The 72,089-nt window shown below is 37.6% G+C and overlaps 1 protein-coding gene across 2 annotated transcripts; it reads left to right on the top strand.

The window, feature by feature from the left end:
* The first annotated feature begins 1,026 nt into the window (after nucleotides 1-1,026).
* Nucleotides 1,027-36,799, top strand: LOC121732216 (poly(A)-specific ribonuclease PARN-like). 2 transcript variants are annotated; one of them, XM_042122027.1, is made up of 14 exons: nucleotides 1,027-1,143; nucleotides 1,219-1,569; nucleotides 1,860-1,992; nucleotides 2,524-2,679; nucleotides 3,121-3,253; nucleotides 3,512-3,633; nucleotides 3,828-3,946; nucleotides 4,327-4,545; nucleotides 5,207-5,293; nucleotides 6,009-6,154; nucleotides 6,662-6,711; nucleotides 35,740-35,780; nucleotides 36,109-36,218; nucleotides 36,519-36,799. In XM_042122027.1, the coding sequence occupies exons 1-14, from the start codon at nucleotides 1,125-1,127 to the stop codon at nucleotides 36,777-36,779; spliced, it is 1,947 nt and encodes a 648-aa protein (XP_041977961.1). In that variant the 5' UTR covers nucleotides 1,027-1,124; the 3' UTR covers nucleotides 36,780-36,799. The 2 variants fall into 2 exon arrangements, with proteins under 2 accessions (XP_041977961.1, XP_041977962.1); XM_042122028.1 differs by having other exon boundaries at nucleotides 36,112-36,218.
* The last annotated feature ends 35,290 nt before the right edge of the window (nucleotides 36,800-72,089 follow it).

Below are 72,089 nucleotides of genomic sequence, written 5' to 3' on the forward strand. Positions count from 1 at the left end.
TTTCCTCTGTTTCTTCGGTCCTATTAGTTTGCGTGATAAAATAGCCTATAGTCTTCTTTGATAAATGAGCTATCTAACACTAAAATATTTTTTTATGGGACCAATAGTTCCATGATTAACGTGTTCAATCAAACAAATAAATATTTTTTAAATCGCTTGACAAAATCGAATCTTGATCTAAATGACTATGAAAAGTACCAATGGGTCATAATAGGCTCATAATCATGGGATGCATATAACTTTATAAGGTAGATTATGGTAGTGTAACATTTGCTTTCTGTTCTTTAAGCAATGCAAAGGAGTTCTCTCAGCACCTTCCCAATCTAATCATGGTATACATTGGTGCAAAATCTTACTTATTGATTGCATATGCTTAGACTACTTCCCACGAAACCGAAGTCACCATATGTTTCCATATAAATTTTAAGGAGTTCGCTCATTTATCTAAGAAGGCTTATAGGCTATTTTATCACGCAAACTAATAGGACCGAAGAAATAGAGGAAATGTAGTTAAAACGGAAAATTATTAGCAAGGGTTTGTCTCACGAACTACTAAAGCAATTTTGTATGTTATTTGGCATAGATATAGAGTAGACTACGTGAAGAGAGATAAGCTATTTAGTTGCGAAAAAATGTACGTTTTCCGTAAAATTCCTAATAATTTACGCGAGCGAAGCCGCGCGGGACATCTAGTTTATAATATAAAGTAAGATAAATATGGCTCAAAAGCGCAAACTATAGTGCGTCAAGAAAGTGAAGAAATTAAAAAGTGGCAACATTGCGGACATGTCGCGAACTTTGCGAGTGTGGATCAGTAAATTTGGCAGTATGCGCGATCGGCGCCGTGGTTCGCGGCGCGCTGCCGCGCGCGAGTGTGGATCGGCAGTTAGACAATACCAGACAATACACATACTTGACAGTTTATGTCACTGTCAAATTGATTATGATTTGCTGTCAAATGTCAAATATAGATGAACATAGCGTGTTCTGTCATTGTGTGTTGATAAATTTTGCTATGGTTTGCTCGTTTTATTGAGTTTTGCATTTATAAATAAGTAAAAATAGAAAGTATAATTATTGTAATATAATTTTTATACGTCTTACTTCTTGCTTTATTTCATACCATGGAAATAACTCGAAAAAGTAAGTGGGATGCCATGCTGTCTACTTTCATATTGAGTTCAAATATTTTTTAGTTTACAATGGCTTTTATTTTAGATTTTAAGGAGTCCTTGCCCTTGGTAGAAGATTCTATAAACAAAGCTGACTTTCTAGTGATAGATACAGAGTTTACCGGCCTGTCGAAAGGCCGAGATGTGTCTATATTCGACACTCCTCAGGAGTATTACTTGACGCTTCTAAATGGATCGTCCGAGTTTCTGTTGATTCAGTTCGGCCTGTGCGCCTTCGTCTGGGACGAAGACAAGCAGCATTACATGAATGAAGCCTATAATTTCTACTTATTTCCTAGAGGACGACCGGGCCCAGAAAAAATATTTTTATGTCAAAGTTCCAGCTTAGACTTTTTGGCGGCTCAGGGATTTGACTTCAATAAATTAATAAGAGAAGGTAACTTGTACACAACATAAATAGAGTGAATATTTATTAAAGAGTTTACAGCTGTTTCATTCAAAAGTGTTAATTTGCTACAGCAGTTTTGTATGTAACAACAGTTTTTTAATATAGACTTATTTAGTATTAAAATTTTATTAAGTAGTAAAAGTAGCATATTATAATCATGAGAATAATATATTCATGAATATATGAGTTTATTCTGCAGAATGAATAAACTTATGACTGTATTTCAATAACTAAGAAATGACCAACAAAAATAAAAAATAAAACCTGTTGTTTTACAGGTATATCATATATGACTGAACCAATGGAAACAAAGCTAAGGGAAAACTTGACTGAGAGACAGAAATCATATTCAGTAGAAAAGGATGTAATCACTATTCCAGAAGAGAATAAAAGTCAAATAGATACTATTTGGTTAGTATAATAACAGATGACTAAACTGAACCAATGATATTTTCTCCTTTAATAATAACTATGTTTTCAAATTACATTTTTTGAAAGGATTAAACATTATTCTATCTCTTTTACAAATGCAAAGAATGATAGACATAATAATATGATATATTTTAAGTCAGGACTCAGGGTTAACATTGACCTAAGTCTGTGCAAGGGTGATTTGTAATTTATGAATAAGTAGCTGTCCCGGCAAACGTTTCTTTGCCATATAAAGTATTTCACCTTTCACCCATATTATGTTATTGAAATGACTAAATTGAAGTGACAACGTCCATCGCTATCCGTTGTCATCAATCTCAAGTTGTAATAATTTACTATTATTTATTCAACAACAACAACAAAAAGTACCCAGTAGCCGATCCTCAGACCCACTGAATATGGTTAAAATCAGTAAAGCCGTTTCGGAGGAGTATGGTGACTAACATTGTGACACAAGAATTTTATATATAAGATTATCTACTTGTATTCTCACTTATTTTTGTATTTTAGCCAAAACATACGAAAGTTTATAGACAAAAAGGAGGAAGATTCCATGGAAATTGATAGATGCAATGCTTTCATTCGTCGTTTAGTCTTCCAAGAAGTGCGCTTGAGATTTAAGGATGAAGTGTTTGTTGAAAGTATAGTGTTAGAAAATAAGAATAGGTAAATATGACGAGATCTCCTTAATAAAGAAGAAAATATTTTTTTTAACATTTCTTGTCAAGAATAAATAAAAGTGAGCAAGTTATTAATTAAACTAACACATTGTTGGTAATACACACATTTAACCTACACCTACATACAAGTTTATTACTTGTGTTATATGTGTATAAAAACTAAGGAATCGTAACTGCCATACTATTACTGTTTTAAATTTGGTTCCTTTTGATCTGTCATGTAACGTCAGCTTAGTACCGCTCAAGGTCACCTAAATATTGCAAATGTATTGAAATACCTAAGGTACACTTTTTTGACAAGTATTGTGGAGCATGTTTTTTTTGATGGAGTTACTTTTCCTTAGTTTTTATTATTCGTAGCTTGTGTTATAAATTTTTGTAATGGCTTTAAAGACAAAATATATTTTTTATTTCTTTTCTTTTACAGAGTGTTAAAAGTAAGCAGAATCACATCATCAGCAGATGTCAAAGATAAGGATAATCTAAAAAAAGAAAAAGAATGGGAAGAGTTTGAAGAGGCTGTTGGTTTCTCAAAAGTGGCAAGAATGATAAGTCAATCAGTAAGTAAACTATTTTAAGTTACATCTCACAAGATTTATAAAGGATAATAGAAAATTTGTAGGAACCATAACCACAACCTACAACAATCATAAGATAAAAAATATGTGCTTATTTGATTATTAATGTTTTTCTTATTTTATTAGAATAGCTAATAAATGTAACTATTGTGTTAGATGTGTAAAATGACTCCCATTTTAAATAATTTAGTATCAATATATCAATCTATAATGAATTCATAACGTTACATTTTTTTTCAGGAGAAATTGGTGATTGGCCACAACATGGTGTTGGATGTGCTTCACACTTTGAATCATTTTTTCCAACCTCTGCCATCAGACTATCCAACCTTTAAGGAGTTTGCTCACTGTATGTTCCCTAGGTAAGCATTTAAAAGTTTTTAAATTTTTTATACTCAAGCATCTGTTAAATTCATATACAGATAATATCAATATTTTTATGCTTGAGAGAAATATGATATGTCTCTATTTAATGTTTCTATGTGTAAATCGGACTGCAATAAAAACTAACTCTAGTTGTTTTTAAGTTTGTTAAGGGCTAAATTCCCTGTTCTAGGTTGTTAGACACAAAGTACATGTCCAGTCTGCCTCCGTTCAAGGACAAGGTGAACTCCAGTGTGCTGCCACACCTGCTGCTCACACTCTCCGAGCCACCCTTTTCGCTGCCTGTGGCTGGTAACACTCTCCATATTGTTCCGTCCAATAGTCTTTTGTATGCTGTCTGTTCTGCCTTTAGCTACGCATAAATAGTCTTAATTTAAAAAATAATATTTTTTGTTACTAAAATCATAAAGCACAACAACTGTATTAACACTGTAATTGAACTTTGATGGAAAACCCAATAAGAACAGTGTAAAATATTGAATTGCTCCTTTTATTTACTAAGGTTCACATAATATTATCTCTTGTTTTTCAAATTTGGAAGACAGAGAGGTGTAACTATTTAGATTAATAGCCGTAAAATAGAAGATAGAAATTTTTTGTCTGACAGCTGATATCGTGAAGTGAAACTCCCGTTGCCCTGCCCTACGATGACCTTGCCGGTTGTTTAACAGATTGTGTTGACGGGCGCGGCTACAAACAAAAAGACGAGAAGGCGCACGAGGCGGGCTACGACGCCTACATTACCGGGCTGTGCTTCCTCGCGATGCACGCGCACCTAGCACGAGGCTCGCGCGTGGCGGACGCCGCGGTGCGCCCCTACCTCAACAAGCTGTACCTCGCGCGGACGGCGCACCAGGACTCGCCCTACATCAACCTGGCCGGCCCTGACCGTGAGTTATTGATATAACGCTGGGGTTCCCAAACTTATTTTGTTTACTGCCCACTTTGAGAAAAAATTATGTTTTAGCGCCCCAAATTGTTTCAATATAAAATACATCCAGATGAAATAAAATTACAAATCACCCCCAAGCCTCTACACAACACCCCTTTTTTGGGGTTACAGCGCCTACAAAAGGGCGTTATCGCCCACTTAGGGAAAGGCTAACGCTATGCTTGAAATACACTTGGCACTGGAATGAAATGGCAAAATCGACCGGTTTCATAGGTTATGCACAGAATTGTGAATAACATTTGAAACTGCATTTTGTATGTATTTTTAACTTTCTACCAGCATACATTTTTTAAAACAAGCCTTTTCATTTGTTATGTCAACATGCTAAAGCAGCGGGTGCGGGTTCCATACAGAAATTCCCTTCGTCTTTATTAAAAAAAAATAGTTATAGATAAATAAATAATATTATATTTTTATAAGTTTACCTCAGCTTTGTCATGCAAATTAATACTACTACATACTTTTCTATTTAAACATAATATTACATAAGTAGTAAACCGGTTCCCGTAAGCACCATTTCTTTTTTAAACCATTTAATCTACTTTTAAAGTTATATATTTTATTCTGTCAGACTATTGATATTGTATTGTATATTCTAGCTTCCCCGTCCCGCGACCACGTGTTCCACCTGACCTTCCCCAAGGAGTGGCAGAGGAATGATCTCAACCAGCTGTTCAGCGCTTACGGTGAGTGCTCAATGATGGTGATCGTTAGACGCACCAATGAGCAATTCTGAGAATAAATATTGCTCAATGATAATAATAATCTTTAGATGCACCAATGAGCAATTTTGAAAATAATTATTATTTGAGTATCGTATGGAATAACTTGTAATGGACCATATCCATTATTTGACGTGGGAGAGCCATGCATCGGCACGAATGGGATGGCTCGATCGGAGAAATATCACGGGCTCACAGAAAACCGGCGTGAAACAGCGCTTGCGCTGTGTTTCGACGAGTGAGTGAGTTTACCGGAGGCCCAATCCCCTACCCTTTTCCTTTCTTCTTTACTTCCTCCCTACCCTCCCCTATTCCCTTCCCTACCCTCCCCTGTTACCCGTTTCCCTCTTAAAATGCCGGCAACGCACCTGCAGCTCTTCTGATGCTGCGGGTGTCCATGGGCGATGGAAGTTGCTTTCCATCAGGTGACCCGTTTGCTCGTTTGCCCCCTTATTTCATTAAAAAAATCATGCTTTCGTAACTGCTGTGTTGAGAGATATGAAGATTATTGGGTTCTAAAGGATAGGATGTTTTTAATTGCAATTTCATTCCTAAGGTTAACGGTCTTGGGGCATCAAAGTTCGCATGAAAAACCTAGTAAGTAAAGTAAGAAAGCCGGTGACTCTTACCCTTTCTTGTATTAATGTAAGAAAAGCCGGTAACACCTTTTCCCCTTCAGGTCAAATCACGGTGCAGTTCCTGGACGACACGTCGGCGCTGGTGGCGCTGTCGCGGCGCGACCTCGCCAAGTCTGTCGCCCGCGCCTTCGCCCACAACAAGCGCGTGCAGCTGCAGCCCTACTACATCTACAAGGGACACAACAAGGTGATTAACTGATTAACATCATCATAACTTGTTCATCATCTGTTGCTAGTGAGCAGCAGATGATGACTATTGTTCCAAACATTATTATGTTTGTCAAATGACATTTGATACTCTTTAATTAAACAGGAATCTTACTCCCGAAAACAAATTTGATTCAGCACTCGTCTCGTGTCTCTATCTCGTTTCAAATATACAAAAATATTCTCACTCTCAACGCTCCCTCTTCGCAACGCGGCTTAGCTCAGCACTTTATTATGTAACTTTGATGAACGTGAACTTAATTGCTCATGGTCACAATATTATTAACGTTTGCACTTCTTTAAAAGTCAATAAAAAAATATAAACGTCAAAATATTGACATTTCAAGTTTTTAAATTGTGACTTAAAAAGTTCAAACGTCAAAATTATGGCCATAGGCAATAAGGTTTATGTTCATCAAAGTTAAATAAGAATTTCATAATTAGCTGGTCAGGTGCAAACAAACCCTCATGTAGTATCTTGTTACAGATGGCGAGTCAGGAGCGGCGCGAGGACAGCTGGGTGGGCCGCGACAAACTGTGCGTACTATTCGTCATACTGTTGTCTGTACTGTGCCAGTGGCTGTTTGTACGCCACTTCTGATAGCGCTCTTTCTCTCACACACCATAGATATGACAAGGACAGCTTGTGAGAACTGTGCGTACTACTCGTCCTACTGTTGTCGGTCTTGTGTCTGTGGCTGTTCGTACGCCAATTCTGATAGCGCTCTCTCTCTCTCACACACTATAGATACGAAAAGGATAGATGGCCTTATCGTGTCTTTAGTTGTTGACTATTAATAAAACATATTATACGACAAGATTTTGGACGTTTTTAGAGTCATAAAGACTGGTGAAAAAGGTCATTTAGCCGAAACTTTTTCGTATTCGCTTCGTTATAGAATCGCCGATCAAAATGTATGGAATTGACATAAGACGAGTCGAACGTCAACGTCATAATATTAACGAACGCTTATGTCAGTTCCATACATTTTCACATTTTATAACGAAGCGAAACGAAAATATTTTAGCTCACCCCCATAAGCTAAAATACTTTTTAAAATGGCCCGGAATTAAAATCTTGATAAACAAAAATATTAAATTTTCCAATGACGGTTATTTTTATTTTGGTTAATATTTAGCCTATGTGGTAAATCTTACCTTCGCACATTCCTATGATTAATATTTTTGACGTTATGAACAAAGACTGGAATTTATTAATATCGGTTTCATAAATTACGAAAGCTTTTCTTTCCTTATTTCTGCTTTTTACGGTAGGCTTAAAAAGCGTGGCCGGTATTCCGATTTCAAACTTATGATCTCATTGATCCAAAACTTTTGTGATTTTTTAACAAATTTTCATTTGAATATTATTATTTTTTATTCTATTTTTCTACGTATAGTGCGTATAAAATAATATATTTTATTTACCATTAATTTTAATTTATCCATACAAAAAATATATAGCGAAAGTGTGTCTGTCTGTTTGTACTCGTATGTGTGATCTTTACGTTTAGATAACTGAACCGATTTCGATGACCCTTTCCCAGTACACAAAGTATTTAAACCAGATTTTATCACACAGGTACACTTTAAAGGGCAGACACATTTTCGCATTGGCTATGTCCACACTATGCACTTTCATCTTAAATTTTCGTCATCCTCTTTCATTCAACTTTCGTTTGGCGCTTTCAATAATTGAATGCGTCAACGAACGCAACGCCAACATAGTAATTCTTGTTCAGTTGCAGTATCTGTCAGGTTATTGTAACATGTGCGACGAGAACATTTTACTGGGTGGAATATTTGCGGCTTATCTGGTCATAAGAAATTCCAGTAAAAAAGGACATAGGGAAGTTTTGGATACGGTCAGAGCGCATGCGTCGCGGGCATACATCACGTGCGCTGTTGACTGCGCTATAACGCATGCCCTCGATGAACAATAAAAGGTACAGTGTGGACATAGCTAATAGTATGGATTGGTATTATCTTTTTGACGCTTTTTTATAGTTTTAGGATATGGGTGGGGTATCCTGAGCATGTGCATTTATTCTATTGCTTTACGAAAAGGAGAAGTGAGCTTCGAATTTTTTTAGTTCCTTGTATTTTTACTTAAAAAATGTACATTTTCTGTTCCTTATATTATTTATAAAAAACAACCAAGTAAGTAATTATAGGCCACACACAACTTTAAAATCTTGTGGAAACTGAAGGGAACGGTACTTAATATACACATGCGCCAATGTGTACAGTACCTATAACCTACCAATAGCGTGTTTCCGTCTGGTCGCTATCTACCAATAATGACGCGACTGATCACTAATCCACCAATGGCGTGTCTCACTCCTCGCTCCATCTAAGTTTTTAATGTTGTGGGAGACTTTACCAACTTATTGTGTTCATTGTGCGTTTGATATCGATCAAATTAATAATATTATATTTTATAGTTATTACAGTTTTGTAGGTCTCGAATACTATCCCACTTACTAATAAAAAGATCTGCAATATGTAACCCCTTTTTTAAGGAACTAATAAACTAGTACTCAAGATGCATCTCGGTCTCAAGACACGGTTTCGGCTCTGTGATTAGTTGGCTGTCAAAATTTGGACCACAGAGCCAAACCGCGTCTTGAGACTGGGTCTCATCTTAAGTTCTGACTATTTATACCGGCCTAATGGCGGCTCTCGACATAGGCGAACGCGTTGGCCAACGCGTCTGCAGACGCGTTGGCCCAATGTGTAGAACGGGCGTTCGCGCGTTGGCCGTAGGTATTTAGACGTTGGCCGACGCGTCTGCGAGCTTGCCGCGCGGGTCGGAAATGTCGGCAAAAGATCAAAGGACATTTGTCGCAAGCTTCGCGCTCCATCCACACATAGGCTGCGCGATCAGTTCGCCCGGAGCGGCGATGAAGACATCTAACTTGACGAAATGGCGAACAATATGAGTATCGAGAAAACATTTAAATTTATTGGGCCCTATGGGTCTATACAGACGGACCGCATTTCAACTGCAATCCAACCGCAAATTGCAGTTGAAGTGCAGTTTGAATGCAGTTGACACGACTGCAATAGAACTGCAAACCGAACGCGCAGTCGGATTGATATCAGAGTAAAAACTGCCTGTGGAACCAAAAATCATATCAAAAGTTGCAAAAAAAATAAGGTTATTGGACATTCTATTTTCCTCACGATGTTTTTAGAGTTCCGTAGCCAACGGGTAAAAACGGGACCCTATTACTAAGACTTCAACGTCTGTCTGCATTTCTGTCTGTCCGTCTGTCTGTCTGTCCATCTGTCTGTCCGTCTATCTGTCTCCAGGCTGTATCTCAAGAACCGCTATACTTAGCTAGATTTCTGAAATTTTCACAGATTATGTACCTATATCTGTTGTCGCTATAACAACAAAATATACTAAAAACAAAATAAATTAAATATTTAATAAATAATAAATATATATTATTTATTATTAATCATGATAATTATAATAAGTAATAAGTAATAATTTTTATATAAGTATAATAAATAATAAGTAATAAAAAAAATATTTTAATATTATAAAATATGTAAAAGTGAGTTTATTTCTTTGTTTCTTACGTTTTCTCGCCTTTTACTTATTTATTTCGAGAATACCCTTTAAAAACTTTTTCTTGTCCACATTTACAAAGTAATTATAAGCTGTGAATAAATATACAGCTGCAGCTGTTAGCGACTCAACATCCATTTTGAATCCGTCCGCACATTGGCGCGATCCAAAGCATACTGAACGACCTTCCTATGTGTGGATTACTCACAAACGCCGTTGCAAGTGCACTGCCAACGCGTCTGCCGACGCGTCGGCCAACGCGTTCGTCTATATGGGGAGGCGGCCTAAGACTTATAAGTACAAATAAAGTCTGTATACACAGTGCGGATCTTTTTATAAGTAAGAATGCTTTTTACGCATATTTTTTTTTTACTATTATTTACTATTAAAAACATTTTACCTACTTTTTTCATTTTTAAGATCTTGTTTTTATAAAAGTTTTCTTGACTGATTCTTTATTTTTTTACTTTTATAAAAACAAGGCTCAATGTGACTCTAAGGAGTTTTTAATTACTTAAGTTTAAAAAATATATTTTTGTATGTGGGCTTTGAATAAACATATTTTTTATAATAAGTTTGTTTTATTTAAAACCACCTTGGAGTCATGTTGGCCAGTCACTCTTCGCTTATATTCTGCTCGAATCTTAACAAAGTAATCTGTTTGCCGTTTAATTTGATCTGAACAGATTATAACTGGCATGGATGCATGACATAACCTAACCACCTGTTATGGCGGCTGTACACACTCATTGAGACACCCCGAGACAGGCCGAGCGCGAATATGTGGAGGGCACTCTCGTCTCGTCTTGCGCGCTCGTCCTCGTCTCGGTCGCTCTCGGTCGCTCTCGGTGGCTTGTCGTTGGCTCGTTCGATCGCTGACAGTATTTATGAACAGACGTATTTTACAATGTGGTCCGAGTCCGACATATTCTCCTTCTTCATACCTTACAATTTTTGAAGTGATACTTCTTTAGGCGCGTTGAGAGTAAAATTTTAAGGTCGCGTCATGGCGATACCGTCACGGAGTAAGGCGACGATCTTGACTAAGTTTGACTTCTGACACGTGTGCTCGGCACACACGCATTTTTAAATAGTAAATGCTTTAAAATGTAGTAGCTTACGGCACAAAGAGAAATAGCGGCAGCAAAGTCCATAGTCTCGTGAGTCTTCAGTTCAAATGTTAGAACGAGTGTGTACAGTCATGCTCTTGAGTCTCGACGAAAGCCGGCTCGGCCGAGGATCTCGGCGAGCGGCTCTCGTCGAGTGTGTACAGTCGTCATTAAAAATACATTCTAGTTAAGAGACTAGGCGTAACTACACAGCAGCAGTGCAATGCGACGCCACATAGAACTGACGGTTTGTGTCGCGTTGCTTCGGCTACCACTTAGTGCGGCCAAGCTCGCACACACGCACGCACACAGTTTATACAAAGAATAATTGGCTGTGCCGTGTCGCGTCGCTGCACTGTAGTTTTGCCTAGTACGTAACAGTAACTACATCGATTTAATTCGTTATAAGCCATTAGAAAGAATCGTATCTTACTCACAGGCTTATACGGAAAAGTTACCCTAAATTCTTACCCTTCATAAGGTTGTCGAAAAGTCACGGACTTATAAGGCTGATTAGTGATTTTTAGACATCGGATTATATGCACGATCAAAATGCCGAAATATGCATGCAAATATGCACGAAAAAATGGCCGAAATATGCACAAAACATGCACAATCAAAAGTCACTTATTATAAATGTATTCTTTTTGGAAGAGTTTTCCGGTGTTGCTCATAATGCACTAATTTTCATAATTCCATTAAATCCAGGTGATTTAGCCGAAACTTTTTCGTTTTCGCTTCGTTATAGAATCGCCGATCAAAATGTATGGAATTGACATTAGACGAGTCGAACGTCAACGTCATATTAACGAACGCTTATGTCAATTCCATACATTTTCATCGGCGATTCTATAACGAAGCGAAAACGAAAAGATTTTGGCTCACCCCCCTGGACTCTTTCTTCTTTCCTTACTTACAATTTTAGTGCCCATGGAAGTTAATTACCGACTTTATTCAATTTTTTTTCAAATGTGGCCAACTACAAAGAAACATTTTGTTTCTAGAAAGATATTGGACTTCGGGTGTTTTGCGGAAGTCTTTAAACAAGGGTGGGCTGCATATTTGAAGGATTTTGATCTATCATACCTCTGTTTCGTGGTCTCGATGTGTATTATGATAGCTAGTTTGGAGACAACGAGGGCATAATATGGCCGAAATATGCACTATCAACGAAAAAATGCCAAAATATACACTATCGCCTAAAAAGCCCCATTATATGCATTTGCATATGCAAGTATGCAAATGCATATAATCCGATGTCTAGTGATTTTGATTGACGCCGACTGCACGAGCGCCGTCAGTGGCTCAAGATGTATAAAATTCCAGAAAGCGTTTTTTCATAACGGCAATCAACGCAGGTCATTGATATTTTCGGGGTCGGCGCCGACGGTCAGCGAGCCAAATATCAGCTCATGAGCAGGACGGCGGCGGTGCAGAAGCGGCGCGTTCCAATGTATAGATTTATACGGAACTGGCCTCGAAGGTAGCGGCGCGGCTTCCCGCGTCGTCGCCAGCGCTCCCGCCCCACTGACCGCAAAATTCGAGGCGCAGGTCTAAGAGTTATGTCAAATTTATGGCCATGAGCCCATGAATTTGAGTTATGTTATGTTAGTAGTAATCATAAAAGTTATGTCGAATTCATGAGCTCATAAGATTGTCGAATTCACGAGCTCATAAGAGTAATGTCGGATTCACAGACTAATAAGGAGAGATAGTGTGTCGTGGGGCGCACGGCGCGCGCGGGACTAGCAATTAATGGGCGATAAACACGGAGTTATAGCGGCTTCGGGCTTTCTAGGTTTCGACTGCTATTGTCCGCTAACGGTGACCAAGGTGACCAGGATTACAATAACGCTGGACAGCCACCTTAACGTTATTTGCAAAATATATAATATAAGATAGTATGGTGCTCCCAAAGTGATAATGCGCATAGAAGTTTTGGAAAATTTTCGGCAACAGTCGTATTTCCAGAGCGACGGTAGACGATATTGCATTTTCTAATTGCATTGCGTTTAAGATACATGTATTAGTCAAAGTTCGTCGTGATATTCCTGTAGCTTTTGTAACACGGTCATTATTTACGGTCGTTCATGCGCATTGTGGCGGTACCCACAATTCGCCTAACATTCCTGCATCGCGCTATCGAAGTTTTCTGAGCGCGTCGGTATATATACGACAGCTGAGATGTATCACGTGGGCTCCGGCCTGACCGAGCATAACACGTCGCTCGGTCGAAAGATCTTCCTTTGGCCTCCACGCTCATATCCCACAGCATCATTAATTTTGGAGTACTGTATTTGGAATCGTATTTTCTTTTAACTAACGATGTAAGCTGAATGTTTTTTGTAGCTAGGGGTTACCTACCTATCAGCATCTCTCACATTTTAATGAACTTTATGCATAAACACAATTGTATATTTCCCTAAAAGAAGAACAAGCATACGGACATTTAAATCTTGTCCCAGGCACCACAGTATCTTGTTGCGGTAGGTTCTATCGTACCCGCAACTCTGCCTTAAGCGATGAGTGGAGCACCATGGGGTTTTAGTGGGTAGACAGGAGTCCCATATACCCCGGCCTATATCCCCAATTTGCCGGGGATGCGTAAAGCATTTCCCCATGTTAAAAAAAAGGCACTACAGTATCTTAGGAGTGGTTACTATTCGCTCTGAAAATACTGTATAAATCATCTACAACGGATGTAAAGGCCTAATTTTTTTAAAAGAAGAACCAGCCTCGCTACTGCAGTCTTCATTCGAGGTTGTATTCTGTTTTAAATATGTAGGTTGTAATAAGTATGTTTTCTTTAATATCATAACTGCACTAATCGAAGCACAGTCTTATAGGATCTCCGACAGAACTTCGTCCTCATCCGTTAATTGTAATACCGCGTCTTCTCGCTGTAAAAGGGCAGCGAATGTCCTTTACTATTTTACAGTTAGTCCTATAAATTCCAGTGCTCCTGGTCAGTTTACAGTAGCGGCGCGTGGCGCGACCCCGCGACCCGCACAGTGCCGGATTACCATGCGGCCCGCACTGCCCCGCTATTGTTGCGCCCTCGATTGTGTGCTAACGCCTTTATTGTTGGAATGTCGTATTGTTTAAGCATTTGGAGCACAGGTGTAGGCTCTTCCTTGAAGCTCAAAATCGGAGCAGACTCAGTTTGCATTTGATAGTTTCGTAAGTGAAGTTAGAAGTTGAAAATGTGTGGGCAGTGGGATTAGACCATATCTTATATCTTTTAAAGAGCAATTCTTGTATATAAATATATATTATATAATTGGAATCTCGGAATCGGCTCCAACGATTTTCATGAAATTTAGTATATAGGGGGTTTCGGGGGCGATGAATCGATCTAGCTAGGAATCACTTTTAGAAAATGTCATTTTATTCGTGTTTTATCGAATACCGAGCAAAGCTCGGTCAAATAGCTAGTGATTACATAATATTAAAGCATCGCAAGTACGATGTAGCTATGATGTTTGTTGAAACCCATATAATTTTTAGCTCATCTCTCGATGTGGTGGACTGACGGGACGTGATAAACCATATATACACGATGTTCTAGTCAGTCTTCAAACTTTCAGAAATTCACTCCTGAATAAAAGCAACTTTTACCATTCGGCACGATCTGCTCTATTATTCAGAAGTTCCTCATTAATATGCTCACATTCCGGCCTCCTAAGTTTAAGTTAGCCTGTTATAATTCAGCCTCACTCGTGCCGTTTTCTGACTAATAATATTGCACTAGTCGTAAGTTTATGTGATAATTCAGTGCCGTTAGTGCCAATTCCGCGCTAATAAAATTGCACTCGCTAAGGTCACGTCTCCGGCGCGAAAAACCGAACAATTGCCTCGCCGTTAGCCGGGGAAAGTTCCATTAAGGTAGTCGTGCTGAACCCCGGATTTATTGTCGGCCCGTCGGCGCGCCGGCCGGTCGGCCCGTCGGCCCGTCGGCCGCGTAAATAACGCGCAATCGGCACGCGCCGGCGCATCGTGCCGATGCTATCGCGCCTTTTGTTTATGGCTCAGAGTAGGTAAATGTAGAGAGTGTGATCTAAATTTCGGCATCAAAGACAAGTAGTTACATCATTCACACTTTTAAATTTTCAGACTCAGTTTACCAGATAAGCTTTGACAGCTGCTTCGTTTCAGACGTAGTATGAATCGGGGAGATATCTTGGCTTTTTGAAATGTACTATCAGAGAAGTTGATTCCTATGCAGATGGCAGACCTAAGTAATTTGGTCGCGTTATGGCATACCCAGCCGAACGATCACAACTTACATTGAAATGACATATTCCGGCCAAATGACGTAGGTCCGTCAACTGCATAGGAATCAATTTCCGCGATGGTACCTATCACAGGTCTCAGGAGACGGTATAGCTATAGTAGGATCTCCAGACATTTTGATATTGTAATAACATATTTGAGCTCTACTGCCCACGAAGTATATAATTTCATCCAAATCTGTTCAGCGGTTTAAGCGTGAAAAGGTGCAGATAAAAAGACAGAAAGTCACAGTTTCAATTTTGTATTATTTAGGCCTAGTAATTATAACCTGGCTATATATTTAAAACTTTCGTACGTATTACGTACGTAGTAGAAAACGTAATTATAAAAAACAAAAATGGCTATTTAGTCAAGCCTGCGTCAATTAATCAAAAAGATCGCATCAAATTTATTTACCGTTACTGAATATCAACTGTCTCTGTTTGTGGCTACTCTGTGCATTGTGCGCACGCGCCGCTATGTGGGTCGCGGTGTTCGCCGCAGGAGATAGCTCGCGGTAGTCTGACTTCGATCGTGATGCTGCATCTGGACATGTGAGCTAGGGTTATATGCAAGGCTTTTTTACATCTTCAGCGGAATGATCATTGATCGGGCCGTTTCTTACTCTAAAATACTTTCTTTCGAAAGTTCTGATCGACCGAAGTTTGTCACGTGAGTACGATAGGCGACAGATAGCCCGATGTAATTCGGAGGATGGTTATTTCGAAACTTCGGTTGGCTTTCGGTCTAATCTGAGGCCGGGGTATGTGGTAGTTGGAACTCTCTGGATAGGATCCACTAAAACCGCCATGGTGTTCCACTCCCCCTTCAGTTCAGGGTTATAGGGTTAAGTAAATAAAAAAAAATAAAAAATGTTTTATTTCTGAGTAAATTTGAAACAAATTTTTTCAGGTAGGCATCAGGTAGACATGATGCCTACCACCGGTTCGGGAATTAAGGCTAGGCTTAATCAGTCTATGTTCACCAAGTCCATGGAGGATCTAATTCCTCCATTTTCGAAGTCGGTTAAGTAACGACAGACAGTGCAAACAAAAAAGTAAGACAGACTGTAGAGTTATTATTATGTTAATAAATTGTAAAATTTTCGCCATTTGCATTTATGTAATTGCCGTCGCAAGCCACAAAGTATCTGCAGTTTTTTACATCAAAGTAACTTCCGCACTCAGTGATGGTAACTTATTAGAGGTTTTGGAATAAAGTCCATAACATTCCTGTCAAAGCCTTAAACAAGTATTAAACAGTCAACTAATCACGTACCCAAAATAATGTGTTAGTTTTAAATATGTAGTGGCTTATTAAGGTGGGATAGGTGATGTGTCTGAGGTTTATGGCTTCTTACAGAAGAACGGCATATTTTGTCGATGGCTGACTTCGACGCATGCCGTCGACAAGTGCCGTTCGTCCGTAACAAGCCTTAGTTTGGGTGAAGCGGCAGGTGGGGTCATGTGTTACGATGTGGTTACGATGTTTAAATGTATGTAAGCTAATATCAAGTCCGATAGGATGTTAGCATGTGTGAACGTAAGGTTGTGTCGCGTCGGATAGGATGTTAGCACGTCAGCAAGAAACAATACCCACCAAAAGTATGTTAGTTCGCTTCCGACGCTGTTAACACGCGACGAGGCGTGTGGGACAGGTGTGGACGCGTGGGCTAACTAGTGCTCACATGTGATCACGTGGGCTCGTGCCCACGCGTGGGCGTGGAATGTGATAGCTGATAGCGTACATTGTGTAGCGAACTTGAGCCCGCAATAAAGTTATTCCCCGTACAGCGTACTGTATGAGCTTTCGTTAAAATATATACCTTTATGGGTGTGATAAAACCAACAGGTATGTTACAGCCTACAGGTGGACTTTAATATTGTTCACATTAAATCTTTAGTTTCACAAACAACAAGTAGAACGAATTTTAATGTACACAGGATGCTGCTTTTCATGAGTCCAGCATTCGGTGGCCTCATCTCTAGCCAAAATTACGTTTATTCATTCATTCATATTACATTCATTGATTCGGGCGGTCTAGTAAGAAATCCCTAATGCAGACCATCATCCGCAAATAAATTATTTAGCCCGGATTAAGGCATATTGAACATTGATTTCTCCGTGCTAATGATTTAGGTCCCATTATCTAAAAATGTGTAAATCCCTGAACTACTGTGTATTCTACTGTACCTGTAGGCTGTAACTCCACATTCAGAGACGGCGTATGGCGTGGGCGGTGCTGGCGACCGCTCATGGCCTCGCGGTCTAAGGAGCCTCGCCCCTTGGACCACGAGGTTTTTTTTAAGGATTTACAAGTTATGATACTCAAATATTCATAAAAAAAGTTTTATAAATCGAAGTTTGAGTATCAAGAAATTCTTTTTCTCCAAAAATTCGTCTTCTTGCGTAATCCATCTTGCCCACATCAAATTTAGGTCTTGCCCCGCCATTGTCCATATAGTTGTTTCATCTAACACAGCTGCATCATCTAACTCGTCCGCAGCTCTAATATGTCTGTCCGACTGTATGTCCGACTTCGCCCACGCAGCCCCGGACACGTCCGCGATGAAACACGCCTCAGATCGGCCTAACGCGATCTGATTGTTGCGAAGTGCGAACCGACAAAAACTGCTCATACTGGTAACGATTACATCTACACAGATATTAGAAACATCCTGTATAGTCGTAGAAATAATTTCTCATGTTTTCTCGGATTTAATTCTTCAAGCCCCATAAGAGCACCGGTGATCGCGACAACAATAGAATACAAAAACATTTCCTGGAATCTGCGATTGAAGTATTAAAGTAGATAAGTAGCATTTTCAAACACACCCAAGTTCAGCGGTTTCAGTTCAGGTGTGTAATTTCCAGAGAGAGACAGCTCATAACATAATGACAACCATTTAGAGGTCTAAGTTAAATACGGATACGAACTCGGGTTCTGATTTCTCAACGAGAAAACGTATTTTTAATTCGCTCGCGAAACTGTCCGAACCAATGAGGCTGCGATGCGAAAAGCACATTTAGAAGTAACTGTCAAAACAGTTAAACACGTAGCACGCGTCCTACCGCGGAAGAGTAGACAGTAGTTATCTAGAACTCATACTTAATATTATTAAATCGCTGAAAAGCTCTATCTGTCTGCCTGTCTGTAGAGGTAGCACATCTAACGCTAAAGGCGCAGAATTAATTTTAGTGAATTTGGTGTGAAAATACTTTGTTTTCCCGGCAAGACTTAATAATATTATAGTTTTTATTCCAGAAATAATAAATTTTCCGCGCGACAGACGAATTTCGGCGAAACAGAGCTGCATCAACATTTAGTGTTAAATAATCCAAAGTCTAGAAATTTCTATGCCCGCGTGATCCTAGATCATATTTTAGATATGATATATTCGTTGCTATTCGCTATAGTTATTTGCATTGATTGAAATATGGCCCGTGTCCGGATAGTTTATAGGGACTATTTGCTAAGGTACGATCCCAATGTTATCTTTGCTTCTAAGCAAGAATGAAATTCTATAGAACAGGAACTTTTGTAATTATAATATTACATGTTTGAAAATAAAAAATTGTGTACATGTTTGTTGCCGTCATATGAAAACTACTGAACGGATTTTGATGAGATAGTATTATGCTGAGTTTAGGCTCTGGATCTAAAAAAAAACAGCCAGTCTTTTGTCCAGTGGCTTAGAGCTCAACATTCATCGGAGGTCGTGATTTTAAAAAGTCTTATAGGAAATTTCAGATACCAATTATTAATTCATAGAGGTTTCTTTTGACCCTTGACGTTATGAGGGGCTTATTTAATTCCTCTATGATTGCCAAAGTCGCCGTCGATTGTACATATACTTCACTATGAGCACAGAATACATAATATTATAGTCCGCGCAATCCACGAAGACGCGCCCCACTACTCCTAATCGTTTATAGTATACTAGCTGTTTCCCGCGACTTCGTCCGCGTGGACTTCAGTTTATAGCGCGCAGTGTCAACAAAATTGATGTCAAAAGCTTTTTTAAACCCTGGTACCCCTTAAATCAAAATACCCAAAACAACCGTGTAGTGTGCACATAATATGATTTTTTTTTTAATTAAACTTCTTTATACCAAATTTTAAAGCTTATTTACTATTTAGCGTTACACAACTTAGCTGCATAATGCATTACACAACTTTAGCTTTGCCCAATGCCCATAAACTATTTAAATTTTAATATTTATTATTGGTAGACTGTTGTTACTTGTTTCTGATATCTATGTTGGTAGGTGAGTTATTTCATAACATGTACAACAATCGAAAGAATCGAAAATATTAACTCAACATGGTACCACATCTTATAGAAATACATATGAGCAAGCGATAGCGCGATCTAGGCGACTCTTGGCGCCATCTGTTCCAGTTTTTGGAACTAACTTAATTTGAACAAATTTACGCATAAACATCCCCTTTCAACCCCTTTTTCCAGTAAGAAGTAGCCTATGTCCTTTCTCAGGCTTTAGACTATCTCTGTACAAAATTTCATTACAATCGGTTCAGTAGTTTAGGCGCTGTTGTTTTTGAATTTGATATCTAAGTTGGTAGGTGAGTTATTATTTAATAACGTGTATAACAATCAAAAAACTTAGCTCAACATGGTACCACCTCTTATAGAAATACGCATGAGCAAGCGATAGCGCGATCTAGGGGACTCTTGGCGCCATCTGTTTTGAGTTTTTGGAACTAACTTAATTTGACCAAATTTACGCATTTTCACCCCCTTACAACCCCTTTTTCCAGTTAAAAAGTAGCCTATGTCCTTTCTCAGGCTTTAGACTATCTGTGTACAAAATTTCATTACAATCGGTTCAGTAGTTTTGGCGTGAAAGCGAGACAGACAGACAGACAGACAGAGATACTTTCGCATTTATAATATTAGTATAGATATGTGTGCAAGCTTTTGCCAATGTTTGTGTGTTATCGGTACACACTAAATACTAATTATCTATGAGTAACACTACAATAAATAGACCAATTAAAAAAAGCGTCAAGGTCAAAGGGAAAAATGATCACCCAAAAAATGGAGGGGCGCGTCTTCGTGGATTGCACGGACTTACTCATTATGTATTCTGTGCTCGTAGTGAAGTATATGCACAATCGACGTCGACTTTGGCAGTCATAGAGGAATTAAATAAGCCCCTCATAACGTCAAGGGTTAAAAGAAAACTCTATGAATTAATAATTGGTATCCGAAATTTCCTATAAGTCTATAGTAGGAACCATGAGGTGGAAATCGTAGTCCAAGGGGGTCTTTATGCAGAAGAAAGATTGAGCGATTCATAAATCATAATGATCATGTTAGAACATAATGTTGGTAACTTAAAACCATTGTAGCGAACAAATAGAGACACAAACCATCGCGTGTCGGCCCACAGACCGCAATACAGATAACACGACAGTGTGACGTGGTACTAATGACGCCGCCGACGATGCGCGGTCCCGCAGACCCCAGATAACCTCCTGCGTCTTTGTTAGTGTTTTGTTCCCTAATTGAATGCACCGTGAAGGGTGTAGTTTGTGCTGTGGCATGTGGTGTCAATTTGACCTTTACGTGACGTGCGTCGTCTTGATAAGTAGGGTTGCAGTCTTGTACGCTAGTCGTAATTGTCAAAGCACTAAGGAAGAATCATGCAGTACATAATTGTCTCTGCTGCTTAGTAGGAAAGATGTATAACTCAGTCGATAGTTTATACTTTAAACCACTAGGCGACTGGCGAGTGGCGACTCATAAAAATTCAATTAAATACTAAATTTTGTTACTAAACTAGGTATGTAACATTATGTCTTACCTTAGGTAAAAACCACAGGTACCTTTTTCTTAAAGGGCCTATTTTACGTAACTCAAAAGTTTTCTTATCTTAGTGGCATTATCATGTTTGGCTGTTGAAGTTATTTATTGCCGTGTGCGAACTCTAAAGATGTCTAGGATCCACCAGTATTATTGAAATATACAAACGTGATATTCGTCTTATATTTGAGTAAATAGTTTTGTGTCAGTAATTTAAAGAAGTCTATATTTTAATAAAAATGCCCTAATTGGATAAAAAACCATTCGAAACTTGTTGATTTTAGTCACTCTTCTTTAAAACCAAGGAAAAGGGCATAATTTGCGTGAACTCGGTGACCCTGGTGCTAATTGGTTCTGGATTAGACGTGTCCGACTCTAGAAGCCTAGTCTACTACGCGACGGTTTGCACGTAGCAGTCTCTTAAATTTCAAATGCATAAACGCCAGCTAAGCAACATTAAACCGTATATCAAGGCGGTAGGGTATAAATTAGATTACTGCGGGTATGTCGCACCAAATCGCACTATGCTGGAAGTATACACCGTTTGACTTGGAACTTTACCACAAGGCGGTAGGGTATAAAATCGTGTGATGTGTCCACCAAAACACTTTGCCCCGGACACGTCAGTCAGTGTAATTGGCTTTGGCTAATGATCGCGATCGGGTCGGATAGTGCGCCGACGTGTGGACGCTCCTGTCGGGTCCGATATCGGTACGGTCGCGCTAATGGGTTCGACTGATGGCGCGATAAAACCTTCTTGATGCTTGTCTTGATGGAATGAGGTGCACTTTGATGTTCCTACAGCCGGGCTGTTTTGCTTCTGACAGGATCCCGCCGATGATATAAGAATCAGGAAACTCCGACGTAAAATATCAAATAACTCTAACTGTACTGTTTGCTCCCTGTAGTATCAGTGCAATAGCCAATAACGCGGGTTTTATACGGACGTGTCATTGGTGAATTTAGACATTCAGCGGAAATACTTATATTACTATTTCAACGAAAATACTTAGGTTGTTAATTGTAGACTTTACGCCTGACTCCTGAGCTCTAGGAGGAGAAATGGGGGATGTTTTACAATAGTAACAATTTTCGTCAGCTTCTCATCCTACTATTCCATCAAAAAATGAATGCGAGGAGTATTAATTTCCATTACTAGCAATTTTTGATTATATTCTATGGGCTTGACATGGATACATTAGAAGTGCAAGAATAGAAACACCCTTTCTATGGTGGCCATGCTAAGCCTAGCTTGGATGGAAGCTTCCAAATGACGATGATGATGAAATCCAAGTTCACTTCCCGTTTTGTGTGAAATCAAAGCTAAGCGTCTGAACGTTGATTGAACAGTATCTGTGTTCAGATTGAACTGATATCGGCTTGTTAGAGCTCGCGCGTAAATTATCTTAGACTCTTTAGAGTTCCTTCAGTTGCCATGAGGAACTTCTACTACTCGACAGCGTCAGCTAAATTTTAGGCTTGTCGCATTTAAGCTGGTGCGATACGTTGATTGTTTGCTTTAGTCTAGAAATTATTATTTTTAGGGTTTTGTACCCCGTGAAAACGGGACCCTATTCATGATGTTTGTCTCCAGGCTGTATCTCAAGAACCGCTAGAGCTAGAGTTCTGAAATTTTCACAGATTGTGTAGGTATATCTGTTGCCGCTATAACAACAAATACTAAAAACAAAATAAAATTAATATTTAAAGGGGGCACCCATACAACAAACGTGATTTTTTTGGCCTTTTTTGTTCGATATCACAAAGGCCTTAATTATATTATTATATTAGTCTACTTCAATCTATATATATAAAAGAAAGTCGTGTTTGTTACAACACTTATAACTCGAGAACAGCTGGACCGATTGCCATGGTTTTTGTTTTGTTGGATTTGTTTCCGTCCCGAATAGCAGAATACATCTTAAAAACAATGAAAACTCGATATGTGTAATGAATACTTAATCATTTCAATACATGCTGATTTGTTTATTACATGTCAAACATTTGTTGTCCAATCCTGTCAAATACTATTTATTTTTTTGGAGCTCATGGCCTGGTTGCTGAGACATTTAAGCCACAACTTTATTTTTTTCTGAAGACATCATGTGCGCGTTCAGAAATTTATTTTTTGTAAAATGTCTACAAAGTTCAGGTACTGTTATATGTATATAAATATATTATTTTGTATCATTGTTTTACGTTCATCAAAGCCTAAATTAGTTCAGCTAAAAAGTAACACGACATTCAATTGACTGTTAGGCGGTACGAAGTTCGCCGGGTCAGCTAGTATTAAAATAAAATAAAAAATTAAGGGGGGCTCCCATACAAAAACACAATTTTTGGTCTATGTTTGCTCTTGCATGCGCGAGTCCGACTCGCACTTGGCCGATTTTTTTTATACTTGATGTAGCGGTTTGATAGAAAAAAAATGTTTTCCCTGCAAAACACATGGTACATGATAGTACAGTTTACTAGTAACTTTGTTTGTATATTTATATTCATTGAAAAGAGCTTGATGTTATTTTCGTCATTATTATAATAAACAATCATTACTTTCCGAAATAAATTTCTTCTGTACTTTTTTAAACATACGGAACTCCGTACGTCTCGCTCTTGTCTATGTTTTTGTGTACGTGTTGGAGCAGGACAGCCCTTCCATCTCGATGTAAACTGGTCATCCCATAAATTACGGGTAATTGATACGACAGAGATGTCAGCGGCAAAAACCTGCCGTTTTCGTGTCTAATAAGGTGACAGATAAGGGAAAATCATTAAGGCTGCCCTATGGAGATTTGTGTAAAAACACCGTGTGTGCGGCGCGCGCCTAATGAAGATGTTTCGTTTTGTTGCTCAATTTTGTATTATGTAGCCATTTAATTCTGACTTTCAAGAAAGAAGGTTCTAGGTATGTTCGACTGTTTATACTTTTAAATGAATTACTAGATGACCTTTTGGATGAACCTTTCCTGGACTTCTACGAAGTACGAATATTTCAAGACTAAAATTAGCCAAATCGGTTTAACCGTTTTCGAGTTTTAGCGACACTAACACAATCTTCAATTCATTATATATAGCATATTATACAGTGTGGATAGCCATGATTACCACGCTGTCAACTACCATGTACTATCGGAGAAGTTGATTCCTAGGCAAGATGGCGGACCTAAGTAATTTGGTCGCGTTACAGTTCGACAAGGCTTAAAATAAATATGTCAATTGGCGCTGCTGGTAAAGGAGAACTGTCAAAAATGACGTTTTTGTATGATAGCAGCGTTAGTTCCTTTTCTCGCCACGTTCATAAACATTAAATAGCATTGTCGAACTGTACGTGATACGTCATACCCATCAGACCGATTAACATTGAAATGACACAAGCCGACCAATTTCGACCAAACGACGTAGGTCTGTCAACTGCCTAGGAATCAATGTCGGCAGGTATACAATGTACATTGTACAATCGACGATTGTACGGGGGAAGAGAGCATAAGTCATAAGCGAATACGCCTGTATTCATCCATCATGGACGAACGTAGAGTTATATTAGTAGAGTTTTGTATGTTAAATGTTTTTTTTATTTATGCATATTACTTTCTTGAAAAGCTCTAGCTAGAGATAGTGTCTCTCAAACTCACGTTTCGTTTCATCTTCTTTATTGAACTTAATATTTTATTAAAAAAAATATGCGTCTGTATCCTTTTATGTATAGCAAATTCTCCATCTTTTTCGTGTACAAAACCTTCGTTGTACCTTCTAAAGCTATCCTGTACTCCCATGAATGTACAAGCGCTGGAAGGAAGCCGTGAAATACGCGGTTGTAATAACTCCTTTTATTTGGTCATCGTCGTGTAGCGCGCCGCGCGCCGTCGCGTGTGATTTACCCGCGCGGGGCCATGTTGGCCGCGGGCCATAGATGTTGCAGTGTAGATTGTGAGATTTATCTCAAGCCCGTATGAGGAAGTTCGATTTAGTGGGGGTTGAATTTCTGAAGATTCAGCCGACTTGTTAAAATTGACACCCGAAAAGAAAGTAAAGTTTAAAATATTGAGTAGTTAAACTATTTTCTGCAGTAACTTAATTCAAATGGACCCTTTTGTCTCAGTCGCTCATACAAGTGATTCCATTGCTTCTCGTGTCAGCTTTGTCCCTTATTAGATGATTGATGAAATAGGCCTTAATTGTCATGTTTTGGGGCGCGGTGGAGAAAAAATTAAAAAAGTGTAATTTTTATTTAAAAATAGTTTAAAAGAGTCTAATTTTTTTCACTTCTCAATTAGTAGAGGTGGCATTAAATTAATAACTGTTTTGAACCGTTATTGTTTTAACCCTATTTAAATGTTTTAACGTCTTCAAGGTGAGATTTGACAATACTTACACTGAGCACTGCCTGCCTGGGTGACGACTGACGAGGCATTCGTCCCCCCCAGTCGTACGTACCCAGCTAGAGGGTACTTGGCTGTAGCTAATTGCTCCTAATTAGAGATCGTGGCGAGTCAATAAATACTGCAGGGAGCTGGATATCTGTATAGGATTACACCACGCGCTGACTTACCGCGCTCGCTCCTGTCCAATACACTTTATTGTTCATTGTGACCAATATTAGGAAACGAATGTTAAGGACTTACAGACGGACGAAGAGGCGAAGATATTAGTAGTAGATAAAATTCAGACCTACGACACACATGGGGCGTAAAGATAATCTACATAAGTCTATAAATATAAAAATTAAAAATTAATCCATATTTCGCGTGGTCACGACATCACGCGTAAACGGCTGGACCGATTTTGCTGAAGTTTGGTATAGAGATACTTTGAGTCTCGAAAAAGAACATAGGGTACATTTTGTCCCGGAAAATGTACTCATATACTTTTATGATTTGCGCGTAAAGTGTAAACTATTCAATCGATTTTGATGAATTTTGGTATCGAGATACTTTGAGTCTCGGGAAAGGACAAGGGATACTTTTATCCCGGAAAATGTACGGTTCCCGCACAATAAACTTTTATGTTCAATCGATGTACGGGAACTTTAAACTAAAGTCCACGAGGTCGAAGTCGCGGGCAACAGCTACTATTATTTATACAATAATAATAATAATATTATGTTACTGTACTTAAATTCTACAATTATGCAATGTTAATTTCGCTTCGTTCCTTGTTTGTCCCTTGTGCCTGTTGGGTTAGGTTATTTATTAAATACTTTATTTGTTTTTACTACGCGGCATAGGAGCTACAAGGTGCTCCAGGTGCGTTACGCGTAATATGGTCTCAGACCTCAGTTCTCACCTTTATGCATTATTTTATTTAACGGAATCTTCGAAAAAGCCATCATTATAACTGAACCACAGTGTAAGCTCCATAAAGGTACACAATGTATTAAAAAGTTGCCCATCAAGGGAGCAACAGAGCTGCCAGCGCAAAAACATTAAAGAGCCGTGACATAATTTACCCTAAACACGAGCGGAGTCCCAACATGGACCGTCTTAATGTATACGCCATTAACCGACATGCGTCAAAGAGGGTATTGTTTACTTTGATTTATGTGTGTCTGTCACACTGACGGTGTAAACGAGCGTCGCCGCTGACAGCTACATGTGAGGTAGCCCATACCACAGTATACACTCAATATAGTAGCTCAGCCGTCCGCAAACGCAGAGCGTGAACTATTTTAGGTAAAAGACGCTGTTCTTTTAACTCACAGGGGACGCGCGTATTAAAAACTTCGAGCTTACATAACGCCTTGCAACGTATAGTAAACAATTAAGTAAGTACATATTACTTAAATTATACGAATATTTAAAGTATAAACACGTAATTTTTGGGTTTTCTGCACATCCTACGCGCGTACAACATATTTATTTTATTTACACTTTATTGCACACAAAACAATTTAAAAGTAAAATATTAGAAGAAAGACAACACAACATGTACTGTTTATCTTATCTCTAATATAAAATACATTATGTGAAATCATGCTGATGTATGCATGCTCTATAATCTAGTCATAGACTAGAGCAGCCCAGTATGGAGATGATCTACTGTATATCATTTATATTGTGCCTATAGTCCGTTCAGAGTTATTTTAACTTGGAATTTCTATGAAAATAATCCCTGTGTCATGGATTTAAAGGTCCTGTCAGAGGTAAAACAAATCTGAACACCCTGTAAATGGATGGACACTTGTTTCCTGCTACTAGACGTCTCTCGCCCTGTACTTGATAAATACTAAGATACCAATTAAATTGGGACACTTTTAGAATTATCAATGAGTAGAGAAATATTCAGCGCTAAATTTATGATATTTTATTCGTTATTTGGAATAAAAGACTGTACATTTTTGAATCGTATAAGTATAGAAATGGCTCTATAATTTTTAAGGGTTAATTTGCTTCGTACAGAATTTTTCCCTTTGAGCCCGAAATGCAAGATGATGAAGTTATAACTTATAAGGTTTGTTCAAATTATAAGGGGAAAAAATCGGCCAAGTGCGAGTCGGACTCGCGCACGAAGGGTTATTTTATTTTACAATTTATGTACACACAAATAGAAGTTAACAAACCAGCTCAGAACTAAAAATATGTTTGTACAAAGGTACATCTTATTCCAAAATGGAATGTCTTCCAGAAGACCTGAGTGAAAATAGGAATGTGTGATTGTAAAAATATAATATGCAAAAATTTGTGTGCACGCGTAAATTATTATTACTTACTTAATAGTAAAGATAAACTTAGTACATTATTTTTATTTAGTAATATTATAGTAAAGTATATACATATACAACATATAATAATATTATAATATATATAAAATATATTGAAGTATATATTATTATATACATACATATATTATACATATATAATTATATATAACATATATTGAATATAATAAAAATTTATATACTTACAATAAAACTAATTTATAGATGAAATTAACATGGAATAACAGTAGTATTATTATATATTTTACGTGTTTTGTCGCAGATAATGTAACCTGACTCTCTTTTTAAATAGTGCCAAAGTTTTACTTTCACGAATCTCTGGTGGTAGGGAGTTCCAAAGCCTGGCGGAATGAACTGTGAAAGAATAAGAAAAGAAGTCAGTATGGTGAGAAGGAATTTGGAGAAGAGTTCGTCTAAAAGTTCTACAAGACTCGTCCTGGAGATGAGGAAAAGAAAAAAGATCGTGCAGATAGGAGGGGGAAGAAGGACAGAAAAGTACTTTGAACCATTCCATTGTGGTTCCGTACCATTATAGAGCGAAAGTAGGAAAATAATTTGTTTTTTGTATAGGAGCCCTCCAGACATCAAAATCTCAGTAACAGGGTCCCGTTTTTACCCTTTGGGTACAGAACCTTAAAAATGAGGAATTGCTCTTATGTTGTAAAATGTTAGTTACCCACTTCACTCACTCATGTCTTTAATTATAAACTGTAATACAAAAATCGTTTCCATCTGACCACAGACCAGTTAGAGCTACTCTAGCAATGAGTACAACACAAAAAAAAAGGCGTGCGGGCTACAATAATAAAAGCCACTTGTCACTAAAAACTGAACAAGAAATAACAAGATACAAACAAAACATCTTAGATCATGTGCAAAATTTGACTCATTGTGTAGAAAAAACATCTGTACAAGCATATTACAATATTTTACTTAAAGCTATATCCCAAAGCTTACAAGACGCCCGTATACCTAAAGAAACAGCAAAAACGACACACAAAATTTTGCATGAACGCACGTTAGCTCTCATAAAGAGAAGGCAGGAATTGCACCGTACGAAAAATAAAACAAGAGCAATGAAAAACGAGTTAAAAGCCTTATACAAACTAATAAGCAAATACATAAAGCTCGACTACAAGAACTACAGATTAAAGACGTTTGAATTCCATTTGAAACAAACAGGAAGCTCAAAAAAACCTCTGAAAGAGCTACGAACAAATAAAGGTTGGATAGATAGCTTAAACAGCAACGGCATGTTGGTTAAAAATCGAAAAGATATCATTCATACAGCAACAGAGTTTTATAAAAATCTATACAGTGCCAGAACAAACGAATATAGCAACCACAAAAACTGTACAAATGAAACCAACTTTGAAAATATTCCACCTATATCAGAAAACGAAGTAACCGAGACCATTAAAAGGCTAAAAATAGACAAAAGCCCAGGGCCGGACGGCATCACCAATGAAGCCATAAAGATTGCTTGCCAACACCTTACTCCACCCTTAACTTGCCTTTTTAACAAAATATTAGAAACAGCTGAAATACCGTCACAGTGGAAAGAGTCAGAGATTATTTTGATTTACAAAAAAGGAAATGCAAAAGATATTGCAAATTACAGACCGATAAGCCTTCTCTCCTGTCTTTACAAACTTTTCGCTACAATTATTAACAACAGAATTAGCAGGACGCTGGAAGCAAAACAACCGATCGAACAAGCTGGTTTTCGAAAAAGTTTCTCAACGATTGACCACATACATACGTTGGAACTCATAATGGAAAAATATCAGGAAAAACAAAGAAGTCTCTACATAGCGTTTATCGATTATAAAAAGGCCTTCGACTCTGTATCACACTCTAGTATATGGACTGCTCTACAGGGCCAGGGAGTTCACCCAAAATATATAGAATTAATCAAAAATATTTATAATAATAGCGTAGCGAGAATAAAGTTGGAAACTACTGGACCTACATTTGCTGTAAAAAGAGGGGTAAAACAAGGAGACCCCCTATCCCCAAAATTATTTATATCGGTCCTAGAATCAATAATAAATAATTTAAAATGGGAAAAAATGGGACTCAACATCAAAGGGAATTATCTATGTCACCTGCGTTTTGCAGATGATTTGGTTCTGTTATCGGAAACGAGCACACGACTCCAATCCTTGATCGACTCCTTAAACACGGCTAGCAAATATGTGGGACTAGAAATGAATCTAACAAAAACAATGATTATGACAAACAGCTCAAAATACAGAAATATATCAATAGACGACGAAACTCTACAATACACTGATACGTACACATACCTAGGAAAACTAATTGGATTCGACAGAAAACTAAACGAATTGGAAGTAGAGCGAAGAGCGCAAAATACGTGGAACAAATACTGGTCGCTCAGCGAGATATTTAAAAGCAACTTGTCCATAAGTATAAAAACAAAAGCGATGAATACCTGCCTCCTACCCTGCCTGACCTACGCGTGTCAAACTTGGAAATTCTCTAACAAAATTAAAAACAAGATTACCACCTGCCAACGCGGCATAGAAAGAAGTATGCTCAACATCAGAAAAATACAAAAAATCCGCCACTCCAACATAAGGAAAATAACAAAAGCGAAAGATGCCTTAACCTACGCTAGAAAATTAAAATGGAAGTGGGCAGGACACATAGCGAGGCTAGAGGATGACCGATGGACTAGCAGGGTAACTAAATGGGCTGGCCCGTATGGTAAACGTCTCCAAGGCAGACCACATGCGAGATGGGAGGATGAAATAATAAAAATAGCCGGTCGCTCCTGGCCAACAGTTGCTCGAGATAGAGAAAAATGGAATTCTTTAGAGGAGGCCTTCACCTTCAACTGAGAGGGGTTCTTGCAGAGAAAAAAAAAAGTTACATTAACATTAATTAAGTAATTAGAGTAGTATAGTAGTATAGTTAGTTAATAGTCGCAAGTAAATTTAGAGTAGTTTTGATATTTTATAGTCATTATTATTTATTACCACTGTTTGTAAACTTTTATTTTAACATTAGCTCTATTCTATCACATTGTATCATAGCAAGAAATAAAAGGCTTTTTATTTTATTTTATTTTTATTTTATTAATACAAAAATCGTAGTAAGTATAAAAATTAAAAACCAATATGATTTAAATATTTAGTAGTATAGTACTATTAAATATTTAAATCATATTGGTTTTTAATTTTTATATACACACTTTAAAAGCTTGATACAATTTCTTTAATGTTCCATATCAACTGTTACCACTTATTATTTCACATTTACACACAAATTACTTTACTTATACATATATCTAATGTTTAACAGTTATCGTAAAATACACATTTAAAAAAGTGTTGTAAGGTTTTAGTGTCCGACCGAAACTGATTTTTCAGCCGAAACCGAAACCGAATTTTCGGCCTTACTCTTAGTTTCGGCCGAAACCGAAACCGAAACTTGGTAAAACATTCAAAATTACGATTATTTACTAAAATTTATTGATTTTTAACATAAATTACATTTTTTTTAACTAAAGAAAAAGTACCACATTGAATTTTTTACTTTTTGCGACATTTCTCACCATAAATATTATTATTCTTAGACTCAAATAACTTTTTGTATTATATTCCGTTTTTTATACCATTCCAAGTAGATGCGTTTCGTCTCATTCACAGCAAATCCGATTTTTATCTTCTGAACGCCCAATATTCGAGTTTTAACTTCATAAAACACATGTCCTGTCGGTTAGTGTATGACAGATCGAAAAACATAGGCGGAAAAATTGTTAAGTAGGCAGTTTTCACAGATATGCGTTTGGTTAGCTTATTTATCGTTTCTTGCTATTTGTTACTAAAACAACGTGACAAGGCTCAAAGATGATAAAAACGTATAAAAATCATCAATCAAACATATAACGTAAACTTAGATTCATTAATCGCGATTAAAATACGAAGAATGTAAAATCTATTTGAAACAAAACGAGATTCACGTCGCCATATAAACGCGTTCATTATTCAATGAGAACTTAGTTTAATAAAACGTTTAAGTGTGATTGGTGAAATTCCCCTTAATGTATTATAACGAAGGATTACCCTAAGAAACAAGAGCAGAAGTTATTTGAAGTCATTTTATTTAGGTGCGATTCACCTAAGAAATAGAACGCGCTTAGTGTACACTAAATTGGTTCTACACGTGTAAATGCGTTTATAGCACCAAATTGCATTTCACTAACATAAAGTTCACAACAAATCCGAGTTTTATCTTCAGAATGTCCAATGTTGCACGGTTAAACTTCATTAAAGCCGTTAAAGTCCTGCCAGTGTAGTGTCATGGCGAATCGAAAATCATAGACGAAAAAAATGATGCGTTTGGGTAGTTTATATATCGTTTCTTGCTTTTTTATTGATCCCCGTAGGAACGCGTTTAATGAGAACTAAGTTTTATAAAACGAAGTTGTTCGATTGGTGAAATCCTCCCTTAGGCATACTACTGAACGACGTACTACTGAAAACAAAATCAATAATTGCAGTATATTATTTTTATGGGAGACATGGACACGACTGCGGTCGAAGTTCAAAATGAAATGACTAAGCAAACTTGCAGTTGACGTCACATTTTTTTTTCTTTAGAAGGCGTTTTGCCACTAAACCTGAAAAATGAGGGCCGCAAGAGTGAAGCCTTACGAGGAAGTGGGCTAGATAAGATTCTAGTAGGGTAGGAACGGTCTAAGTCCTAAGAGATTGCGTGTCCAAAAAAAAAAGTTAGGCGAGGTGATTTACTAGATAAATCTCACAAGATATATCCTAAGATATCTTATAATCTCACAGTCAAACAAAATTCTTAAGTAAATAAAGTTCACAGACAATTTAATCAATTTATCATAGCATTTACTAAATCGTTTGTTTGGGAAACATTATTAAAATAGCACGTAATTTGCCAACAGTTATAATATATTAAATAAGCCTGCTTTTATCGTAGAAATAAAATTCAATATTATATAATTTCGATAAAAATAAGTTAAGACAATTTAATGAAAAAAAAGGAAGTGCTAATTTTTGATTTAGTACTAATCTGGAATACATAATCTCAAAACATGATTAAATAGATGGTGGCGAATTAAGCCAGGGCCTCGCTGGCAATCAAGCTCGAGTTAACTGCGAAGTTTACCGAACGATGCATGAGTTTCGGTTTCGGTTTCGGCTATATTTTGGCCGAAACCGAAACTAAGGCCGAAACTAGTTTTTTTGGCCGAAACTGGCCGAAACCGAAACCGAAACCGAAAGTTCGGTCGGTCACTATAAGGTTTTAATCACGTTTTAACTAAACGACTTTATACACATGAAAGTAATGTCCTTTTATAAGGAGTGAGCACACTGAGACGGGCCGTGCCGGGGCTCAGCGTGCCGGGGCGCATCGCAAAAATCCGCCTCCATACAATTTGTATGGAAGCGGATGCGCGTATCGCACACTGTGCCGGGGCGCATCGGCGCGGATTTTTACTCGGCGGATTTCTGTCAATGAGACACTGCCGACAAGACCCGCTGCGCCCCGGCAACAGTGTGCTTATAGCAAGCGGCGCGCGGACGGATGTGATGCGATGCGGTTCGGCAAGCCTCGGCTCAAAATCCGTCAATGCATTGCGCGCTTCTTTGCAGCCGACTAATGCTATAATGGGCTGGTCGGCCAGTCGGCCAAAGTCATGATTGGCACATCTCTATAAATTAGGTAAAAATATCGAAATCGTGACCATCTAACGATTTGTCGTGTCGCGACACTTGACATCTGAGGGTGGACAGCTGAATGGCGAACTCTGGTGCAGGCATAGACCGTTTGCTATTTTTTTTTACCTCTCACATAACCCTTAAGTCGAAGGCATAATGACCATTTTTGTACAAATTTCGAGGCTACAGGTCAGTGCAGGCGCCCTAACTGCTCTGGAACTGAAGACCGTTCGCTTTTATTCTACCTTTTACACTACCCTTATATCCACGGCATAGGGACCATTCTCCTACGATCTTCGAGGTTTAAGTGACCAGAGTAACACACAATTAGGCGCTTGGCAATTAACCGTGTGTCCCATGCCAGATATATGGCCGGTGTAAAAATGGCGCCCAACACGTATTGGGGTTAAGAAGGTGTCTTGGTTTAGATCAGTATAAATAAAATGGACGAGTAAAATCTTATTCTATATTCTGATTCATTTAATTTTGATCTAAATGTCAAAATAAATCTCAGTCAATATTTTGTAAAATTTAAATTACCAAATTGAATTTTACACAATAATATACGCGCAATTATAGTAATACCTAACTACTCGTATAACCTAGATCACATTAAGGGGGCGACCTAGACAGAAAAAATTGGTTTTCACCCGCGCACTTCATACCCCCCGCACTCGCCCAACGCATTCAAAATGTCACCGCGGCTATTTTGTGTAATTATTCTCGTAATCACTTTTTGTACGAACGTAGTATAACTAAGTATATCAGATAAAATTTTGAGAAGTTCGAGTCACATTTTCTATCTGTACTTTGAGAATCAAATTAATACTTTTTGCCATAAACACTAGTAATACTTTATGATATGTTTATTTATCGAAATCGAAGAGGCTCTGACAATACTAGATCGATTCTGCTGTAGTTACAAAAATATTATAACTTTATTTAATATAATCTACTAGCCACGTCTTCGTCCACGTCCGAATTTGGTTAGTTTTTGTGTGTATTTGCGTAAAATATATTTGTCAGATTAAAATATACAAAATTCTCTGTCACAATGTTTGTAAGCGAACTGCTCAACCGATTCAATAAAATTTTGCATACATACATTCGTTAGGCTTGAGGATAATTTTTTATCTGCTTTTTGTGAAATATATATTATTGATACTAGAAATAATTTATGTGGCAAAGTGATGTTTGCCGGATCATCTAGTAAAATATGTATAGAAAATTCTCGGGTCACATTGTTTGTGCGCGAACTTATCCAAAACGGTTCAACCGATTATAACGCTATGTACATTCGTTAGGCCCGACAATAGGTTTTTATTTACTTTTTATATTGATACTATAAAAAATAATAATTGGCAAAACAATGTTTTCCGGGTCAGCTAGTTTCCTCCTTTTAGCTCCCCTGATTTCTCATGAATTGCACCATCAGATCACCACTTTTGTTAACATGTTACGAAATTCGGACTACATCTTATACAATAACAAAAGAATTTTGCAAATCCGTCAACTAACGGCGGAGTTACCCGTCATGGTATCACTAAAATCGTCTCTGATGCTGGTGCTGATAAAAAACCCAGCTCAAATTTCATCTCGATATACTAGTAAAATCACGTGTTCGGGAATGTCAAAGATTTTGTGTAGTCTGCCGTGCAGCTGATATTTTCAAGATGGGCATCCATACACTGCCACTGCGTTGGCAAAGGTGCATTGATTGCACGAGTGATTACTTTGAATAACAGAAATAAGTAAGTTCAAAATAATCAGCCAAGTGTGAGTCAGACTCGCGTACGAAGGGTTCCGTACCGTTATAGAGCTAAAAATAGCCCAAAAATTGTAATTTTGTATGGGAGCCCCCTTAAATATTAATTTTACTATCCATTATTAAAGTACAAATAAAATTAAGGATTTTGTAAAAATTTCAAGTGCCAATAGCTATAGAAATTATTGATATCAAGCAAAAAATCAGATTTGTTCTACGTTAAATATTTATTTTATTTTGTTTTTAGTATTTTTTGTTACAGCGGCAACAGATGTATACATTAATTCAGAAAGACCGGAATACCAATTACCATACAATATCACGCTCCACACACATTCAGATTTTTTTGAGATTATGAATTTCATAGATCGATCTGTAAGAATATGAATTTCCGATTATGAAATTCCGGTTGTGTGAGGCCAGCCTAATATATAATATCAATATGTCGTTTTCGTTTTAGTCGAAATGAATTGCAATAGTGAATGGAGTATAATATAATTATGTTAAGAGTCGCGACTGGCACCGTTATTGTTGTAATAATTTTGTTGTATTGAGATATCTTCTATTTTGTTACAGAGTAAGCAGGACCCCTGAACAAGTCGCTAGGACCACACCGGGTTAGTAGTTTTAAGTTTTTTATACAAATTAGATTAAAATATTTTTATTGAAAACGAGCTTTTTGAATTAAATTGCCTTTAATACTTGAGCAACTTCTGCGGTACTTCTATTACAATTAATAGAAGTATCGCAGAAGTTGCTCAAATATTAAGAAGTTGTTCCTGTCAAAATCTTTGGATAAATAGTCAAGTTTAAACGTTTCGGTTTTTAAAAATACAGTAGGACCCCCCCTTTCGGGAATAGCAGCGTAGTTGTTTTTTTTAAGTTTCTTACATTAAACGTAATAAAAACTAAAAGACACAATATTGATATGGCATATTTATTCAGCAGCAAAGAGCACCAACGGCACTCCGACCACTCCCGAGGTGAAGCGGCCGCGGTCCAACAGCTCCGGCGCGGTGCCAACGCGCAAGAGGACTTCCTCCGGCGTCTTCCAGGTATCGTGTCATATCTCCAGCCTAAACACTCCGACCACTCCCGAGGTGAAGCGGCCGCGGTCCAACAGCTCCGGCGCGGTACTAAGAAACGTATGTATCGTACGTATTAAGAACGTGTTAAAATATGACTCGTAGATTTCCATAAAAGTCAACTCTAATGTGTTACACTAGAATAGGCAATAGTAAAAACAGAGAGCACTTAAATATAACCCTCCTGGCAGTCGGGTAAAAATACTTTGTAGATTCACTCATGCTTCATTAGAAATCTCACGAACATTTTAAAAAATCCAATAATTTCAGGTGGAAGAGAGCGAACCTCCGCCCAAGAGGACTGAGGCGGCTCGATCGCGCTCCGAGGAGGGCAGAAAAACACCAGAAGAGGTCAATGGCCGAAAAGAGGTTCCAGCAAAGAGTGAGAAAGAAGTAGCAAAGAGGGAGAAGAAGATATCGAAGAGCGAGATGGAAATAGCGAAGAGTATCGAGAAGAAAGCGATAGAAGTATTCGAGGCGAGCAACACGCAGTGCGTCGCTGCGTTCCAAGAGAGCGACAGTTGGGATTAGATCAATAAATGATTCGACTAGCTTTACGTGTTTTATTAATAGTTCCCTGCAACAGTGACTTATAATTGTTATTATGTAAAGAAAATTTTCTTGAATAATCTCGAAGAGCCTGAAATTCTACATTGATCTAGGAAATTTGAAATTTACAAAGAATCTGTCAAATCCATATAAATTTAGAGATGCATTACTAAATTTATATGGATTTGACAGATTGGCAAGACGTCTCGCGCAATTGAAATCTGTCAAATCCATACAAATTTATGCCGCGCCGCGCCTCGCCTCGCCTCGTCGCGTTGCGGTCTGAATTGACGCTTAGTGAATATTTCAAGTACCTAACCTGTTGCCACTATTGATTATGAGTAAAAAAGGACAAAAAATCACGTTTGTTGTATGGGAGACCTCCTTAAAATATATTTATTTTATGGTATTTCTTGTAATTGCGGCAACAGAAATAAATACATAATATGTGCAAATTTCAGAAGTTTAGCACAAGCATAAAACGGCCACGGAGATTCATGGAATAAACGAAAGGATAACGAGATAATAAAAGAAAGTAAAAAAATAGATGCAGGCATGCTCTTAAAGGTGCATAAAGAGCGCACGGCATAAAGAGAGGAGTATAATTCCTAGTTCTTCATCTCTACAGCCACCTTAGCTTTTCGATAAAGTTTCGTTTACTGCCGCGGATTTAATATTTCAACCCATCCCAAAAATGTGCGCAACGCCTCTTAGACGAGCAATATTATTGCGCAATATCACGTATGGCGTAATATTATTGACCGTCTAGGGTTGATATTGAATAACGCGCGCGTTCATTATTGTCAAATAAACTGTTCAATAAAATTGAAGGATATTGACAATACAATTGATCGTCTAGGGCCGGCTTAATGTTTTCACTTAGTTGAAGAAGGCCGTAAACCATGTTGGTCACATCACATCATTCACATCCGTGTCGCGTGGATGCATTTCTAATTTTGTACGGAATTGACAGATTTGCAAGACGTCTCACGCATTTGAAATCTGTCAAATCCATACAAATTTAGAAATGCATCTAAGCGTCGCGTTGCGGTCTGAATTGACCCTTAGTTTTAAATTTTAATAGTTGAATAAGGCCGTATACTATGTTGGTCACATCTAACGTGATGCTACTGCCACACCCACACGCGTGATGCGTGACGCCCCGCCTCCCGCCCCGCCCTCGGTGAAAGCAGAGAGAAGTGACAGGTGACAAGTTAGATTAGTGGGACAAAAAATGGCGGATTTCCTCGTATCCAGGGCTTGTACCACGAAATCGTTTTGAGACTCAAACAATCCAACGAGAATGCCGCATCCTACTCTAACAAACGTGAAATGACGTTGTTAGAGCAGGACGCGGCATTCTCGCCCGATTGTTTGAGTCATAAAACTGTTTCGTGGTAGGTTGGAAAAAAAGAAAACATTTACACTTGCTTATGAGCTAGCACGCACAATGTACCGTCGAAGAAATTTGGTATGATTGTCGATTCAATATGATTGATGATGTTCATCTTCCGAATGTAATGACACACTAAACAGACGACCATACGTTTTTTGCAGTGTTGAGATTCCATTAAGTTGAATAGACGTACCTACCTTCCTTCAATGCAAACCATTTTTCACCTTATTTCAGAATAATAAAATTGACACAAAACATTAAACAAACATACAGAAATCCAGGTTGTCAACTATTTTCTCATATTCTTCTTCTTCTGAATCTTCTTAAATCTGTGTCAGGCAGTCGCCAGCACGTTTGGGATTTCCAAGGGCATTGCATGCTAGAAGGCACATGCCACTAAGAAACCCCAATAATACGGCGATGGACGCTCTTCCGAAACTTAAAATTAAATTATTTTTTTTTCAAATTTTTTATTTGCAACCAAGTACATACTTATATAAATCAACATACATTGACGAAATATACAACTTATGCCTTGTTCGGGCGTTTGCAAAACAATTACAAAATTATAATTTTAATAATTATTATTCAAGTAAGTATATTCTTATTTTTATGGTATTCTAAATTATTAAACTAAATTATCTTGTACATTAGTATTATTACAGCGGTATTATATTATCATAAAATATTAATAATACCTACTTAATATATTTTATGAACTTAACTTTAAATACTCAAATCGATTTCATTAGTCACTATTGTTAATATAATATTAAGCTGATCTGAGTGATCGCATATTTATCAGCATGGTACGCGGCATATGCGTCGAAAGCACCGCATAGTACATGAAATGCGGCGCGTACGGTGCGGACGAATGTGCGAGGTTTCACATATAATTTCATACAACGAATTCTTAAGAGGAGTCCACACCGCCCTTTTTTCCATACAAACGTTGTCCCCTGTTTCCTCCCTGGATAATGCTAGTAGAGTTATAATTTTTTTCCTGAATATCTACGGCCACTAATACAATGTCCCTATCTTTTTTTTTTTCATAATTTAATTATTAAATAAGATATGAACGTTCAAAAACTCAAAAAAATGGCCAGATTTTCCGCTGTGTTCAAACATCCAGAAAACAGATTTGGCTAGATTTTACAAAAAAAAACAAAACATAGGAACACAGCTCAAGCCTTTCTTTAATCTTTAATGAAAAAATTACTTAAATCGGTTAAGTTTTGGAGAAGGAATCAGGGGACAACGAATCGTTGAATTTCGCGTTCTGCGGTATATGCTTGAGGTAAGGGAGACAGCTTTAGATATTACACGTACTTTTTTTTCATTTCTCTAGCCCCTGGTGTATCCTCTTAAATGCGGCACGTTCAGCGAGTGCGTGCTGATAAATGTGCGATCACCTTTAAGGACCTGCTTGATAATAATAATCGCCTAATTTTTACAGGGAGTCGTTTGCTATCCTAATTCGGCTCCGGTGGAATGAAGTACTTTGTGAAATTAATAAAAAGCAATGTATATAAAGTAAATCATATATTGGTTTTCTTTAGACAATCAACAGAACACTTAAAACAGACAAGGTGTCAAATATCAAAAACATAGGAAATAAACATCTTCTAAAATCTGTACGGCCAACACCATCTTACACTAAAGAGGTTTACCTCAACACCTTCTCTAGATGTGCTGGCCAAGACAGTTCGCCAGATGTTTAAACCGAGTCCTAGCAAGAGGCTTTGTAAAAATATCTGCCAGCTGCAGCTCAGTGCTGATCCTCTTCACAGTTATAGTTCCATTCGCCACTAGCTCTCGTACAAAAAAGTGCCGAATGCGTATGTGCTTTGTCCTTCTGTGAAACTCAGGGTTCTCAGCAAGACGTACAGCTGCCTCGTTGTCTACATACAGTACAGGTAGGCCTTCCGTCTTTACCAAACTACCAATAAGACGAGTTAGCCAAATGCTTTCTCTTGCTGCTTCACTGGCAGCGACTATCTCGGCTTCTGTGGTAGATATTGCAACGCTTTGTTGCCTCTGGCTGAGCCACGATACTGCTCCACCAGCATATAGGCATAGAACTCCAGAAGTGGATCTTCCTGTCGCAATATCTCCGCCGTGGTCGGCGTCACTATAACATTCTATGTTACCTCTTTTAAAATTCCTTTTATAAAGTATTCCCAAATCGGGTGCATACTGCAGATAGCGTAGAATGCGCTTCAACCTTACGCAGTCTGTTGGAGTGGGATTTTCTAGTTTTCTGGAGACCACACTCACAGCGTATGCGATATCGGGTCTAGTGCCAACCATCAGATATGCGAGTGCACCAACCACTTGCCTGTAGTTCCTGATAAAAAAGTCGTCGTCCTTCTCTGGTTTCTGAACTATTTCTTCTTTAACAATCGGAGTGGATACCGGCCTGCATTCTTGCATTCCAAACCGTTTCAAAATTTTCTTAACATAGGCTGTCTGGTGGATTCTTATATCACCACCTTCTCTGGTTTCTATCTCTATTCCCAGGAAATACGAGATTGCCTTCGTTGTAATTTTGAACCTCTCTTTTAGTTTTTCAAGGAACTTCTCAATTACACCTTCACTTGTACCAGCGACCAGCCCGTCATCGACATAGAGAGCCACTATCAGCTTTTCGTATCCAATGTTTCTTTTGAAGAGGCATGGATCTGCCTCACTGACTTCAAAGCCAATTTCCTTGAAGAAATCCAGAATAGTCCTGTTCCAACAACGAGGAGCTTGCTTCAGACCGTATAAACTTTTCTTTAGCAGGCAGACTCGACCCGTCCCGTCATCATACCCTTCTGGCTGCTTCATATATATTTCTTCGTCTGATAGAGATCCGTAAAGAAAAGCTGTTGAAACATCGAACTGACTTAGTTTCATGCCTTCACTAGCTGCAATACTCAATACCGCTCGGACTGTTGCCATCTTGGCTACAGGGCTAAAAGTCTGGTCGTAGTCTTCTCCCTTTCTTTGTCGAAAGCCTTTTATTACTAGTCGAGCTTTGTACTTGCTGACTGTACCATCAGGGTTTTGCTTTACCTTATAAACCCATTTGCATGGAATAGCTTTCCGATTCTTGGGTAACCTGTCTAGAATCCATGTCTTATTCTCTTTCAGGGATTCAATCTCGCTTTCCATAGCTTTAATCCACAACTCCTTATCAGGGCAGGCTATTGCTTCCTTGTACGTGTTAGGCTCTACATAGGAATCTGTACCGACATATGATACGAAATCATTGAATTTACCGGGGCGTCTGAGGAGAGAGCGGTCTCTTAAGAGCATCTCATGTCTTGCTAACTGCTCAATGATCTCCCCTTCATTTTCATCATTGACTCGTTCTTCATCTCTTTCCTCATTCTCCCCCCCTAATTCAATAGATTCATCTTCATTTGGCATCTCTGGAAGTACATTTTCTAATTCTACCTCATCACTGGCAACAGGGGCTTCAACAGCGTCTTGGCTTTCTTCCTGGGCTATGTCTCTGTGCCTCTCAACCAGTACGTCCTCATTCACATCAGTATTAGAGGTAGATTTCCTTCTAACATATAAAGGAACTTCCAGGTCAGTCAAATCTTCCTCCACTTGTGAACCATCGGAGTCAATTTTTGATTCTATGGGTCTTTCATCGAATATGACATCTCGAGATCGTACCAGAGAGTTTGATTCCTTGTTCCATAGTCTGTACCCATCGTCGTTGTCATAGCCAATAAAGATGCACTTTTGTGCCTTCTTCTGCATTTTCTTCCTTTTTTGTTTGGGAATATGCACGTAGCACGTAGAACCGACGATCCTCAAATGTTTAATTTGTGGTTTCTTACCAAACCACAGCTCGAATGGGGATTTATCTTCCACAGAAGTTGGGCCTGTTCTGTTCAAAATGTAAACCGCAGTCTTCACCAACTCAGCCCATAAAACTTGAGGAAGTTCTTCATGTGCATACATCATTGCTCTAACCATTTCCACGATTGTGCGGTTTTCCCTTTCACTAATGCCATTCTGTTCAGGCGTGTAAGGCATAACCAACCGTTGGTGTATTCCGTACTTGTCCAATTCTTTACGTACTTTTTCATTATCGAATTCGCCTCCGTTATCACTCAGAAATTCCTTAATTCGGTGACCTGCTGCCTTCGCATCTGCTAACATCAGACTTAGTAACTCAGGTACTTCCGATTTATTTTTCATGATGTACACGTAACGGTACTTGGAGAATTCGTCTTTGAATAAAACGAAATACCGAGACTTCGAACAACTTGGTGGGAATGGACCACATACATCAGAGTGAATGCGTTCTCCTGGACTGACAGCTTTTTCTCGGACACCAAACTTCTTCCTATGTGTCTTTCCAAAAATGCATCCTTCGCATAGACTCCCACTGTCCTTTGCCTTTACATCAAGTTCTCGTTCTATTACTCGTTTCACATGGCGTTTGTCCTGATGACCCATACGTTCGTGGTAAAGCTGTAACGTGTCAATTGCATTCAACATCACCATTTTCTTGGGTTGAATCGGTTTACAGTTCAGTTTGAACAAACCGCCATGTTTTTGTCTACTTCCAGTCACGCACAATTCTCCTTTAATGCTAAATGAGCAAGTAGTGCCTTGTGACGTAAACAAACTTTCGGTGTTTATATCATGTGCTGAGAGCACCGAAAAAAGATTCTTCGTGACTTTCGGAACTAGCCACACGTCATTCATTAAGAATGTTCTTTTCTTTGTCTGCATAAGAATCGAACCCTTTCCTAGCGCATCTACCACTTTCCCATCAGCAGTGGTTACCATGTGTGGTTCTTGGAAACGCTCGAAATCCTGGAACCAGTCACTTCTCATTGTAACGTGATGTGTGGCGCCATTGTCAACGTACCACTCATCCCGATCCGTGTTACAATCAATGACGTTGACCAGCACAGCCATCATGTTGGTCATTCCTGCTTTTCCGCGCCGTTCCTTTTTAGGGCAGTCCTTCTTGAAGTGCCCAACTTCACCACAACCATGACACTTAAACGCTTTGGGTTTTTTCTTTATAGACCTTCGCGTACGGTCAACAACCAAAGCTTCACCAGTGGATCTTGACACGCATCCAGTATCTTCCTTGGAGGTTGTCGTCAAGGCCCTTTCATGGGCACAAAGCTGACTGGTCAGATTGTCTATAGTTCTGTCCTTCTTTGACATCATTAACCAACTCGACTTGAAGGAAAAATATCCTTCCGGCAATGTATCCAAAATCTTGCATATAAGTAGTATTTCTGGCAGCTCCTTCCCATCATCAGCCTTAACTAGCTCTTGATTTAGATTATGCCACAAATTCTTCGCTTTGGATACATGAGTCGCAATGTCGTCTGAGATGTCCATCTTTAACTGAAATAGGCTCGTACAGGCGTGATACAGACGGTCATCATTCACGCCGTCATATAGCCGATGTAGTTCATCCCAGACATCACTTGGACTTGAAAACCTGATCACCTTATCTAATGCTTCATCGGAAATATTGTTCGTTATCAATAAAAGAGCCGTACTTTCTAGTTTCAAGTACTCTCCTAAATTCTTCTTGTATTCGGCCATTGCCGCTGCAGCAGTAGCATCGCCACTGTTGATTGCTGGCTTCTCTGGCTTACTAACTTTACGATTCACAATATCGATAAGCCCATCCATACCTCTCAGTAGTGCAGTCATCCTGTATCGCCACTGCACCCAGTTAGTACCATCCAACTTTGAGATTTGCATTTTACTTAATTCCATAATGAATATTTTTAGTACTTCTTACGTTCTGGGCACATAACCTTTTACAGGGAGTCGTTTGCTATCCTAATTCGGCTCCGGTGGAATGAAGTACTTTGTGAAATTAATAAAAAGCAATGTATATAAAGTAAATCATATATTGGTTTTCTTTAGACAATCAACAGAACACTTAAAACAGACAAGGTGTCAAATATCAAAAACATAGGAAATAAACATCTTCTAAAATCTGTACGGCCAACACCATCTTACACTAAAGAGGTTTACCTCAACACTAATAAGTGACGGGTACGCTTTTACGTACAAAGTAAGCAGCGACGAAATCTCATCTTAAATGTAAGTATTAACACAATTTCTCGCGAAAAGAGAAAAATGAAAATCATTCTAGTCTGAAGGAAGTAAATGAGCTTCACCGTTTCTAAGGTTCCAAGTTTGACTTCCTTGGTTTGGCCCCATATCATCTTTTAACTTTAACTCTTTTGCCTCCAAACAGTGAGGCAATAAAAAAAACTAAATAATTACATTGAACACGGCAGCATACTGCACTTCCTGTACAACTTATGGCCGACGATTTCAGAACTTATGACTAATCAAAGGCCATTACAGACTAATTATTTGTACAGAGGGTACACCACATAACTCTTGCCGCGCTCTGTAGCTTGTCACTGTGGGATATTAATTGTACAATAACTGTCGATGTACCTCAAACGCTAATTTAGCTTTGAAGTCGCCGCTACAGGACCATTGTTCAGATAGAAACATAGACTCATGCTCTTATTGTTTGTCTACCCAACAATCTATTATAGTATGCTCTATAGTCTATGACATACAACGGGTCACTACATACTTTATACAATTTTCATGAAACACTATTGGATCCAAAATTAACGCATTTTCCCTTATTGGATTTCGTTTCGTTTCTTTTTCATATATTTTATAAAAGAGATGGCATGATAATATTCTGATATGGTCTTCCTCTTGCTTCTGTAGCGCTGCTCCGCCGTGGCTTGGGACTTAGCAGGCCAGTAAGAAAGAACACCAACTGGGCCACCAAGACCCATGCCACAACGGAATGCTTCTTATTCACGCCAATTTTGTGTCATTGCTCGACCAATCTGAAAAAAAAACAACAAGTAATTAATTGCTTGACTAGGAAAATAGAAGACTCTCGTTGCAATGTCCCATCTAGGAGTATTATAAGCAATCATTATTATTATTATTTACTCCTCACAACTAAACTTAATAACCAATCCTTTTGCATCCCCATCGTACATACGATTATACATTTTTTTTGTCAGGAACTGAAGTAGGCGCGGTAGGAAAAATTTTCTAAGCCTTTTTTCCATAGCACCCCTAAGGCTTCACCTCGACCATGTACTTGTATAATTTATAAACCGTGCACAGACTGCAGTCAGAGTAGCACCTATAACAGGAAATTATCTTATTGTAATGACAATTCTCGAAGCCAATATCGCCAACATAAATTAACATCGAATAAAATCTCCAAAACGACAATCTGATGTTTATGCGAAGCGGGCGGAGTAAACTAGATACTAGTGATGCGGACACCGCTCGATTAGATATCGCTATCGAGTCGATATCGAGTATCGATAACATGGCGTTCGGCAATAAAATCAACGTGGGAGAGGAGATTTACGAAGTCCCGGACCATTAGCGCTCGTCAGGGCGAGTTATGGCCCCGAACAGACGTTTGCATATAAAACTACATAAATATATTATATACATTACACATTTTACTAAATATAATAATATCATCAATAACATTTAAATATCTGTATAAATAAATATTAGGCATCAATTGTAAATTGTAATATTATGTGAAATAATATTGGCCCTTGTGGGACTCCAAATTTTGTTTATGTAATATTTTCCTGCGATTAGCCTTGTTTAATGTATTATGTACCATTAGTATAATATAAACTCTTCAATTTAAATCCGTAACGTAGATATTATGTGACATCGAAATGGAACCTTGTGTAACTCCAAGTTTTTGTCCTTGCTTAAATCCTATTGTGTTTTTCATTATAAACGTTGCAAATGCAATGCAACATTTTCAGACGGAACATGACATAATGCGTCTGCAGTATCAATACGCACCCGGCGGCCAATTCGATGCATTCGAATAATAGAATATAACTCTAAAGTCTAATATCAAAATAACATCCGTGCGTATATTACCTTGGACGTCTACGAAATTGATCCTTATAATGTTGGTATAAAGGTTATGCTAGTAAGTTTAATCGGACTGTATTCGTATCGTAATATAGTGATGGCCGCGAGCTACTCGATATATCGAGTAGAATCGATATTGTAAAGCTCATTTCAATTACAATTGGTAATTCGTTACTGCTAGGAATTTGACCTTTCGTAATGTTATAAATTAAGATTAAGTCAACAAAGAAATGTCAGGCCTAGGTGTAAAGGTTCAGTGATTATATTTCAGCGGTATTTGGTATACTAAAATAATCTACCAGACCTTGAGCGAGTAGAAAGCTAAAAATTTATTATTTCTTGCCTCACTAAAGTTTCTTGCGAATGGAAACGATTATTTTGTCAAGCACTCTTTGGTTAATCTCCCTGTTTTGCCTTAATACTAAAATATTTTTATTTCTCTTATAAGAACATAACTAGCCATTTGACCGAGCTTTGCTCGGTATTTGATAAAACACGAATAAAATGTCATTTTTAAAAAATGATTCCTAGCTAGATCGATTTATCGCCCCCGAAACCCCCTATATACTAAATTTGATGAAAATCGTTGGAGCCGATTCCGAGATTCCAATTATATACTCGTATATACGAATTGCTCGTTTAAAGATATAAGATATTATTATTGTATGGATTCCAAAGACTATCCACCAAGGAGTCATTAAAGTTATTAAATAAAATGTTTATTATAACTACGATTACGGTTACTCTCGCCGGGGAAGTTTTCAGATACGTAGGACATTTAATTCAAATTTATTTATATAAAAAAAAACAATTTTTCATTTTAATTTACGAAGTTGCAATAAAATAAGTGTAGTAAATTTTCTACATCCTAATAGCTTAGTTTTAAAATGTACGAAGCAATTTCTTTGGAAATTGCACTTGATATTAGCAGCTGGCCAGGTCAGAGCGGGTCGGGCCCGGGGCGCAGCACCGATAGACCGAAGCCCGGGGGCGAAGCACCCACGATAGAGGCACGCACTATAATTACGCGTTTGTATCATCTCTGATACGGGAAGCGCTTGTGCTATTCTTACGGTATTATTGAACTAGATGTTGCCGTTGCCATGAACCGAACATTTTACCATTCTTTGACTAAAATGATATTTTGTTATTAAAAAGTCGATATAGATATAAACTAGTTACCTACTCGTATTTTATAACCTTTCCCGGATCTCGAAGTATAATATCAAATTCAATCAATCAATCATATCAAAAATCTAGACGTGGGAGAGCCATGCTTCATCATCATGGGCCGGCTCGTGGAGAAATACCACGTTCTAACAGAAAACCGGCGTGAAACAGCGCTTGCGCTGTGTTTCGCCGAGTGAGTGAGTTTACCGAAGGCCCAATCCCCTACTATACCCTTCTCTACCCTCCCCTATTCCCTTCCCTTCCCATCCCTACCCTCCCCTATTATCCTATTCCCTTAAAAGGCCGGCAACGCACCTGCAGCTCTTCTGATGCTGCGAGGGTCCATGGGCGACGGAAGTTGCTTTCCATCAGGTGACCCGTTTGCTCGTTTGCCCCCTTATTTCATAAAAAAGAAAAAAAAAACATACATTATGCAGAAAATCATAAGATCATGAAGAATATTATAGATATTGTAACATAAAATGTAAAAAAAACGCGAAAAGAAAAACAAATGCTCAAAATCTCGACCAGCGTCTAGTGTTAGTAATTTAGGTCTATCCGCGTACTAACGGCTAATCTGGAGATGCGCTTCCATTCTAGATTCTAGACCATTAGGGAATTGCCGGGTATAAATAATGCATAACTAATGATAAGGCTGGTTAAAATTCACAGCACCATTGTGTAGTAATGGCGCATTCAGAGCTCGCGTTTCAGGACAAACGATTAATGAATAATTTGTGAATTCTTTGTAGATGGTGATTTTCGTATGAATTACCTATTCAACAACAAATATACATTCAAGCTTTACAATAAGGCTACTTTAAAAAAAATATTACGAAAAAATATTAGTAGTCTATTAATTCGATACAAATGAAAAAAGTCATATTACTTATATTATTATATTTTAAATGCATTATTTGGTATTTGTACAATCCTAAGTACACTACGAATAATAAATAGTTTTTAGTATTCGTAGTAAGTACACATAAAATTATAATTAAAAAACTTATGACTCAAAACACTCAAAAAGGATATTATGACCAAAAAACCCAATAGATACCTCTTCTGTAATGAAAAAAAAAATCATTGTTGCCATTTAAAAAAAAATCAAATTCAAATTCGGAATCTTCGCTGCACTTCCGCGGTCGTGACTCCGACTTCGTCCGGCTTTGTCTCCATGTGACAGAGACATAAATCTCGGATTGACGTCCGCCAGATTAAGGCCGGGCGTACACGCGCACAACGTTGTAATCTCAGCCAGTTTGACAGCGCGTGCTTTATGACGTCATATCGTTAAACCGCTCTAATTGTTGATTACAATGATCGATGTAGATCAGGTTTAATCGAGTGCGATTGATTTAGATTATTCTGGTTTTGGACTTGACGCTGTTGAATTTACTAAAGAAATATTTATTTATAGGCAGATGACGGGACTACGGAATTTGGTACTGTTATTTCAAATCCAGCAGGCAGATTACGACTCCCTTGGCTAGACATAACCCAACTAAATATCTTTGAAACTTTGTCAAAAAGTATTTTCTTTCTTATGTGGTTTCAGCCACATAAGAAAGAAAATACTTTTTGAAATTATTGTTTACACTTACATTTCAAGGCAAACTGAAACCCCTCTATAGGTCCTGGAAAGTTAATAAATATTAATAATGATAAATGATAATTAATCCTAACAATACTCCTCTAATAATATTACTGTTGAGTGAAAACAAAACACTAATTTACACCCTACTGTAAATATTAAAGACATTTACAACTAACCTGTTTAAAATAAGCCAATAATTTCCACACGCAATTTCAGAACGAAACAATCAAAGATTATATTCGATAGTAAAATAATAATAGAGATATAAATCAGGGTCCCACAAATGAAGTAATTATAAGTGGTAAGTATCTAGTTAATTATTTGAACGGAGGCGTCGAAACAATGTCGGTTTATGAATATTCCGGCCGACATTATCGCTTATAACGTAATCTGTACCTTGTTAAGGACGGGCCTAGTTAGGGACGGGCCTAGCCGAGGACGGGCCTAGTTAGGGACGTTGTCGCGGACAAATACGGCTGATTGTGTGTGGGCGCCCTTAGCTCTGTTAACACATTTCATAAACGAAGCCACGCGCGGCAATCAAATACTCCTTAATTTCCTTGTACAGGACGGTCGGCAAATAAAATTATCGTTTTTTCTATTACAAATTATTAACAATACAAATACAAATTCTTTATTAACACACATAATAAATTGAAATGTACAAATAAATTAATAAAAAATACGTTTATGTATTTTTATTCTCTAGTACTGCACCGCAAAATAATTTCTAATTTATCTAAAATTAAGAATCAGAAAGTTTTAAAGAGTTGAAGAGTTGATTTTCGGTTGAACGCAATAATCTCGGGAACTATTGGTTCGATTTGAAAAATTCTTTTAGTGCTCGCATGAGGAAGGCATAGGCTACATAACATCACACTAATATCAATACTTTGTCTTGATTTAAACTGTTACAAACTCAGTAGGCCTTACACCTAAAGGACCTCTCTTTTATCGGGTTACTACATCTATATTATTATATGAATTATTATATTTGTTTCGCTGTCGGTACTTCCATCAGCGAGCGACAGCACGCGGCATGCGGCCCGCGTCGGGCGGAGGCGCGACACAAATTTAATTAGCAGGTGAAACTGTGTCGCCGAGCTGAGTTAACTCAGTACGAATCTAACAATACAATGATAACTTGCAATGTAATTTTAAATTTTGATAGCGATGTTGTAGATTTAGGGTTGATTCAGACCGCAACGCGACGCGCGGATGCATTTCTTTTATATGGATCTGACAGATTCGCAAGACGGTTCACGCAATGGGCATTGTCCAAAAAAAATCACATATACTTTTTATATTTTTTTTCGTTAAAATAGGGTATTTTAAGAATACAAATTAAATAATTTTTAAATTCATTGGCTAGTTTTTTCTCAATACATTTTTAAAGTTTCGCTCTGACGTCATCATCGGCGGCCAATAATTGACCTCTGCAGTATGTTTTTTTCCTTTCAATCTTATTTATAATGGCTGGTTCGTCAATGCAAGTTCTCATTATGTGAAAGCTGATACGAGAAGCTTACCAAAAGTTCGAAACGTAATGTTGGTCGAATTTATTGCTAATTTAACGCCATTGAAGGTCAAACAAAGGTTAAACATATTTGTTCCAAAATATAAGTAACTGATGGGTATTTTTTTCGTTTATATACAGAAAAACGATCACTGACCTTATTCCTCGAAATGTTTTTGTAATGAGCAAAATTTAAAAAAAATGGACAATCCCCATTGAAATCTGTCAAATCCATACAAATTTATGTCGCGTTGCGGTCTGAATTGACCCTAAAGGTGCCGGTAGGCAACTAGGCAGCGGACGACATGAAGCAACCATGGGGATCCAAGGTCGTGAATCGTGAGCTAGTACCAAATTCTACTTAAAATTTGGAACTACCAAATTTTACTGAAATCGAGTTAATTCGATCCTCGTATTCGTCGGAAGTATAGGGACTTAAATCTACTGGGTGTAACAAAAATAAGTGATAATACTTTAGGGTGTGTACGCGTTCCTTGTAGAGAGTTCACCGTGAAAGTAGCAGCGCTGAAAGACGAATTTTTTTTCACTTTTGTATGGGGAAACTCGTGACACTGGGGCCATTGCCCATACAAAAGTGAAAAAAAAAAATTTTTTCAACTTTTTTTTTTAAATTTCTCATAAATTTCGATCGTCTATCTTGTATCATCAGATGAAGATCGACAAAACCTAAATTTATGCTCAGACCGTTCTCAGATACAGTGGACGTACGTGCTTGGCGTCGCGGTATAATTAACAAATGTCGGTGTATCTAATCGGGTAAGTGGAAGCTAATGCCGCGTACGCCGCCCTATCTTACCCTAATGGTCGGGTAGCCCTACGCAACGGGCTACTGCAACTGCGGACTTAGAATGTATTTGGTACAAATACTGTGTTAACATACACATTACGTGGTTACAAGCCACACAACGCATATGCGGATTGTACTAGCCTCTTAATGGGTTCTTCGTTGACCTATCATGTAGGACATATACAGGAAGTCACCAAACTTTAGGGCAGTAATTTCCAAAGTGGTCCAGGTGGACCCTTAGGGGTCCACGGGAGACTTGACGGGGGTCCACGTTGTGCATGACTAAAACTGGGGGTCTACAATCGTTAGCTGAGTGTGCATGAAACCACCTCGCGGATCGAGAAAATTATAAGAGTTTGAGAACCTCTGGTTTAGATGGATACTTTTGATTACATATGTTGTAGAACCATCGCAATCATTGTTGTATTGGCCAACGTGAAGAGCCTCTACATTGATAATTTATTTGATTTGACGTTAAGAGAACTGACCAACTGATACAAATCAATCGGAAGATTATTATTCGTGATTCTACTTCGTATTCGTCTTTAATAAAATGTTTTATTTATCAATTCTAAATACTACCGTACAAATTCTTACAATCATTTACATGGTTTCCGTATGAAATATCTGAATTCGTAATTCTATTTATTCAAAGTTTATTAAAATATTCGTTTATGAAATATTAATTTATTCGTTTTACTTAAGTCTATGCATTTCGTGGTCGGTGCGCACGCGCAGCGTATCGGCCGATATCTCTATCTCCCTCTAGTTGGGATGCGATTGCGACTAATTTACAGCACAATATATCGGGAGCTATTTAATACAATCTAAATTACATTCCGATATGGTGAACCGTGCTATCTATGTTATGGTACAAAAATGCATAAGATAAATGATGCGCCTATAAATTGCTTAATTTCCTTATAAGTTTGCTGTTTACAGTTTATAGCTAGTAGAATTAAGTACGTGTAATAGAGAAATCCTGTTTCTCTAGAAGGTCGAGGTTTTCAATTGAAACATCGCATGATTAAGTCTACTCTAAAACTGTATTTTGTCACATGAAAGAAATATAGATACAATAAATATAGAAATAATACAAGACTCTGTCGTATGGCAAATGACCCATAAATGTCGGAGATTCATTTTTTTAAACTGTACTAATTTGTAGTCCGAAATAACTATTGCTTCCAATGTAAATGCTACGTAAAGGGTATAATGGGATTGACATATCTTCGGATAAAATCCCTAATTAAATATAGATTAAAAAAAAATAAATAAAAAAAAAAGTAAAAGGCAGATACCTAATTTGTAATGCACGTTCGTATATTATGCGAGGACATGGCAACGATTTAACGCTCTCTCTACGTTCTTATTCTAAGGTGCATTATTTCAAATATTGTAATTCAAATATAACCAGTAATAGCGTTTTGTACTTGGACCACCACCCAAGATGTTTAGCAAAGACATTCGCTTCTTAATTGTTATGTTTTTTTTAATCTACTCGCACTGTCGATATTTTAAAATGTTGTAATATTTTATTGTTCTCATTTATGTGACGAAAAATGGGAAATAAAGATCTTTAAACCGAGGTCTTTTTTTTTTTTTAATAATAAGAGGTCCTGTCTCAATTAACTGTGCACAAATTGCAATGTAATACAATATGTCGCTAAAATGCAAATCATGTATGTCCATTCCTCCGCTCTATGTCGCGTCTTCAGCTACGCAAAGATCCAGTTTCGAAAGAGCAATTTGTCTAATTAAATATTAAGTAAATACTTAATTGCATACCAAAGCGAGCTGCTTTAATGCCGGCTAGACGGAATGATAGCCTGCGTAATAGCCGTTATGTTCCTGTCAGATTTGAATAAGGAACGCGAGGGGGGAGTAATGGCGGATCAGTAATGATTGTGGTTAGTGTGTGCGATTACCTTATGCCCCGAGGCGGCTGATCGCGATTGTACAGGTGGATTGTGCAAGGGACAAGCGGATGCTTTTATGCTTGGAAGATACCACGGTTGTACAGGTTGACGTAAATCTAAATGAATCTAATGTTTTCATCTCTAAAATCCTGTGATTTTGCCACTTTAGAAGATTGATTTGTATTCAAATTTCTAAAGGCCTTTTTCTACGTTCGGCCAGAAGCCCAATATCTATGACCATGATAGTCACCATGATTAAGAAATAAGAAGCTGGCTAGCTTTCATAGTGGACGTCGAGAATAGGATCAGATCCAATATCGCTTGTATTAGTCCAACATGATTCATGGGCCAAGGTGAGTTACGTTCATAATAATTTACAGGTTTTGAAAATCAATGTTTTTTCCGCTGAAATTGACAATCAACCACCCAAAAAATCGAATTGAACTGATGAGACATGCCACCCGCGCTGATTGGCGTGTTCGAAATTTGGATCACTCATTAGCTTTGTCCACACTGTGCCTTTTTTCTGTTCGTCAAGAGCATGCGTTATAGCGCAGTCAACAGCGAACGTGAGGCATGCCCGCGACGCATGCCCTCTGATCGTATCCAAAACTTCAAAAATGACAATATTGGCGTTGCGTTCCTTGATGCATTCAATAATTAAATGCGCCAATATGAAAGTTGATGACGAAAATTGAAGATGAAAGTGCACAGTGTGGATATAACTATTGCAATTTGCATTGGAATGATGCGTCACGTTACAATAATATGAATAACCATCGAAAATTTGTTCTACTCAAATAGAGAGTGATTTATGATGAACAAATATAAAATAAAAATAAAAAATCCCTCCGCCTCAGCCTGTACCTCGCGCTGGGTAATAAGAAGCCAGAAGCGTCAATCAGTATCGAGTGGTGAACAAATTTAGTGCAAATAAATTTTAGCCGGCGACCGGCGGCCCGCGGTTTACTACGTCATCTGTCCGCTATTAACTTTACGGCTAAACGTAACGATTGCAACGTAATTTCAAATGTTATATCTGTGCCTTGATGGGAAAATTTGCATCTTTTTAAAACCACCGCGCCGGCAGTCTGCGATCATTTCATCTTATGAATTTGTGATCAGAGTTCTTAGTCATATTGCATTCGCTATTTTTGATAGCAAAGTAAGATATAAAAATCTATATTTAACGTAACGCATTACAAACGTTTTGACACTTAGCTTTAATACGGTGCACGACACCGCTAAAGAAGTTTTCAAAAATCTCAGAAATTGATAATGAAAATTGAAATTCTCAAATCCCTTGAAGGGCCGGGTCGAAATTCTCATACATACGTAATACGAAAATCATTTTCTCATACGAAAATTTTTAACATGTTTGAGTTATTTTTCAGTTTAAAATAGTAATTACCTAGGTTTCTGCGTAAAAATTTACTACAAAATATTTAAACACTAAAAATATAGTAAAACACTAAAAAATATATAAATAAATAAAATAAAAATAATAAGTAAAATTACAAGTAAAATAATAAGTAAAATTACTACTACATAATATTTAAACTTTAAAAAATATTTTTTAGTATAAAAGGGGCCGGGGCCCCTTAACATTTGGAATTTATATAGCAAATCTTGCGTTTTTATAATGCATCATGCGAATCACTGCAATAATGACGTAACATTACCTGTATAAGCCGGGGTATAAAGTATAAACGTCGTTAAACGCTCCCATCTACGTCGGGCTGATGATAACGCGCGCTTATAATTAAAATAATGATCAGCTACATTAAACGAGTAAGGGCGCGTTATATTTTAACCTTAACTTTGATTTTTTTATTTAAACTTTTAAATAAATGCTAGTACGATCAAAATATTTAGTTTTTCTAGTATTACGTCGACCACATGAGAGCTTTTGGCGCTGATAGCCGGAGATACCTATATGAAATTCTTGGAGGCATTTTTGAACTACGTGTAGCGGTCTGCGCAAACATTTCTTACATTTGGATTTCGGTTCGCCGACAGTCAGCGAGTGGTCAACGCTGGGTCAACGCGACACTAAAATCAACCTAATATCGCAAAAAAAAAAAAACAGAGATGCTCCTTTCGCCAAATTCGACCATCGAATTTAGCCAAAGAATGTCGCTAAATTTGTATCCAAATTTAGCTACAGAAGTTGTTATTATTATTCAGGAGTCAGGACGTTTTACGCTTTCTTGGCTTAAAATGAGCCTTAAAATGGGCCTTGATAATTTGGCTGCAGCTATATCGATTTTTTCATCGTCAGTATTCATCATGTCTTTATCTTTAAATTACCCATGGCGTAACACGATTGGTCAACTTTTATAACACAGAACAATTAATCAAAAAGACCTCTATAAAAACAGGGATTCTAATTTTGTCAATAGAGGAGAGTGATTTAAGCTTCCAAAATTTGTACATAGATTAGTTTAAGCATATACTATAATTTGCCCTTAGCTTATATGATATAATAATATAATATATTTATGGTTTTTAAATTACGCGACAAAAACCATTTTGTCGCTTACACCCTTTCCATTTCTTGCTGTTCCATTTCTTGTTTTCTATGAGAGGCCTCTCATAGAAACCAAACAATCTAAAACATATCCACAACGATTTTTTACTTTATCGCGGCGTCACCTTAACGCGCTTATCGAGGTGAAAAAAGTCCTCAAATGTGTATCGGAATTCAATCAAGATACCATCTAAATAACAGATTTTTATCGAATTTAATTAGGATACGTACACATTGAATTTATAATCTGATTAAATATTGTAATTTAATAATTATTTTCTTTACTTGTTTCACTAACTTTTATGGTAAAATATATTTAGTAGATATATTTTATTCTTATTGTCACGATATATTTCATGGACGGAACCACACCTAGTCCATTGGCAAATAAATCAAAGGTATCGTACAATTAAATTCATATAGGTACGTCAACTTTTTCATAAGCGCTTGGTAGAGTGTATTGTTGATCTCGATCTATATTTGTATCTCTCTTATTTTTTGCAATAATTTAAGAGAAAACATGTTATTTTTACAACTATTAGCATGATGGCGTGTACAATCTGGACATCTTTTAATGGGTGCTCGATGGGGCTGTCCGATAGTTGATTTCCGCCCTCATCAATCATAGTCAATATCAGCAGTCATATCAGGTAGCACCGATACTGTGCGGGCGCGAGAGTTTACCCTTGATTAATATATTGCGCTTTCACGATTTTGCTATTGTAAAGAAATAAATTAATTAAATGAAAAAACTTTTGTAGCGACTAGCGGCGTTTAGCACTTTTTTGAATGAGTAAAAACTGTTAAAATCACGGGATCTATTTAAATTTTATTAGGATCCCTTTTTAGGGTTCCGTACCCAAAGGGTAAAAACGGGACCCTATTACTAAGATTTCGATGTCTGTCTGTCTGTCTTCAGGCTGTATCTCAAGAACCACTATAGCTAGGCGTATAAAATTTTCACAGATTGTGTATTTCTGTTGTCGGTATAACAACAAAATATACTAAAAACAAAATATATTAATTAATATTAAAGGGGGACTTCCATACAACAAACGTGATTTTTTTGGCCTTTTTTGCTCGATATCTATTGATATGGTATGGTAACAGGCACTTTCACAAAGTCCTTGATTATGTGTGTTCCTTATTCATTAAAAATATTAAAATCAAATAAATAATTATTTTGGCTCCCATACAAAAAAATAACGCAATTTTTGGCGTATTTTTGCTCTACTCACACTTGGCCGATTATTCCACTCTGCAGCAAAAATGTATGCTTCTGCCAATATTTAATATAAGGTTATTTTTATAAGGAACCAAACTACCATTTAACTTTGAAAGGTTTGAAAAATAGTAAAGCGTCCGAACACTGTCAATTATAATGAATCACCGTGAACGCGGCCTTAGCCGATTACCGTTTACACCAGGACAGGTGGCGGCGAGATCCAATCTGATAGCGGCTGACGGACAGCTCCGACCGACTGGGACACTATTCTCAGAGCAAGAATGTCACTTTGATTTTGGGGCTCTCGCTTACTTAAGACATGACAGACTTGCAACCTAATAGCCTAATTGTGATTTAAATTAGCTCTCAAATGAGCTTTTGGCTTATCTTTTTCTTCAGTACGTCTACATTCTACAACTACTTCATATTCTTTATGCTGTCTCAGCCTTGAGTGTACTACGGGCCACTGCCAGCCTTGTAGGTTTAATAGCAATGATAGAGTCATAAGGCTGTCACGTGGACCAAACAGAATTCTATAAAGAAGAGAACTAATTGGCCGCACGTTAATTTCATTTCATGTCTTCTTTAACGGTTTTCTGCCCTTATAGTTTACTTTTGGATACGCTCTTTCTATTCTCTAAAATTGAAGTGACATTCGAGGTCTGAGAATCGTTCCCCTCCGAATACGGACCGAACTCATTCGAATGTTTACAGAAGCGTTTTGATTGTCGGTATGCGGTCCACGTGTAATGTATATTTAAATATTGCTTTATCATCCTACTATTATTATCCAGCCTACTTACATATAACAGGTTGTAGTGGGTGTCCTCCCCCGACTATTAGAAAAAACTAGTATTCTCTACATATTGTAATCGAATTGATTTTGTTATCTCGTGTAGGTATATCCATACTTAATATTAAAAATGCTAAAGCCTGTCTGTCTATTACCTTTTTACGCCCAAACGGCTGAACCGATTTTGCTGAAATTTGGTATGAAAATACTTTAAGTCCCGGAAAAGGACATAGGATACTTTTTGTCCTGGATAAATGTACGGTTTTCGTTCGATAAACTTTTGGCGCAATATTTTGGGTAATGTCTGGTAGTTTGCGGGCGGAACGGTTGCTCACTAGATCATTGGCGATTTGATCGCAGCGAACACGCGGCGAATTCGCGACGCTCGCTAAATGACAAATGTATGGGAGCCGCGCAAGCACCCCGCCCGCAAACCGCCAATGTGATAAGGCTTTAAGGAGAGGCGTAAGATCACAGAAACATCAATAGCGCGATTTAGAAATGTAGACTATCAGGTTCGCTACACTTAAAGGTATTTCGGTATCAGCGAAGTTTCGAGCAAAACCTATAATATAATAATAATATCTATGGACGCTTCACACCACGTCGGTCTGGCCCCGTGCTAAGTACCTGAAGGACTTGTGTTACGGGTACCAGACAACGGAAATATATTTAATACTTTTATAATATTTTATAAGATTTTTATTATATCATACACATATTTAATACACATCCATGACCCAGGAACATTGAAAACACTTTTTGTTCCATCGGCGGGATTCGAACCCGCGACCCCCGGCTTGAGTTGCCACACACTCTAACCATTGAGCCACGGAGGTCGTCAAAACCTAGTAAGACTATAATTTATATTATTCGTATTTACTAAAGGTATCAATAACAATTTTAATGGAATTGTTGTGGCAAGTCCCAATAACAACATGATTAATATTTAGCCACATTTAGCCACACCTGTTGGATTTAGAAAATTCCTAAATCCAACAGGTGTGGCTAAATGCGCAAAGAAATAAGGCTGTAATCTGCGAATAATAAAAACTAGCTGTAATCATAATGTAATAGGTGCATTATTAGATCAGGGTCAGGTCACACTGAGAAGATTCGCAGAGCGTCTTAGATGCAAAATTGTTTCACTTTATTAATAACTAGATGATGCCCGCGACTCCGTTGCGCCAAAATTCGTTTATCGCGTGGGAACCGTACATTTTTCCGGGATAAAAACTATCCTATGTCCTTTCCCGAGACTCGAGGTATCTCCATGCCAAATTTCAGCAAAATCGCTCCAGCGGTTTGGGCGTGAAGAGGTAACAGACAGACAGACAGACAGACACACTTTCGCATTTATAATATTAGTATGGAAGTATGGATTACAGAATATATTTCATAGCATGAGAGTTCATTTTGACCAGAAAAAATCTTTCTTAATGCCGGTTTACCTGAATGAATTTTGGTCAATTTCGTGTTTCAGCACAGGATACATATTAGTATAAGGTTACAGCTTAAAAAAAATTGCGCTACTTCGCGTCTCAGTCTGACCTGACCCTTATTTGTAACCTTAAAGCTATTAATTATAAATTATTTTAATAAGATTTGTCTATTAATATTACAAGCAAATGATTGATTTATTGCAGGATGTTTTATTTGAACAGGTATTATTAATGATAGATTAATTGCCTTGGTTTAGACAACTTGTATTTGATAGCTTCCAAAGTGAAGTTAGAAATCAAAAATATTTCGACATGATATCGTGTATAACCAAAAAACTAAAAACAAAAAGCCTCAGAAAAAAATGACTAGCGCCTATTCTGATGATTTTGAAAGACGTTTATTAGTCAAGTCAAGGATTAACCAATCAACAACTTTATTCAATATAAAAACTCCTGTTACAAAACCTCAGAAAGGACATATAGCCTGTCAAGAAAGTGAAGAAATTAAAAAGTGTCAACATCGTAGTGTCATCCCTTTCAAATCAATCTAAGAAAAAAAGGATGACACTACGATGTTGCCACTTTTTAATTTCTTCATTTTCTTTACGGACATAAGTATTAAAATTAGCATTTCTTTAATCAGGAATATACTTCGTTCAATATTTCGTAGTCATGCCCAAGGTTGGAATCAGGAATGTACTGAACACAATAATATTTCTTTACCCTCGGCCATAAAGTAAAGTAAGCTTGTATAGCACATAGGCTACTTTATTCGACAGCTGTACACGTGTTATCGTGTACATCGCCTATCTCCTATCTGATAGATATCGTCTCGAGCCTTCTTTATGACGTCATATTGTTATGTTAAGTACCGTGTAATGTACCTTTATTTTTGCCATGTATAAAACTTACTATACAGGGTGTAATAAAAACAAGTGATAATAATTTAGGGTGTGTACGTGTTCCCTGTAGAGAGTTCTCTGTGAAAGTAGCAACGCTGAAAGACCAAAAAATTTTTTTCACTTTTGTATGGGGAAACTCGTGACGCTCGGGCCCTTGCCCATACAAAAGTGAAAAAAAAAATTTGGTCTTTCAGCGCTGCTACTTTCACAGTGAAATCTCTACAGGGAACACGTACACACCCTAAAGTATTATCACTTCTTTTTGTTACACCCTGTACATGCTACATGTAACTTCTATCAAAGCAGTTGATTCTTTAGCAGATGGTGCACCTACGTCATTTGGTTGAGGCTGCGGCGCGGTTTTCGCCCGCGCCCGCCGTGGTTGCGGAGCTGCGGTTTTATTTCAGAACTCACGAGACCGCCGCGTGATTTGTGTGGTCCCGCAGCCGCTGCGGTCGCGATTTCTACAACGATCACCTACTACGGCTACTGCGATCACCCGCTAAACTATCGCAGAGCGCGCGGTTGCAAACCGCCGAGGCTGCGGGCGACCGCCGCCCGCCGGTGCAGCGGGAGCCGCAAACAACCGCGCCCACCGCGGGTGAAAAACGCGCCGTGAGTTTTGCTTCAATTTTTTACATACAAAACTGTAGATACTCTACGCAGGCTGCGGGCCAGCAACCGCGGCAGGCGCGGGAATAAACCACTCCGTGAGTTCTTGGCCTTAGGGAGAATTTACGACGCGTACGGCGTAGATGCATTTCTCAGATTTGCAAGATGTCTCACGCTCAGAAAATCGGTCAATTCAGTACAAAAGAAATGCATCTACGCGACGCGTTGCTTCATGAATTGACCCTTATGTCAATTCAATATTAGTCGTGAACCGTTGGCTGGGTTTGACTTTTACGTAGGTTTGCCTTCTACCTATGAATTAACCACAGAAATAAATCAAGATAGAACGGCTAAGCGGGTGGAGTATGCGTGTTTCAATCTTGCTCTGTCGTGCAAGATTCATTGAACGTTCATTCAGTTAGCACGCACGTCTCGACTTGATTACATCGGAGCGGTTGTGCAAAAATTGTGCAGTGTCTAATTGTAAAAACAGAAGTACGAAAGTGAATCGGTCAAAAGGAGGTATTTCTTGCCATGGGTTTTGTGTGTTTTGTATTTGTTTTAACTAAAAGCAAAGCAAAAATTGACACGATCGATTCCTTAGCAACGCACGCGCGTCGCCGTTCTACCTTGATTTATTTCTGTGGAATTAACTTTGTCAATTAGCCTTTTCAAAAAAGTTCGCAAAGTCTCTAAGTTCAAACGGCTAATCAAGGAAAAAAGCTTCATGTAAATTTTACAATAATATGTATTATAAGTTCTGTACCTCGTTACTTAGACTGTATACATTAAAGAAGTTTAAGCCCAACAGGGCATGAGTTGTTCTCGTATGCCGCTCATTCATCAGAGGTTAAACTAAATAATTCAAGAAGTGCATTTCAATGATGTTTGATCTTAAGATCTGTCCTACAACCAAGTAATGAAAATTGCTTGTTGTATTGCGAATTTGTGGCCATAGAGATACGAAAGATAATATCTCTTTTTTTGCTTGTAAAAAATCATTATGTATTTTTTTTATTTTCAGACTTATAATAATAGTAAATTAATATATTTCCTCAAATAATTCTAACGCAGTTTGTAAAGTACAGATAATTTGATTGGAAAAGAGATTCTGGTCAGAAGACCGGTATCTTTAGTGGGAATATTATAAGTGTAATAAAAATACGCTTTAGTAACTGAGATCTACTTTGAGGTAAGAAAAATCTCCAACTATTCGAGATACTATCTTTCCTTTTCTAAGAAACGACAACTATTATTGATCACTCCAATTTCTATATCTGTGGTTTCAACAGAATTATTCCAGAACGTTGTGAGCTGTCACAGGATAAACATGAGCGGGACATGTAATTTTTCAGAAAGAGAAAGTATGTAATTGGCATAATCCATAGATACATATATAATAGGAGTGTTTGTTCGTAGCGAGAATAGTATCAGTTATTTGTAACATAATTGTGTGTCATCTGAAGCGGCTATCGAACATTTTAATCGAGAAAGTCGTAAACCGAATGAACGGGTACGTGATATGTTTAATTTAATTTTAATATCTAACTTTGATTTATTATTTAGAAGACAGCCTACTTTTTAAGCAATATAACTAGCCATTTCATCCTCCATCATCTTAACTCAGTTTTAGACAAAACAAATTAACTAAAAATTTATTTTTCTCCCTATGTCTTACTCTTTACTTACATACTATATTTTATTTTTAAATTTCATCAAATTACAGAAATTCATTATGTTTAGGTATTAAGACAAAAATGTAAGTAGTAAGTAGTACCTAAGTAAAAAAAAATAGGGCACTTATTTATCAATTTCCCTCCTGCGGCTCGACCGTTAATTTCATTGAGTTTTTGCGCATTTTTATAACATCTCATATTTCAGTCGAGTTATCTCTATAAAAAGTAACAAAAACGTATCTATTTTCTTCTAAATTGCAATTTGCACTTAGCATGCTCAAGTAATTTAAAAATTAGCTCACACTTAAGCTACCGTGAAGCTCATGTAGTTTCCTTATGTTATCTGTGAACGGAGTCTAGATGTAGATAACGTATCTTGATCTCGACATGCGAAGCGCTAAAAGGTTATAAGGTAAAAAATAACGAAAATGAGGATTATCGTTTACAATTTGAGTAAACGTCCATGATGGATTAATGTGAATTACGAACGTGGAAAGGTGCGTTATAGTATAAAGAGTAAAGACAACATATATAATTTTATAATAGCGTAGCTATTATTTTCCATATATTTTTTACCTATCGGCTATCATGGATTCTGTATTATTTTTAGTATCAATGAATGTTGATACTAAAAATGCGGCCTGCGACCCGTCATAATATGCGTATACTTTTACGGTTAGTTCACATTGCCTGCGAATGGCGATGCAAATGATGTGGTGCATTTTTAACCGACTCACAAAAAGAGGAGGTTCTGCGTTCGGCTGTACATTATATATTTTTTTTAATTATTTAAATCTGAACTTTAATTGTATTTGAATAGGTCATCTAAAAATACTTCGCATCGTCACATTGCTACGATCAAATATAATTGATCCTAAGACAGGCCGCAGGGTATCGGGCATTTCCATGATTTTCCGACCTATTTCGAATTCTGACGTAAATGTATGGAAAATGCGGCCCATCATAATTTACGCGTAGACGGTTATCTAAAAAGGGAGGAAGTATCGAGATTCGAGATGTAGATAACGTATCTTGGGCATCTCGACACGCGCGCTATTACAGGACGATATTGGCCGCGTAATTAGACGGCTGGTATTTGCTGCGAAATGGAGCAGACGACGGATTTTTGTACACGGACCTTCGGGAAATACAGGGGTGTCCATAAGCTGCGTGAGACATTTGAAGACTTTTTGGCCACCTTGGGTCAAAAAGTCTTCAAATGTCTCACAAAAATGTCTATGTTATGCTATCCTGATTTTCGAGTCCCATGGTCGTCCCCATAATTATTATATTTTAGAAAAGCAGTATAACGAACAAGTTTATACCTTTTTTATATTTAAAAAAAATAATATTTTTGCGCAAAATAAAATACCACATATATTTTCTCTACATATTTTGTGCAATCGTATGAAAAACAAACCGGTAGCTTCGCATTTAATTCTACAAACGAACAAACCTTTCCTCTGCATGATATCTAGACAATTACAGATGGTGTTCGTAACTCCACACAGATGTAATACAGCGATTACACGAACAACGATGATGTATATCTTAATGTTTCCCCAAACGTGTGGGTTTCGAACAATGTTTTGTTCTCTCTGGCAAAGGATGCCCGCAGGATATAAACTGACACAGAGAACGGATAGGCATTGACTTTAAAGAAAACTTATAGATATAGAAAATGGATAGAGCAATATTGTCATGTCATGAAGAAAACTGTCATGAAATAGCTACAGATGATAAATATTTCTGAGTTTTAGCAACACATACCATATGTAATAAAATAACATTTAAAGAAAACTAGGTACCTAGGTGGTAGAGTCGCTTACTCTACTCGTTATTCGTTACTAAATTGACGTTTTTAAATTAATGGACGAAATCAAAATATTAATGAAATCATCGTGGCAATCGTATTCTAATAAGTATAACACACATATTCTTACCTTTTTAAAAGCTTTTATTTAACTTGCTCTGTATGTATGTAAGTATGTATGTTCGGGTGAAATTTTGGAACTCAATTTTGAAGTAGATATATTTAACCGATCGAGCTGAAATTTTGCATGCACGTTTAGTTTGGATGACAATGCATGATATTGTATGTGACATCACTCTAAATCCAATATGTCTGACCATCCAAGATGGCGAAATAGTTATTTCTATTTGCAGTTCTACAGTATAGATATTAAATGAAAGGGCTTTTTGAGAGTAACTCGAAAACGAATGTAATGTCATACTACATCCAATATGGCGGCTGATCCAAGATAAGAGGTATAGTTATTTTTAATGCACTTCTGCAATATGGGTATCAAATGAAAGGGCTCATTGAGAGTAACTCGAAAATGATTGTAATGTCACTCTACATCCAATATGGCGGCTCATCCAAGATAGGGTAATATAGTTATTTTTAAAGCACTTCTGCAATATAGGTATCAAACAAAAAGGCTCATTGAGAGTAAATTGAAAAGTCATGTCGTGTCCTGTCGTGCCGTGTCGTGTCGTATCGTGTCGTATCGTAACATGACGTAACGTAACGTAACGTAACGTGACGTGACGTGTCGTGACGTGACGTGTCGTGTCATGTCGTGTCGTGTCGTGTCGTGCCGTGCCGTGTCGTGTCGTGTCGTGTCGTGTCGTGTCGTGTCGTGTCGTGTCGTGTCGTGTCGTGTCAAGTGAAAACCATTTTTTTGTCGTAAAATTAAGTACGATTTCTTGAAGACTTAAGTTAATCAGATTTTAACAAATTCTACAAACAAAACAAACTTACAATCAAGCAGACTTAAGGGTTTTAGTCAGAGATTTAACTAAAAAGCTTTTATTTAAGTAAATACTCTAAAAAGAAAAAATAAATTTCCCCTTAAAAATTCTAACTATTAAGTTATAACCTCAACATATTATACAATTTGCATTATATATAAAAGCTTGTCGCGAGACTTAACAATCTGTCAATATTAATTTAAGTACTTACTTTAAGAATATATAATAATATCAGTTTACTCAGTTAAATTGGCACTTATTAGTTTATTATAATTTACAAATCACGCGACAAGCTTTTATTATATATGTTGAGGTTATAACTTAATAGTTAGAATTTTTAAGGGGAAATTTATTTTTTCTTTTTAGAGTATTTACTTAAATAAAAGCTTTTTTCAAAAAGTTTTTTGCTTATAATTTATTACCTTTATATATTCTAATATATAAAGGTAAAAAGCGTGGCCAATTAATGGGACCACTAAGGTATTGTTTAGTACCATTTTTAGTGTAACTGTAACTTTTTCTCTTATGACATATTTTTTGTCATACATATAGTGCGCATGACACATACTAAGTACATGTATATTTTAGACGAATTCTGAATTTTCAAATCATTGCACATCAAATAATTCTCTTAATTTCAGGACTTTTAATTATTCTCTCACTCCTTGTCTTTGCTTCACCTTTACTATTATGGCAATATCAATCCATTTTCTATGTCCGGGGAAGCCCGAGGCGCTGTCGAAGCGGAGTAATGGTTGACATTACAGTTTCCTCGTCCGGTGGGCGGTATTACTCATTAGGTAGTGGTCAATGCGCTAGTGGTTATTACTTCATTAATTGTTCTGTTTAATTAGAACACGATGATCAATTTGTTTCATTTTGATGTCTTCTACACAGGGTTTCAAAATGGCGGGCAACGTTGTAGCCATTTAGATGACATAAATGAAAATAATTTGAGGCCTGGGAAAGGACATGTAGTTTTCATTGTTGCAAAGTGCTCGCTGCCTGCATAGTATAGGAATTTCGGAAATCATTAATTAATCTATTCTATATCTATAATAATAATATCTTCTGACTGTATATATAAAACTCAAAGGTGACTCACTGATTGACATAGTGATCTATCAACGCACAGCCCAAACCACTGGACGAATCGGGCTGAAATTTGGCATGCAGGTAGATGTTATAACGTAGGCATTCGCTAAGAAAGGATTTTGATAAATTCCAACCCCAAGGGGTTCAAAAAGGGGATGAAAGTTTGTATATAATAATATTTCTTAACGCGAGCGAAGCCGCGGGCAAAAGCTCGTTATATATAAAACTCAAAGGTGACTGACTGATTGACATAGTGATCTACCAACGCACAGCACAAACCACTGGACGGATCGGGCTGAAATTTGGCATGCAGGTAGATGTCATGACGTAGGCATCCGTTAAGAAAGGATTTTGATAAATTCCAACCCCAAGGGGTTCAAATAGGGGATGAAAGTTTGTATATAATAATACTTCTTAACGCGCGCGGGCAAAAGCTTGTTAATTATAAAATAATTTATTTCCTCAATAAGAAGTAATCCAAGAGGAAGAACATGCCTTCCCCGTAGGTTATTCCTTTTCAGTTGCTTATCGAAATCGGATCAGGTAGTCAAGTAAACAAGCAAATACATTTTTTCTTGTTTTATTTGCGTAACGAACATTAATAATTGTTATTGAAATGTTTATAACATTGTTGAAACGTTGTTTATCATAATAATACATAATATCGGTACTCATCATATGGGTGGTCAGTGATATTTCTATTAGCACTTTTTATATATCATCAACGTCCTTAATGCAAATAGCTTGTGTTTTTTATCTAATTAGCGCTGAACTAAGCTTTTGTTATATTTTAGGCCTCGATCAGAAAGAGCGAAATAAACGCGCGAAGATTTGACGTATGACAATGCAGCGGACCAAATGATGCACAATTCCAAATCGCGCTATCGATGTTCCTTAAAATGGCACGAGTCAGACATAATATACAACGTAAGAAATGACTGGGCTTCGTTCTAGCTGAGTACACAATCTCGATTGGTCGGAAAATTTTTCTTTGTACATATCACTCATATAGCCGCTTAACTTGGGAAATCTGGACGCAATGTATTAGAGCGGATATTATATTCACTTGGAAAATGCATTCAAAACTTAAACATCGAAATGATTTAAAACATTTTTAAATTTTCGTTATATTATGTTGCACTTTACGGTCCGCACCTGAATTATTGTTAAAGTCTTTTGGCCAACATTTTCCGGGCTATACAACGGAAGATGAAATTATTTTTGTTGTAATTTTTTAATCAATTTAAAATTACTACTATAAAACAAGTTCTCTATATAAAAAAATGTTTTCCGTACTCCAAACCGCTCCATGTATGCGAGCCTTATTTTACATTATAATTTTTAAATGCGCCAATGTATTATCGCGTACAAATGTCAGTGAGATAATTGACAAGTACAGTCGCGTACAAATCCACATTTTAATTAAAACGTAATAAGTACTGTCGTGTTGCGTTATATTATCACGGGAGGAGGTACAGTCGCGTACACGAGTTAATTAAAATCGAACATGTGTTCAATATACCAGGGAACTGATTGAAACATGCTGCTCTTACATTATTTTGAAGGAAGCATAAAATAATATAATATTATAATAAACCTTAGTAGGTAAACGTTAAAAGTTAAAACTCTAGTATAAACTAAATGAAAAACTCCTTCTTTCCTCGACTTCTCTCTAGTCTAATAAAAGTTAATAATGGACGCCATATTTGACGATAAACTTAACATGCCTTAACTATAACAACGCCTCTGGTGAAACCCACTGCCCAAATTTCACCAACGTCTGTTAGTGTTAACAGCTTGTTAAAATGTAATGTCTTCTCTTTCATTGATATGAAAATCGAAAGAGGTAACGTGATACTAATTCCGGCGTTAACTTTAACAGTCGTTGGTGAAATTGGGGCCAAAATGTGATGTCTTCTCTTTCATTCATAAGAAAAATGAAAGAGGTAACATGATACTAATTCGGGCGTTAACTTTAACAGTCGTTGGTGAAATTGGGGCGTAGTGTATCGACGTAACAATCTTCATCGGAAGATTGTTACGTCGTGTAAAAGTTCTATAATGTGAAGTAGCCTTAACTATGCATTAACTCTCTTGCTTATACCTTACTCCTGTGGTTGGGTTTTTTCATCAACCACCTAATTATAACTTATAGGGCTATTATAGCTTATAGGACTACAGACGACACATGTATAGTACCCATAGAACCGCATTTTATTATGTGATTCTATATTATGTGTTACTATATCGTTTACTATAGAAAATGTATTAAATATTATAATGTTGCCATATTTTACACTGCACGAAATGTTGCCATATTTCGCGCGCGCGGTGGTCCGAACGTATCTCAATGAAATTCAAATCCGCGTCTATCGCGAGCGGCAAATTTATTCATAGTCGCTCAAAGCCTTTCATATCCTTTCATAGACTTTCATAGCTTAACATTTCGATGACAATGCATTAGGCGTAGCGTCCACTAACGTCCTTTTCTGATGGAACGATTGGTCAACTAGTTTAAATCAGAGAGAATAATGAAAAGAAGACTCTTCTTTCACAAAATAATATGCAATAGGTTGTACATGTACCATCGAGGAAATTCATTCCTAGGCAGGTGACAGACTTTTTTTTGGGTCGGGAAATGCCAATATGCATCCCCGGCAGTGCTGGGGAGGACAACCGGGGTATGTGGGACTCACTGCGACCGATGAGATGGTAAGTAGCCGCAGCTCTACCCAATAAAACCCGACCGTGTTCCTGTCTGCGCCGCTACTGACAGATCCACGGGAAATGTGGGGCCACCGCAGTTCTACCAACGGGGTCTACCTGGTCATCGGCAGACACGTCTGAGTGAGGGTGTAATTCACCCCCCAGGCCGTACAGAGACCCTACTAGGGCTTGTCTAGGCCATTCCTCTGCGTTTACGTCGCGATGCACTGGAACACATAGCGCATCGCGACCCGTTCGGGGGCTCTTTGCAATGGACATCGGCGTCTCCACACCGATACCCCGAGCTCCCAAGGCAGATGACAGACCTAAGCGACGTCATTTGGTCGGCTTATGACAATTCAATGTTATAGCTGCTGTGATCGGATGGTCGGGTTGACTTAACGCGACCAAATTACGTAGATCCGCCATCTGTCTATAAACTAACTTCTCTGATAGTACCTATGTTAACCAGGAAAATGCGATCCCGCTACGGCCTACCCCGCACAATGTGCGCGTACCCTTACCGAACATTATGCGGTCGCGTTTGTCACGTGGTCGTGCGTCGCCGGACACGTCGTGAGGTGCATGTGTAGTGAAATCGAATTATAATACGAGTACCGACCCATTTCCCCTTTAATGCTGAAGTATATTGATTCCCGTTGTTTATGTATCGCTGTGAAATTGCTGCCGGCTTATTGTCGTTGTTTATGTATTGTATAAACAATTCATAAACGAGAGAGACAGACAATATTATGGCATTGCATTACAACCAAATATATAAAATGCACAAAGGAAAATATTATGTCTGGTCTCTGATTATAACTTACTAGCTATTTGACCGAGCTTTGCTCGGTATTAGATAAAGCACGAATAAAATGACATTTTCTAAAAATGATTCCTAGCTAGATCGATTTATCGTCCCCCGAAACCCCCTATATACTAAATTTCATAAAAATCATTGGAGCCGATTCCGAGATTCCAATTATATATATACAAGAATTGCTCGTTTAAAGATATAAGATAAGTTATAACTTGCTCACATTCGGCCGCTGAAAATAAGTTTGGTGTAAACGCAGCCTAAACAAATGTTTCCCCGCAACTTTTTGTTGAAAGTCGTTAATTGTCCCGAATTACAGGTCTACCAGATTCTATCTGATTGATTCTATCTGATGGCAAAAAGTGAGAAAATAAATTGACTCTAGCAATACCGGGGTAATTGGAATAAAACATTTTGATCCTTTTTTCCCCTTTAGTGGCTTATTCTGTGTGTGAAACAATATGCAAATATAAAAATTTATCCAATGATCAAGGATATTTTTTGAAAATCCTCTGTCAAAAATTGCCATCAGATTCTGGTAGACCTATAATTCTTCCTGGATAATAACTATCCTATAATGTCCTTTTCCGCAAGGTTTCTATACCTATCAAAATCGGTTTAGCGGTAGCGTGTAGAGGTAAGGGACAGGTATAGGATAGATATAAAGACAGAAAAAATCGCAATAACATTCTTGGATTTGCTTTTCCTTATAGAAAGAGAAGTCGCAACTCGCTTCGACAAAAATGGCCTAATTTACCTAGACTAGTAATAGAATAAACCAAGATAAATACAGGAAACGGTATAGGTATAATCAGTATATAATAGGAACATCTAATTTTATGGGACCATACTCAGTGGACTCTATAATAACCCTAATAAGCAAGTACGCCCCTATAATGGGGTCTATTAAGCAGGTATACGTGGGAGAGTCATGCTTCGGCACGAATGGGCCGGCTCGACCGGATAAATACCACGTTCTCACAGAAAACCGGCGTGAAACAGCGCTTGCGCTGTGTTTCGCCGAGTGAGTGAGTTTACCGGAGGCCCAATCCGATAACCCCTACCCTATTCCCTTCCCTACCCTCAACTATTCCCTTCACTTCCCTTCCCTACCCTCCCCTATTACCCTATTCCCTCTTAAAAGGTCGGCAACGCACTTGCAGCTCTTCTGATGCTGCGAGTGTCCATGGGCGATGGAAGTTGCTTTCCATCAGGTGACCCGTTTGCTCGTTTGCCCCCTTATTTCATAAAAAAAGTATATGATGGGGTCTAGTAAGTAAGTGCCCGTAAAGTGACGATCCTATCACCGAGGCGGGCGGCGGCGGGCGCTGACGAGCAAAAACTTATTTCGTTTACTCCTGACATTAATTCAACAATTACTTAGCGCTTGTACGAGATAGGGCTGGGAAAAGGCTTAGAAAGAGCTGAGATTTAAAAATTGAGGCATATTTAAAAAAATTAAATAATGTTTAAAAAAATCGGCAGCGTCTTAACTTTACCGCGTCTACTTTTAAAGGAGCTGAGATTTAAAACGGTATATTTCAAAAATAAAAAAAATGTTTAAAAAAATCGGCAGTGTCTTGACTTTACCACGTCTACTTCTGAAAGCATTTCCTATATTTTTTTGAGAGAGAGAAAGAGAGTTTGGTAGTTTGAACGCGCTATTGTCAAAATATACTGGTTAGAATAGAAAAAATGACGACCTCTGTGGCTCAGTGGTGAGCGCGTCGGTAGCTCAAGCCGGGGGTCGCGGGTTCGAATCCCGCCGACGGAACAAAATTTTCAATGTTCCCGGGTCTGGATGTGTATTAAATATGTGTATGATATAATAAAAATCTTAAATATATGTATAGTATAATAGTATTAAATATATTTCCGTTGTCTGGTACCTGTAACACAAGTCCTTTAGGTACTTAGCACGGGGCCAGACTGACGTGGTGTGAAGCGTCCATGGATATTATTATATTATTATTAAATCTTTTTGAGTTTAAGTAATAGTCCATTTATCGAGAAAGACTTTAGGCTATTATATAACATCACGTTACGATCAATGAGAGTGAAGAAGCAGCGGAAAATGCAAAAAAAGGAGAAAATAATATTTATTTTTATGTGTTGACGCGGAGAGTCGCTGGCAACAGCTAGGGTGAATAATAAAATCCTCTATCCTATTTAAGGAACTTAAATTATATAATGGTTAGTGGTAGTGGTTAGTATTTAAATTGCAGGATGGTAAAGTAACATTGAAGAAATTTATTCATAGACAGTTGGCGGACCTACGTACTTTGGTCGAGTTATGTCAATCAGTTTGTTAGTTGGACGCTGTTAAGCATTCATGTACTAACCCACATAAAAATTACGTATTGAGTTATGAATGCAGTTATGTTCTTTAG

The sequence above is a fragment of the Aricia agestis genome, chromosome 12 (assembly GCF_905147365.1).
Source record: "Aricia agestis chromosome 12, ilAriAges1.1, whole genome shotgun sequence".
Classification (NCBI taxonomy): domain Eukaryota; kingdom Metazoa; phylum Arthropoda; class Insecta; order Lepidoptera; family Lycaenidae; genus Aricia; species Aricia agestis.

What these genes read in the sequence shown, in the direction of transcription:
- LOC121732216 (XM_042122027.1), top strand. An exon ending in AGTCAAATAGATACTATTTG is followed by an intron (nt 1,993 to 2,523) that starts GTTAGTATAATA and finishes TTTGTATTTTAG; the next exon opens with CCAAAACATACGAAAGTTTA. An exon ending in CAAGAATGATAAGTCAATCA is followed by an intron (nt 3,254 to 3,511) that starts GTAAGTAAACTA and finishes ATTTTTTTTCAG; the next exon opens with GAGAAATTGGTGATTGGCCA.